At 39.5% G+C, this 72,089-nt stretch overlaps 2 protein-coding genes across 2 annotated transcripts in view; both read left to right on the forward strand.

Moving 5' to 3' along the window:
• The first annotated feature begins 7,535 nt into the window (after positions 1–7,535).
• On the forward strand, positions 7,536–25,948 carry Agr3 (anterior gradient 3, protein disulphide isomerase family member). Its single transcript, XM_028768909.1, has 8 exons — positions 7,536–7,645; positions 10,218–10,353; positions 17,667–17,730; positions 23,419–23,471; positions 24,076–24,152; positions 24,358–24,421; positions 24,849–24,932; positions 25,463–25,948. Exons 2-8 carry the CDS (start codon positions 10,248–10,250, stop codon positions 25,510–25,512), a joined length of 498 nt encoding a protein of 165 aa, XP_028624742.1. The 5' UTR covers positions 7,536–7,645; positions 10,218–10,247; the 3' UTR covers positions 25,513–25,948.
• Positions 25,949–64,766: 38,818 nt separating this feature from the next.
• Positions 64,767–72,089, forward strand: part of Agr2 (anterior gradient 2, protein disulphide isomerase family member) — a 10,766-nt gene continuing 3,443 nt past the window's right edge. The window contains exons 1-6 of the mRNA XM_028768898.1: positions 64,767–64,809; positions 67,318–67,463; positions 67,720–67,783; positions 67,900–67,952; positions 69,244–69,317; positions 70,395–70,458. Coding sequence (XP_028624731.1) covers positions 67,325–67,463; positions 67,720–67,783; positions 67,900–67,952; positions 69,244–69,317; positions 70,395–70,458 — 394 coding nt within the window. The 5' untranslated portion in view covers positions 64,767–64,809; positions 67,318–67,324. The remainder of the gene's footprint in view (positions 64,810–67,317; positions 67,464–67,719; positions 67,784–67,899; positions 67,953–69,243; positions 69,318–70,394; positions 70,459–72,089) is intronic.

Here is a 72,089-nt window from a genome sequence, read left to right on the forward strand (position 1 = left end):
AGGAGGTTAACTATACCCATGAAAAAAAACACAAAGGAAATCTTACTTCAGCAATACTGAAAGGGAGGCACATACCGCCCCCCCAACCACTACCAATTCCACCAATAAGAACAGCAATACCAACACCAACATCAAAATAACAAGGATCAAAAGTCATTAGTATCTCACTATCAATGGTAGTATTCATCCAAGAAACATAAAAACATCAAGGACAGACATTATCTCAAGGTAAACATTAGAAAAAGATATTCCAAGAACCTAAGAACCAAGGTGATGTAGCCATTTTAATAGCTTATAAAATAAACTTCAAACCAAATCTAATTAAGAGACCAGGAAAGACACTATATATTCATCAAAGGAAAAGTCCACCAGGAAGACAATGCAATTCTTAATATCTATGTACTAAACACATGGACATCCATTTTTGAAAAGAATCACTATTTTAAGCTTAAATCACATATTGACCCTCACACACTGATAGTGGGAGGCTTCAACACCCCACTCTCACCAGAAGAAGATCACCCAGACAAAAACTAAACAGAGAAATACTGGAGCTAACAGACATTATAATCCAAATGGATATAACAGGCAATTACAGAACATTTCACCCAAGCACAGAAAAATATATCTTCTTCTCAGTACCTCACGGATCCTTCTCCAAAACTGACCACATACTCTACTCAGTCACTAAGCAAGTCTGAACAAATAAAAGAAGATTGAAATGACCACTGCGTCCTATTATACCACATGGATTAAAGCTGGACTTCAGTAACAACAGAACAAATTCATGTCAACTTAATAACTCTCCAATGAATAAAAAATGGGTCAAGACGGAAATAGAGAAATGAAATAACTTTTAGAATTCATTAAAAATGAACACAAAGCATACCCAAATTTATGGAATACAATGAAAGACATGCTAAGAAAAAAATTTCATAACACTAAGTGCCTACATAAAGTAAGTACAGCAGTCTCATACTAGCAACTTAACAGCACACCTGAAAGATCTAGAAAAAAATCCTAAACACACCCAAGAGAAGTAAATGGCAAGAAATAGTTAAACTGAGGACTGAAATCAATAAAATAGAAACCAAAAGAACAATACAAAGAATTAATGAAACAAAGAGTTGGTTCTTTGGGAAAATCAGCAGATAGACAAACTCTTATCCAAACTAACTAAAGAGAATATCCAAATTAACAAAAGCAGAAAATAAAGAGGGACAGAGTAAAGAAAGTCTAGACAATCATATGTTCGAAACCTGTACTCTACTAAATTAAAAAATCTAGAAGAAATTGATAATCATCTCTATAGGTACCACTTACTAAAGTTAAATCAAAATCAGATAAACAATGTAAATACACCTTTAACACCTATTAAAAATAAGCAGCCTTTAAGTCTCCCAATTTAACAAAAAATAAAAATAAAACAAACAAACAAACAAACAAAGGCAGCCCAGGGCCAGATGGTTTTAGCTCAGAATTCTACCAGATTTTTAAAGAAAAACTAATACGAATACTCCTCAAATTATTACACAATATAGAAAAGAAGACACATTGCCAAATTCAATTTATGAAGCCACAGTTAGTCTGACATCAATAGAGTAATAAAACAACTGAAGGAGATCAAGGAGATACAAATTGGAAAGAAAGGAGTAAAAGTATCCTTATTTGCAGATGATATAGTAGTATACATAAGTGACCCCAAAACTTCCACCAGGAAACTGACAGCTGATAAACACTTTCAGCAAAGCAATTGGATACAAAATTTACTCAAAAAAAAAAAAGTTAGCCCTCCTATATACAAATGACAGACTAAATAAAAAATCATGGAAGCAACACCTTTCACAATATCCTCAAATAATATAAAATATCTTGGGGGTAACTTCAACCAAGCAAGTTATATGATAAAAACTTCAAGTGTTTGAAAAAAATTGAAGAAATCAGAAGATGTAAAGCTCTCCCTTGCTCTTGGATCAGTAGAATTAACAGAGTAAAGCATGGCCTCCATACCAAAAGCAATCTACAGATTCAATGCAATCCCCACTGAAATTCCAACAAAAATTTTTACAGCCCTTTAAAGTGCTGTTCTCAATTTAAAATGAAAGCAAAGCAAAACAAACAAACAAAAAAAACAAGATAACTAAAATAACCCTGAACAATAAAAGAACTGTTGAAGGTATCACCAGTCCTGATTTCAAGTTTTATTACAGAACTATAGTAAAAATAATCACATGGTATTTCAATAAAAACAGATACATTGATTAATGTGATTGAATTATCAATGCAGATATAAATCCACACACCTGACTTTTGATGAAGAACCTAGAAACATACACTGGAAAAAAGACAGCATCTTCAACAAATGGTTCTGATCAAACTGGATGGCTGCACACAGAAGAACGTAAATAGATCCATATTTATCACACTGATAAAACTCAAATCCAACTTCCGGTCTGGGCCCGAGCATAGAGCAGGTTACAGGCAGCAGCTCTGTACCCAACTTCAGAAAACCGAGAGAAAGAGGGCCTCCCAGGAAATTTAACTCAGGCAGCATCCCAGGTTCCTGATGTACATCCTTCTCTGAAACAATCATTTGCCCCAGATATGACATTGCAATGGATCCAGTTACCTGCCTCACAACTCCCACCCTAGGGAAGGAGGGTATCAGCTCCACTTGAACTGGCAATGTAATCGAAGTAAATAACACATGTTCTTGCAGAAAAACAAAACCAAAAAAACAAACAAACAAACAAAAAAAAACCCTCAAATCCAAGTGGATCAAAGACTGCAACATAAAACCAGAAACACTGAACCTGGTAGGAGAGAAAGTAGGGAATAGCTTGAATGCACTGGCACAGGAGACAACTTCCTGAACAGAACACCAACATCTCAGGCACCAAGTTCAACAATTAACACATGGAACCTCAGGAAACTTAAATGCTTCTGTCAGGCAAATGAAACCTTCAATAGGACAAAGCAGAAGCCTAAAGAATGGGAGATTTTCAGTAACTCCAATCTAATAGATGGAGAATATCCAAAATGTATAAAGAACTTGAGAAGCTAGATATTGGAGCTGGAGAGATGGCTCAGAGGTTAAAAGCACTGTCCAGAGGTCCTGAGTTCAATTCCCAGCAACCACATGGTGGCTTACAACCATCTGAAATGGGATCTGGTGTCCTCTTCTGGCCTGCAGGCATACACGCAGGCAGAACTCTATACATAATAAATAAATAAATAAATACATAAATAAATAAATAAATAAATAAATCTTTTTTAAAAATTAAAAAAAGAAGCTAGATATCAATCAATAAATAATTCAGTTTAAACACTGGATACATATCTAAACAAAGTTCTCAATAGAAGAATCTCAAATAGCTGGAAAATATCCAAAAAGGTGTTCAACATTCTTTGTCATCAGGGAGATGAAAATAAAACAACTTTGAGATTTCATCTTACACCTGCCAGAATGGCTAATATCAAAAACACAAGTGAAAACCCATGCTGGTGAGGATACGGAGCAAGAAGGACATTTGTCCAATACTGGTAAGAGTGTACTACCACTGTGGACATCAGTATGGAAGCTCTTCGGAACACTGGAAATCAATCTACCTCAAGACCTAGATATACCACTCTTGGGCATATACATTTGATATATGCCACAAGAACATCCTATCGTAAGAACACTTCCTCAACCATGCTTGTTGTGGCTCTAGTCCTAATAGCCAGAAACTGGAAACAACCTAGATGGAACTAGAAAACAATATTCCTGAGTGAGGTAACCCAGACCCAGAAGGATAAATATGGTGTGTGTTCACTTCTAAGTGGCTATCAGCCATTAAGTAAATGATAACCAAGCTAAAGTCCATAGAACCAGAGAGATCAGGTAAAGAGGAGGAGTCCAGAGGAGATGCATGGATCTTAACTGGAAAAGGAAATAGAATAGATTTTGAGGGTAGACTGGGGGCACATAGAAACTAGAGAGAGAGAGAGAGAGAGAGAGAGAGAGAGAGAGAGAGAGAGAGATCCAGTGCTGTGGTGCAGGAGCAATGGGATAGAGACATTGTACGGAGAGATGTCTGGAATTGGGGGCATCTGGGGAGTGGTGTGGTATGGGAAAAAACACAAGGCGGGGGGGGGTGCCCCAGGCCCAAGCGGCAGCAACCCTCTGACGGGTAGGCGAGGGAGTCCCAGGGCTTTCCCACCGGCAAGTCCCACATGACATGCAAAAGTCTGAAGTTTTAAAGCTGGAAGCTTTGTGGCAGCAGGCCCCAGAAGACGCGTGGACTGGCTTTCCAAGGAATAGTTTATTGTTCATAGTGTGATAGTTCATCTGGATGTGTGCCCTCCCCCCCCCCCAGCCAGGGGAGAGCTGGGTTTAATAGGGAATGGGAAAGAGGGGGGACTGGGGAGGAATAGCTTAATTAGCTGCGCCCCCTGGCCTTTAGATAACTCATGAATATGAAAATCTCTTAGTCATGCCCTCTACCTGGAAGGTGACGTAAAACCTCCTGGGAGGGGGTACTTTGAGCCAACCGTGTCTGCAAGGTACAGGCTAATGGGGATGTATGTGGCCGCATGTGGGGGTCGTCTGGAATCCTGGAGCGTGGGGAGATAACTGCCGTCCCTGACAGGCTATGTCCCTGTTGGGTCCCTGGCTATCTCAGACCCAGTGCTCTACCGGGAAGACCAAGACATCCCTTTGCGGGCCCCACAGTGTGGAAAACTAGTGTGGTGGAAGCTTCCTCTAGTTTATGAGGGTGATTCTAGTGAGGACTCTTACTAAGAAAGGATAAATAAGGAGAGTCTCAATTTGCCATCTCTTTAACTACACTAGGCTTCCACTGGTGGGACTGGGTTGCATTTGGTTGTACTGTTGGTCAAGAGTAGAGAGTCTTAAAACACCCAGGCTGATGTTAGGAGAGGGGGTTGTTCTTTACCAACATTGTCAAGGATAACATCTGCACGGTTCATTGAATATGGAGAGGTTGACTTGGTGCCTGCATGGAGTTTTGACCCCCTATGGTCTAGACTCTTTTGTGCAGGAAGGTACTCTGATGGCTACAAAACCAAACAACAAACAAAACAAAAACAAATCAAACCAAATAAACAAAGAGAAACCCTGGACACCAATCCAGACACCTTTGACCAATCTGTCCTGACTGCAAGATGTGCTCGGGCATTGGTGGCACCAAAGTTGTGGTAGTGGCCAACTAATGTCTGGTTTAATAGGCCCACCCCACGAGAGAAAACACTGCTCAACACTGCTGCTTGGATGGTCAGGAATGGAGAGTATATAGCCCAGAAACCCAGGATAGAATCAAACAGGACTGGTCTAACAAACAAACGATCAATAAAATGATTCCTAATGACATTCTGCTGAACGTATAGAACAGTGTCTTGTCCAGCTATCTATCGTCAGAGAAGTTTCTTCTAGTAGCAGATAGGGGTGGACGCAGAAACCCACAGCTAGACATTATACAAAGACAGTCTAAACAGAGGTCTTCATTGGGTCCCTCCCCTCAGAGCTCAGAGGATCAATAAAGAAATAATAAATTTTTTAAAAAGAAAGAAAAAATTCTTTTCTCAATACATCCTGACTGCTGTTTCCCTCCCTCCACTTCTCCCAGATTCCCCTTACCCCCTTACTTTTCTTTCCCCCAGAGCCACTCCTCCTCCATTTCCCGTTAGAAAAAGAGCAGGCCTCTCAGGGATGTCAAGCAAACATGGCACATAACAAGTTACAATAATACTAAACACAAACACTCTTATCAAACCTGAATGAGGCGATCCAGTAGGAGGGAAAAGGGTTTCAAGAGCAGGCAAAAGCACCAGAGACACATCCATTTCCACTCTTAGGAGTCCCACAATAACCTCAAGCTACACAATCATAACATACATGCAAGGACTTAGCTTAGACCCCTATAGGGTCTCTGATAGTCACTTCAGTCTCTGTGATGCCTGCTTAGTTGAATCCTACAATCCATCTCTCCCCTCTTCTGGAAGGGGTCCCTGAGTTCTGCCTACTATTTGTCTGTGGGTCTCTGCATCTGTTCCCATCAGATGCTGTATGATGCCTCTCTAAAGACAATTTGGCTAGGGACCAATCTATGAGTATAACAGAACATCATTAGAATTCATTTCATTGACTCTCCCCCCACCCCCGCTGTGGTGTTTGGTTCTATCCTAGGTTGCTGGGCTATCCAGCCTTTGGTTCCTGGTCCTCCAGGCAGTATCAGAGTTGGAATTCCTCTCCTGGTATGGACCTTGAGTTAGACCAGCCATTGTTAGCCACTCCCACAAATTCTGTGCCACCATTACCCACGACAGCTCATCTTGCATTAAGGACAAACTGAAGGCCAAGTTTTGTGTCTGGGTTGATGTCTCCTACCTGGAAGACTTGCCTGGTTTTAGAAGATGGTCAGTTCAGGGTCTGTATCCCCCTTTACCAGGATTCTTCACTGGGGTCACTCTCATAGAATCCAGGGAGTTTTCCCTGCACTGGGTATCCACATTGCCCTCCAAATGCCCCTCAGTTCCAGCAATTTCTCTCATTAATCTCTTCCTCAATCCCTTGCTCCCCATCCCTCCTGTTTCTATCTGTTCCTGCTAGCTGCCCATTCCAGGACATCCTCATCGAACTTGGGCTGATCTGGAAGCTTCTAACCCAAATATTCTAGAAGAAACCTCCTGGACTTGCTGTCTCCCGTTGGCCAGTGTTAGAAAATGAATAGTGTCACATACTAGAGGCTGGAGAGACAGGCGGCATTGGGGAGCTCACCTGTCCACACACTGTAGATCTCATTGTTCAACTTTCACGCATTTTACTACAAGGTAATGAGACACAGCTAAATGAGATAAATTCACAGTATGTAACAATATCTAAAACAAACAAGAAGGGTTGCAGAGAATAACCAAATCATTATTTGGTTATCAAAATATTAAAAAATTTTAAAATCAATCTCTCTCTCTCCCTCTCCCTCTCCCTCTCCCTCTCCCTCTCTCCCTCTCTCCCTCTCTCCCTCTCTCCCTCTCTCCCTCTCTCCCTCTCTCTCTCTCTCTCTCTCTCTCTCTCTCTCTCTCTCTCTCTCTCTCTCTCTCTCTCAGCAAAATAAAAAAAGGAAGGAAGGAAAGAAAGCAGCCCTGATCTCTTTAGCTCTTTATTATATTCCTGCAATCTGAGTCACCCTGAAGAATTTCTTTGTGTGAAATCCACAAAGCTTTCTGAGCTCTCATTGAGAACAATGGTGCACACACAGTTTCTGCATTTGTTCCTCCCACCCCTGCCTTCCCCCCTCCCCATTTTCTTTCCTTTTTCTTGCAGTGCTCAAATCTAGCCAAATGTCCAATTACCTTGGAAAGTAAAAGGTAGAGAGAAAAAAACTGTACAAAGAAGTCTTTGGTGTCATTTTATGAAGACATGTGATCTTAATTTAGAGTGAGGAGCGCTTTCTCCTGCAAAGCATGAGAACTGGAAAGAAGCCAAGTTCTTTGGACAAGCCTCTGTTTGTGAGCACACAGGTGACAATGTTCTTGTTGCCATGCAGGTGAAGTTGTAGTCAGGTGTGTGTGTGTGTGTCTATAAATCCACACCCCTTTGCAACGAGTAACATCCAAAATACGCTAACAAGAGCGCTGGGCAGCTCAGGTAAGCAAGCAAAACTTCTGGACTACTCATTGTTCAGCCTCTCAACCTCTGCTATACTTAATTGATCAAATTTTTTTCTATTAAAATGCAAGACTCTTAGATAAAAGTGGGGAACATGAAATGAAGCTATATTCTGTTGCTGCTACTGACTTGGCTTCCTGGGCTGACTCTACAGTTTTACTCTCAACTCTTATTAATAATAGACTAAATTAGACTTAATTTATAATGATCTCTTTTTTTAAAATCTGGGTGCTACCAACAACACTTCCTTGTATTTTTAAGGTTTAACTTGTTTTTTTTTTTAATTTATGTATGTTTATTTCATGCGCACTGGTGTTTTGCCTGCATGTATGTCTGTGTGAGGATGTTGGATCCCCTGGAACTGACAGGTGTGAGCTGCCCTGTGGATGTCGGGGACTGAACCCAGCTCTTTTGGAAGAGCAGCCAGTACTCTCAACCACTGTAGCACCTCTTTTCACCCCTAAAGTTTTATTTTTAAATACAGAAAATTTCAATATTGAAGTGAAAGGCTTATATTAAACTACTTTTCAAAAGTACAAGCCTAGAGTTAGAAAGTGCTAATTGGTCAATGATGGTAAAGCCGATTGGTAGACCGTGGGGTGGGTGCTTCCCAAATGGATCTGATGCTGCGGTAATGTAAGAATCATCTGAATTTTTCCCAATGCCTGTCCCTTCCAACTGGAATTTAAGGACTCTCAGCAAGACACACTTGGACCAAGGGAAGCATCACTGATTCCCAGACAACCGTAAACAAGCTACGTTGCTTTGAATACAGTCAGTACCTTTTTTTTGCAACATCTATCAAAAGTTTCTTAACTTTGAATATAAAAATGTACTTAACAATAGTACATAGATATGTAAAAAATACTAGAAATTAGAGATTATTAGGTTCATCCTCAACTGTGAACTTGACCTAAAATAGCAGGAACATTGAAGTTACACATTTTCCCCCTTTTTTTCTTGATGTAGATTCCACCTGTTTGTCTCTGGTTCTAACATCAAGAACTTTACAAATATTATCTCCAGATTAACTTTCCTTAGTTCTTCCTTTTAAGATCCTAAAAGAATCTAAAGTATTTTTGTACCTTCTCAAGGAAGATGAAGAGGCAGTCTCTGGGATTTTTTTTTTTTTTAATTTCCCACCTGTGGCTCATTTGCAGACATTCTAGAAGCTGATAGGACTTTCTTGTGGGTAGTTTTTCAACATCGCTACTACAACTTGCATGACTGAGGCTGACCCTCTCAAGTTGGCCTTGTTAGCCCAGGCTGTCCTGTTTCCTACTAAAATCTACCATTGCTACCATTTCATTTCCTTGTCCAGGTACAATATGGCCAAACCGTAAGAAAACAAGATGACATTCTGAAATGTTTTATGACTTAATAAGCTATAAGAACTGAAACGGATAGTATTATCAGGCATGGTTACTGTTTAACATGTTTTTAGACCCTGCATACAAAGAAAGCAATAAATAGTTCTGCTGACAATTATGGATGGAAGTAATTTCAATAAGACTAACCCAGGGTGGCAAACATCATCAATTCAGAAATGGGACAGGAGGGACATCACTGAGAATGAGACCATACTGGAGCAAGAAGAATAAGAAACTATTCAGAGAAACCAGGGCCTATAAATCTCCACTGAGCTGTTTGTTGCTCTACAAGATCTCAGAGGCTGTTTTGTGTTAACTATCACAGTCACCTGGTTTTTTTTTTTCCCTCGGACCAAATCACTGTGTCTTGTGAATCTTTCCATTTTCCACAATTCTTAATGGAGCTAAATATAGCCACATTCAAGCAAAATCAGTAAGCGGTTGTTGATTACATTTGGGCTAGAAAGTTTCATTATTATTCATAATTTCATTATCACTGCCAAATAATACAAATCTGCAGTCAAAAGGGTTTTAAGTAATTTTGAACAAGCATGGCGGATATCTGTGTACTGATTTCTACTCTGTTATCCCTGTGCGTCATTTCAGTAATGTGATAATACTTGGGATTTTTTAAAGAGGAAAGTTTTAAATTGAAGGGTAAAAGGCTAAATGACTGTGGGAGCTATGTGCCTACAGAGCACCAAAACCCAAGGCTTGTCCATAGTCTACAGTGCTTCTTATGTGTAGCGGAAGAAATGTTTTCTTATCTAATCTCGCTTTGCCATACAATTAAAGATGCTGCCCCAGCTATTAGGCCCAGAAAGATGAGAAGACAAAGACTCTCGGTGCTGAGAGTCAACTTTGCTCTGCATGATGAAGTCTGAAAGGGGTAACAAACAGGATGAGTTTCACTGTGGAGCTACACACAGCACAGTGACCTCAGGAGCAGCTGGATACCCTCCGCCTGCTCTCACATGTCGCTCTGTCACAATTTCCAGAACCTTCACAAACTTAATATCTACTAAGATGGTTTGTTGGGTTTTAAAATGTTTCTTAAATGATCCCATACGATTAATGTGAAATCGAAAACTGAATCTGTCAGCTTGGGGTTTGTCCAAGTATCTTTGAATAACAGACTGTTTAAAAAAAAAAATGACCAGATTCTGAAAATTGTCTTCTAGCTGCCTCCAAGTGACTCTCTAGAGTACACAATGCTACATTCTGCTCTGGCCCTCTGCCTCCTGCTGATCACAGTTTCTTCCAACCTTGCCATTGCTATCAGAAAAGAAAAGAAATCTCCTCAGACACTCTCAAGAGGTACGGTAATCTCATTGTAGTTTCTAAACTCATTCATTTCAACTGTTCTCAATATATTTGGTATATCCATCTATAGTTTAATTATAAGCAAAACATGCCCAGATATTTGTTATGTATGACTTTAAAATAAACTTTTCTCAAGGGGACCATTGATTTTTAGACAGTAAATGATCAAATTTCAAAGAATTAACAACACTTTGGGGTTTGGGATTTTTGTTTTGTTTTTGAAACAAGGTCTCTCCATGTAGCCTTGACTGGCTTGGAACTCAGTACGTATACCAGGCTGGTCTCAAACTCATAGAGATGTGTCTACCTCTGTCTCCTAACCACTATGCCTGGCTTAATAAAAATGTTTTGATGCATCTTTTGCAGATGTTGTAAAGAACTGGCTTGATATGTATAGCTTTGATTATCATAATCTTAGAAAAGAAATGGTTCTTTGATGTCATAATGCTGTCCTGAAAGCAATTTAATATTGTGCAAAGTTTGCTCAAATTCCCTGGCCCCTATGTAAGACAAGAAAATAATGTTATTATTTTATACAAGGCTACTCAGGAAATCATGCTTTCTCTCATTTCCTGATAATGTTGGATAAGCAAGTCTTTCTTAGGACTCTGATAAACAGGTGAACTGACTTTAGACATTTATCATTGGCTTTGGCTTCAGAAAAACTTCTATTTTTTTTTATACTTACAATTTTACTTTGGACTAAGAAAAAATAAATCTTCATACCCAAAAGGATGAAGAAGAAATGGTTCTCAGAATTGTTTTTCTGTTTCCAGGGAAACTGTAAATGCTGAGAATTATTTGCCCCAGCATGATAAATTTGAATAATCAGGATAACCGCATAGTGTTTGACCACTCTTTGAAATGGTGCTTTGAGCAGAGTGAACAGTGCAACGTACTGCAGGGTATCTAAAACATGAAAGCAGACTGGCTGCCAAGCCATTCATTTCTTCACATATATAGCCCACCAGCTATGTGTCCATAATCCTTTACCGAGGTCAATTAATTCAACTTTACCTCAGCAATCACAATCTATATGTCTAGAAATGCAATGTATACTGCAAAATAAATAAAGGGCAAAAATACTTCCCTGGATATAATTTATCACATAGCTCTCCAAACAAACGTAATAGTTATAAAATAAATAGCTTAGTAACTTTAAACCACCCAGGATCATGCTACTAATTGTTCATTAAATCCTTCTATAGTGGAGCTGAGTGGCATTGCTATAGCTGATGTATAAGACATCAGTACCCTGTGAACCCATTTAGATGTTGATCTGAAACTCTACAGCAAAGTTTTACTGCATGTATTTATTTATGTGCTGAGTTCAGAAGACAACGTGTTGAACTTGCTGAACTCTGTTCTCTCCTCCCCCAATTTGGGTTCCATGAATCAAGCTCAAGTCATCAGTTTTGGTAGTAGGAGCCTTTACCTGCTACGCCATCTTTATGGCCCCCTTTAAGGCAAACTTTATGAAAAAGAATTGGAGTACATATGGCTTACTCGGAACAACTTGGTTCAACTACTTCAGTTATTAAGATACTGCTTTAATAGAGAAAAAGACCACGAACGCTGAGAGTCACTGTGTTGAGGGTTGGCTTATATTTGCTGACCCTCTGGTTATCTAGTTCTATGTTAGAAATGGCTGAGAAAGTGAGGATGAAAGACAGGAGCAAGTGAAAGAAGTCAGAGTACAGTGTGCCTAGTGCGGCCCCATAAAGAAAAGAGTTAAGGACAGAGACCAGTTGGAAGAAAACAGAAGATCAGTGAGGAAAAGAAACAGGTGGTTAAAACAACACATACACACACACACATAAAACAACACACACACACACACACACACACATTGCGGGTCTGTGGCGTGGGGTGTGGGTCCTGTTGGGCTGAGTTGTGGATCCCGTGTGTCTGCCACCCTAGACCGCTGAAACCGAGGCTGGGGAGCAGAAGAATGGGAATTTGACTGAGTTCACTCCACACGTGCTGGGCAAACGCTGGGCTGTGAGAAGCTGCAGGGCTCTGCCCGGGCATGGAGAAGTCTCAGCCTGAAGTCCCGCAGGGGCAGAGCTCTTGGGTTGGGGGTCTCCAGGCCAACTCGGCTGACCAAGAGACCAGTGGTCTCTGTCCTTGGGCTCCCAGATGCTGCTGGGAGCGGTGGAGAGAGGTGAGGCCATATGGGCTGGACTGGCCCACAGCTGAGAGAGCGAGAGGGAGAAGCTCTGGCAGCGCCCTGCGGGGTAGTGGTACTCTTGGTCACTGTGACTTGCTTGGCTGGATCAAGGTAGGCTCCTCTAGCTTGCTTGAGGTGACAAGGCTCTGTAGAGAAGTCCTCCATGGGAGATTAGGAGGCGAAGCTCGGCAGTTCGGTAGTCAAAGGCCCCCTCTACGGTTCTCCACAGTGCAACCCAAAGACGAGGAAGTCCATGGTTTTAAAGGTTTATTGTAGTGGCTGAAAGTGGATGTAGCTGTACCCTGTACCTCGTACCCCACGCCCCCAGGGCAGGCCTGAGGTTAAATACCGTTTGTAAGGTGGAGGGTCTGGGAATGAATGCTTAATTGGCTATGCCCTCTGGCCTTTAGGTACCTGATAAATATAAAGATCTCTTGAGGCTCTGCAGCCTGTAGTCACGCCCTCTACCTGCGGAGGGACTGGTAGGGGCATTGCCCTATGTGACTGAAAGACACTGATCAATAGAGGTCTTCGGTCTCCTGTCAGGAGCCTGGAGTTTGGGAGCATGGCGAAATGTATACTGTCCCTTGCAGGGATATCTGTTGGGTCTCTGGCCATCTCTAGCGAGTGCTCCACCAGAAATCATGCTCCTTTCATGGTCCCACAACAAATGTTTTGCAACCAAACATTTCCTAGTATCCTTTTCACATGAGAACTGTAGCTTAGCATGATAGTGCTTGCCTAAAGTACCTTCCGGCACTCTCTTTGTGAGTTCAAGTCCAACATGGTCTACCAAGCAAAAGCACTTCTGGAAGCCAATCCAAGTGTCTAGAATACAACACATAATAAATGCATAGCTGATGAGTGGATAAAATCATTCACAGAAAACCAAAAGGCATAAGCAAAAGCTAGAAACAAAACAATCGCCAGGAAGCCAGAATCTGGAGGAAAATTTAAATTCTGTCACATTCGCTTCATTGTGATTATGACATAGACTGCATGAAAACAGTATGCTCCCTGCAGAGCTATGGCTATTTGAGAAGTTATATTATTCTTCCTCTGTATTCTCAGAAACTAGTGGATTAAAACAGAGCAGATGGCAGTCCTTTAATGTCTGTGGAACTAGGCTGAGCAGGGAATAGAGAACAGGAATGTTTCCATTGACAAAGCTTTTGTATTTGAGTGACATTTCCAACAGATGAGGGGAGCTAGAGATGGCAGCAGTTAAGAGCACTGGCTGCTCTTCCAGGGGGACCTGGGTTCACATCTTAGCACCCGCATGGCAGTTATAACTCCAGTTCCAGGGAATCTAATGCTGACCTCCATGAGCACAAGACACACACGTGGTACACATACATACATGCAAGCAAAACACCCATATGCACAAAAAATTAAAAATATAAAATATAAGATAAATATGAAAATAAAAATCTAAAATAAGTACAAAGAAAGAAAGAAAAGTAGTCAGGGGGCCGCTGTCACATTTCTAGAGTAGGTTAATGTGAAATGTACTAAAGCAGTGTCAGATCATTTTTCAGGATCATTACTGAGCAGACTCCAGCTCGGGTGAGGCAGCAAAACAGCAAAGATGTCTTCCAATGTGAAGATATTGATCCAGCCCAAAAATTCTCTATTATTTTGCCCTTATTATAAACTGGCACAGTGACTTTGTAGAACAATTTAACTAACAACTCCTCAGAAAGTTAAAACATGTGCCAGGTGTGGTGGCACTCACCATTAATCCCAGCACTTGTGAGTTTCATGCCACCCTGGCTCAGAGATAGCAGAAGCTACATATAGAGAACCTGCCTCAATGGGAAAAAGTTAAAATACAGTTACCATTAAATTAGCATTTTTCCTTCTCCCTAAATGCCCTAAGCAAATGAAAATACATACACAATTCACAAACTTGTTCTTTTATGTTCATAATAAACATTATTCATCAAAGTCAAAGCAATCATCAATTATTCATCAATGTTAAAGCAACCCAAATTTCCATCAAGCGGTGAGTGTATAAAAAGTGGGTGTCATAAAGGTTACTCTTGCTGTGATGAAACACCAAAGAGACTTGGAAATGGAAGGGTTTATTCAGCTCACGCTTTCACAGCACTGTTCATCACTGAAGGCAGTCAGGACAAAAACTCAAAACAGGGCAGGAACTGGAAAGCAGGAACTGATGCAGAGGCCACAGAAAGGTGCTGCTTACTGTTTCGCTTCTCATGGCTTGCTCAGTCTGCTTCTTTATAGAACCCAGGACCACCAGCCCAGGGGTGGCACCACTCAAATAGGCTGGACCCTTCTCATCAGTAACCAGTTAAGAAAATACCTTACGGTTGCACATTATGGAGACATTTTCTCAACTGAAGTTCCCTGCTTTCCGATAACTCTGGCTTGAGTCAAGTTGACATAAAACCAGGAAGGATAACTGATCCCATGCTAACTTGACACTGGAACATATTACTCATAAGTCATAACCACTCCTTTCTTGTTCATCCACAAGATCAATCTCATAAAACATTTTACAAACTATAAAAGTCCCATGGTCTTTACAAATTCAAACACTTCAAAATTCAGTCTCTTTAAAAACATCCAGTCTGTTTTAAAAACCTAAAAGTCCCTTCATAAAGTCAGTTTCTCAACTCGGGGCTCGATAAAACAAACAAACAAACAAACAAAACAAATTAAACACGTTCTTACTTCAAGAGAATCAGCAACCTGAACAAAGCAAAAACCAACTCCAAAAGTGTAAATAACTTGTCCAGTTATCTCAGATTCACTCACAAACTTGTGGACTCCTCCAAATGGCTTGGGTTGCTTCTCTAGCCCCACTCACTGCAACACATACATCTTGTGGTCATGACTCCAGCTGGTTCCACTCCAAAGCTGCTGATATTCTTAGTGGCCGTTCCCTGGCACTGACATCCCCAAAATGCTGGGGTCTTCTGCTCCAACTGAGCTACCCTTTCAAGCCTCAACTTTTCTGCCCGGCTCTTTTCAACTTTTCAATCCTGGGCCTTCAACTGTCACTGAGGCTGCACCTTCACCAAAGGCCACTTCTACCCACTCACCGTGCCATGCATCACCTCTCTCCATCACCCCTTCATTCCTTCCTAATCAGTACCACTTGGGTGACTCTTACAGTACCAACTTTGGCTGCCAGCACAAGGTACAGCCTTGGCTACATTCTGTGTGCTGACTCTCAGGAAACGCTTCTCAGAAGATTTCACCTCAACTGTTCTGGGCTCTTCTTAATCACTGCTAATTTCTCAGCTCTAGCTGACCAGCAGGGAGTATCCCAGCAAAGCAAAACTGATATTTCAACCCAGCTAACTGAACCACCACAGAATCTACACACACACACACACACACACACACACACACACACACACACACACACACCCACCCTAACAGAATTGTTGCCTCTGAAACTTTACAAACCGAGCCTCCATCATCTTCACTGTTCTCAACATTCTCATCCCCCAAGCCCCTACAGAACAGCCCACTGAGCTCTGAACATCAGTGGCTTTTCTAATCTAAAGTTCCAAAGTTCTTCCGCAATCCTCCCCAAAACAACATTGTCAGGTCTGTCACAGCAATACCCCATTATACTGATACCAACTTCTTTCACTGCCTAAGCCTGGCTCTATGTGATGGAGTAATATTAAGCCATAGAAAAGTCATTAACTACTAACATCTGACATATCATAAAGTTTGAAAACATGCTAAGTGAACAATTCAATCACAAAGATCACATAGTGCATATGTGAGGGCTAGTCCACTTACATGAAATGTCCAGAGTCCGCAAACTACAGGGGTTCAAACTAGATGAAGTGATTCTTAGAGCTGGGAAAGATCTAGAAAAATAAAGCTCGGGTGACATGGAAAGTGCTTAGTGCCAAGCCTGGTGGCCTGAATTTAATTCCCAGAATCGTCATACTGGAAGGAGAGAGCCCACACCGTCGAGATGTCCTCAGACCTCCACATTGCTGCTCAGACACATTAAGCTCCCTCCCCACACACATAAATAAGTGGACAAATAAATGTAATTATTTTTAACAAGAGTTTACTTTGAGTTGGTAAAAATGTTCTAAAATCGAATGTAGTGTTGGCCATGTAGCTCTGGGAATATACCACAAAGAATAAACACTTTCTATGAGTGAGTTGGATACTATGTGAATAATATCTCAATAACGTTGTTATCAAAGAACAAATTAATGAAACAAAAAGAAACACAGAATCACGTGTATCTTAGTTCATGGTTCTACTTTTAATCTCTGTTGTTACATATCATTGGTATCAAGTGTAGACGCTGCAATCTGACATTTTAACACAGAGGAAAACCTGAATCTAACTGGCCCCCAGATATTTCATGTCAGTGTTTCTCATCCATATCTGGGGCATATCCTAATCACTCTGCAGTATTCCTGGATGCCCTGTACATTCTACTTCTTGAAAGCTGCATTCTTTAATCTATAGTGTGAATTTAGAAATATTGCTATCTCCTTTCTAAGGCTAGTGATTCTCTCTGTAGTCACAGCTTTCTTTTTCCCTGTATTTCACTCTTTGGATCTTTCCAGAATTCATTCTCCCTGTCTCTCTGTGTCTGTCTCCCTGCCTCCCTCCGTCCCGCCCCCCTCCCTTTGGGGTTTTCAAACATGAAGTTTTCCTCCTTAAAAAATTTTTAAGGAAAAAAAAGTGAAAGTAGAATTTGGAACTCTGTTACCCAACTGTGCACTGCATACAAGCAGTCAGCATCCTTTGATTCAGAGGGCACTTGGTAGTATAGTGCACAGGGCTCTTGGCAGTTCTTTGGAAGTATGCTAAGATAACTTCTTTCATGTACATTCCGAAAGCTAGAGCTTTTGCATGACCAGAGAAGTCTTCTCAGATTATCTGGCCCTGATCAGTGCTGAACAGGTTCAAGGCTTATCTTGAGCTTTGATCTGCACTCCCAAATCCTCTAACATACAATCTGATAGGGTACCACTTCTTTGTATTGAGGTATAACTTACTATGTTTTACAGTGTATGCCACTCAACAGCTTTGGAGCTATTATAGGTTTGTAGGTTGACATCTGCTCATCAGTCAAAGACCTATAGTCCTGGAATTATAATACAAGGATTTATCTCTTCTTCAGGGTGGGGAGACGACATCACGTGGGTGCAAACTTACGAAGAAGGTCTCTTTCATGCTCACAAAAGGTAAAAATCACTCTCAGTTTCTCTTCACATGCCATCTTTCATGCCTCATGGAAAAACCAGGAAGAGTTATGTTAGCTTCTGAAAGAAAGCCGCAGTTCTTATGTACTTGTTGTAGTCTGTGTGAAGTCACAAATGCTATCACGATGCTGTTTTAGCTACTCTTCTCATTTCTGTAACCAGACACCTAGTGGGAAGCAAGTTGAGGAGGAAGGATTTATCATAGAATCCATCATAGTGAAGAAGGCAAGGCAGGCTACAGGTTCCACCAGGCTGACAGCAGAGAATGGGGCACGAACCAGGGTCGGATATATCCTATGAGGACTGTCACCAGCCCCAACTCTCCCCACCTTCACCTAAACTTTGCGAAACCGTAACACCACCAGCTGAGAACAATTGTTCAAACAAACAGGCCTGTAGGGAACATTTCCCATTCAAATCATAACAAGTGATATCCTTTATTTGTAAAAGTTCTAAATCCCCCAGTATGAATTTCTTTATTCCACAGGCAAGCTTTAGATGTGAGTTGTATGAATATGGTGGTGCCACTCACTAAGCCCTCTGCAAGCTTAGTAGGAAAGCAACTTTCAGGAACAGTCCTCCAGCAGGTCTGGTGAGCCAGACACCCTGGGGAATCTTAATTTCACGCTCATATTCATAGTTAATCATCCAAATATGAGTTGATCGTCCTCTGTTATGTGCCCGGCACTGATCAATGATCAAATGTAACATAATTTTTATCCTTAAAGATTAGAAAATCTCCTGAAGAATTTTTCATATATCTGAAGAATTCATCTTCAATTCTTGGATTAAAATGAAAACACGGGAAATTAAATGAAAATGGATTTAAATACTCTCAGAACTGAATAAATATTTTGGAAAAATTTTATTTCCAAATATGAATGTAAGAAACAACATATGGACACATTATTTATTTCGAGGAAACTCAAAGATGAAAGTCAACATATTAAAACTTATGAAATGCACTATAAACAGATCAAAGAGAAAAATTTTCTGAATAAATATCTTTATTGAGATAATTTTCCAATAAAAATCTTTATCTTATATTTTATTTGAAAGAAGAAAGTTTCAAATAATCTAATATTGTGCCTTAAAACTCCCTTCATGCCACAAAATAGAAAGAAACTAAATTCAAAATCAGTATTCCAAAGGAAATATTAAAGACCATAAGAAAACAATTGGGAAGATCATACAAATAAAAGCTGCTTTTCTTCCTTCCTTCCTTCCTTCCTTTCTTCCTTCCTTCCTTCCCTCCTCTCTCTCTCTCTCTCTCTCTCTCTCTCTCTCTCTCTCTCTCTCCCTCTCTCTCTCTTTCTTTCTTTCCTTTTTGAAGAGATAAAACCAACATAGCAGGAAATATACCAGCAAATAAAAAGAGAGTTGTCTAATAAAATCATAAATGAAAAGTAGAAATTACAAAATTACAAATGGTATCTCAGGGGATGGAGAGATGTCTCAGTGAGTAAGAGTATGTACTGTTCTTCCAGAGGACCAGAGTTCAATTTCCAGCACCCATGTGTATGTAACTCTAGCTCTATGAGATCCAAGGTCTCTGTGACCTTCTTAGGTACCTTCATACATACAAATATACACACATACATACATGTAAATGAAAGTAAAAACAAACCAAGAAAAAACAACCAAAGAGAAAAGATGGATCGAAAGACTATTTTGAAAACTTTTAAGACAATAAATTAGACATACTAAGAGAAACACAAATTCCTGTACACATAAAAACATTTAATCATTAATAGAAAATTTAAACAGACCACTGAAGAAATTTTATTCAGAATTTTAAAAGAATTTCAAAAGTCTTCCATTACTAGACATTGGTAGTATGTGGGACTGCGTAAGGGTATTCTGGTTCATTGGCCTAGAATCCCAAGACTCTATGTGAGAACCGCAGGTGTTCGCCCACGCCCCTAAAACCCAGAGTCCTGACGCGCAGTCCCTTCCCCATAGACATACATTGTTCAGTCACATAGGCCATTACAGCCCCTCCCAAAGTGCACAGGTGGAGGGTGTAACTATAGACCTCAGGTCTTAGGGATTTACATACTAATAAAGGCTAGAGGGTGGAGCAAATTAAGCATTCCTCCCCAGATCCTCCCCCAGATCCTCCCCCTTTCTCTTTCCCTATTTACCTCCGGACTGCCCTGAGTTTTACGGAGCATACTTCCAGATCCATCCACCATCCACCATGACAATAAACCCTTTTGGAATCAAGGACTTCCTCGTGTCATTGGGGCCTGCTGCTGCCAGAGCCTCCAGCCTGGAACCTTAGACTTCCTCCTGTATGTGGGACCTCGCCAGCATGGAAACCCCCCCTCCCCCTCCCCAGACTTCTCCACCGCTGTGGCCTTATATTTTCCCACAGTAGTACATACCTTTAATCCCAGCACTTGGAAGACACACTCATTTGGATTTCTGTGAGTTTGAGACCAGCATGGTCTATAGAACAAGTTTCAGGACAACCAAGATAAACCATATCTCAAATAAATAAATAAATAAATAAATAAATAAATAAATAAATAAATGTCTTCCATCTACCTGAAGCTTAACTGCTAGGTTTTACCAACTTCTAAATTTTTTGTTTATTTTTGAAACAGTTTCTTATACATCCCAAATACTGGCCTCAAATTATGCTCCTGCCTCAGCATACCAGATGCTGGTTTTACAGCTGTGTGCTAACATTGCCTGATGCCTACTAAACTATTAAAGAACTAATGCTAATCTTCCTGAAATTCATCTAAAAATCAAAGGAAACAATATGTTTCAATTTATTTCTTTAATTGTAATTATTAACTAATTATCATTAATGATTATTATTCCTTTAATAAGGGTATCATTACCCTAGTAACAAAGTCAGGTGGACACTACAAGAAAAGAAAATGATAGATCATATCCTTTGTGGTAGTTTGAATGAAAATGGCCCCCAAAGGCTCGTAGAGAGTACCACTATTTGAAAGGATAAGGACATGTGACCTTGTTGGTGTAGGTGTGCCCTTGTTAGAGGAAGTATGTCACTGGGGGTAGGCTTTGGGTTTTAGAAGCTCAAGCTAGGACCAGTGTCTCTCTCTTCCTGCTGCTTGTGGACCTGGATATAGAGTTCTCAATAACTCTCCAGCACCATGAATGGCTGCATGCCACAAAGCATAATGGACTAGACCTCTGTAACTGCAAGCAAACCTCAATTAAACATTTTCTCTTAAAAGAGTTGCCATGGGCCGGAGAGACATCTGTTCTTAGAGCTGATTTTTATTTTGAAATTTTTGGAAAATAAAAATGTAGTATCTTGTAATGTAAAATTAACACTAAACTCACATTTTGGGGTTCACAAATGAAGTTGTGTTGGGATACAAGCACCCTCTTCTTCCCCACAGACCACTTTTAGCTATTTCTATGTGAAGATGGCAGAGTGAAGTACTAAAAATGAAAGCATAGCCACAACACTCAGGTATTTACTCTCCTCAGTGGAAAAATCACAGCTTAACTAAACTTGAAGCCTTGCTTTAGATTGAAGCTACTTCAATTCCTGCCATCGGCTCTGTCCTTGTCTTTAAATAGAATAACTGCTCATTTGAGAATTATTATGAGTAAGGTTTTCCTTGTATTCTAGTTGCTGTGATCTGATGCTGGAGTTAATGTCCTAAGTCTTTTCTCAAGTCTCCGTTAGCATGGCTGCCCCTTTAAGAGATCTTGCAGATACTGTGAAGTAGTGGTAGCCAATTGGAAGAGCAAGGTAGCTCATGACCCTGACAACTGTGTCCCAGGATGCCTACCCCACTGAGCTCATCTAATAGAAAACATCTCTGGCTAATGTTTACAAGGCTGAGTGTAGGCCTGTCTGTGAGAGCATCATTAAACATCTTAGGCTCAGGAGGTCTGAGTCTAGTTTGTCCTGCCCATAAAAGCCTCCTTGAATGCTTCAGTCTTAGCATGCTACTTGTAGGCAGTAGGTATAACATTTTATTCATCATACCTCAAGTCTGCAGTTTTACCAACGTCTGATGCTGGTAAATGACAGTTTTCTCATTTTCCCATAAATCCTAAAGGTAATTTGGAAGAGTTTTATCCAAAAATGTACTTTTTGTTATTTTTAATTGTTGTTTTTGTTGCTGTTGTGTTTTTCAAGGCAGAGTTTCTCTGTACAGTTGCACAGTCCTGGAACTCACTCTGTAGATCAGGCTGGCCTCGAACTCAGAGATCGGCCTGCCTCTACCTCCCAAGTGCTGGGATTAAAAAGTGTGCACCACTATAATCTGGCTCCAAAATGTTCTTTTAAAGTTTGAGAAGTAAATGAAATTATCCATTCAATGTCTGTGTTTAACATTTACTGAGACTACAAACCAAAGCTAGATACAGCATTTTTCAGTGGTTATGCAACCACTGAATTTATATAATTATATTTTGTAATTGGTTTTGAAAAGATTTATGCTGCCTAGGAATGTAGCCAACTAATAGAGTGCTTGCTTAGCATGTCCAAAGATTGATTACCAACATCACCAAATTAATAGATACTAATAGATAAAAAATTTGTTGAATAAGCATGTCTCCAAAATTTATCTTTTGATGTCTATGATTATCTTAGCATTAAAGCCATATTTGAAAAAGTTATCCAATATGACTTTATTGGTCAGTTTTGTATTATTAGTTATAGTGAAATTCATGAAGCTGGGTAATTTGTAAACCAAAGAGGTTTATTTGGCTCTGGAAGTTCAAGAGCATAGATATCAATATTTGCCTAGCTCTGATGCAGCCTCACGGCAAATGGCATCCCAGGATACGATTGTGTACAAAGAGGATTAGATCTTAGTCTCACAGCAAAGCATCCTTGTGGGAACTGATCAAGTTACAGGAGACCAGACTGTCTCCCAGGAGACAGACACAGTGACATGTTCTGGAGGACACAGCCATTATATAACCACTTTCTACCCTTAGAGCTTCCACCACCTCACAGTCTCACTAGGGACCTTGCTTCTACCACAAGAACCTTTGGGGAAAGGATGAAACCTAACCCATCAAAATGTCCACATCATAATCACTTGATCCCTTCTGGAATTACTATTCTCGTTTTACTTTTAGACTAGAGTTGGGAAGCAACTTAGTATTACAACTTTGTTCAGAGTTAAAATCAAAATGATCCTGAAAAATATATTAACAGGGGACTCTCACTTATTAGTAGATTTAGGCTGACACATGAATAAAATGATACAAAACTAATCAAATATGACTATTTTATAAAAACATAAATGAAAAACCAAAAATATCTTAAGTTGACTCTCCTGAAATCATATATCACGGTTTCATTAGAAATAAATGCTGGTTACATAAGTCCTGGAGATGATATTGTTTTCTAGTTATCTATACATACTATAGTGGACCTAAGTGCCACCTGCTACTTTAAGCTGTGATTCCTGTACCCCACACCAACAATCTGATTCAGTATGCTATGTAGCCTGTGAGCTGACACTTCTAATATTGTACATGGTATGTTCTGTGGCCACACACCAGATGACACTACCTACTATAAGTTACATTGCCATTTAATATGAGCCGAGGATATTTATTTAAGTCTTCTCAAAAGTACCAAAACTTTAAATATAATTCCATTTTATAATTTGATCCAGCATTAATCACTCAACTTCACTTTATGCTTTTTCTGTTTAGTAACAAGCCACTGATGGTTATTCACCACCTGGAGGACTGTCAGTACTGTCAAGGTAACTTTAGCTCCTGGGATCTTACTGCCTATCCAAACATAAGATAGAAGTTAACTGGTAAGAATAGTTAATAAGGAATCTAGAAAAATAATATTTAAAAAATGGAATTCCTAAAGTACCACCATCCTACCAAGATGCTTAAAGACCAAGAGAGAGCCACCTAGGGGTACCCTCGAGTAACGGCAGCAGAAAGATTATAAGTAAGAGGTAAACCTGGGCTAAGTAGTGAGAAACAATCCAGACAAAAGATTATAGTGGTTGTTCAAATTTGCTGAATGTGAAACCATGATATGCTCTTTGAAATGTGATATCCACTCCTTGAAAATAAGAATGAGTGGAAAAACTTGTTGAGAGAAAAATTTTCTAACCAATGAATTACATCATGTAAATTATAAAACTACTGTGTTCATTATTGTAATTGTCTGTGGACATCTCCATAAACAACTCTAGCTCACTGCTTCCCAATGATAGACTAAGTAGTAAAAGGAAAACAAACCATTGACATCCATACTATTGACACAATTATAGAAAACATACTAACTTCGATATTACATTGACAATGTCTTACCCTTTAGGCAAACTGACTTTTCATTCTCTTTCACAGCACTAAAAAAGGAATTTGCCAAAAATGAAGAAATACAAGAAATGGCACAAAATGACTTCATCATGCTGAATCTCATGGTACACCAACCCAACAATGTTGTCTTAATGTCATAATTTTATAGAAACTTTGAACTCTTTTTTTAAAAAAAAAAAAAACATGCAGGGTCAAGTATTAGTTAGTACAGAATTTTAAAAGACTCTAATGTTTAATTTTCTGGAAATTTAGCTTCCATAAAGAATGATATACAATCCAATGATGTTCATTTATTTCATCTTCTGCTAGCATGAGACCACAGACAAGAACTTGTCTCCTGATGGGCAGTACGTGCCAAGGATTATGTTTGTTGGTATGTGTGCAGCTCCATGTCAGGTTTGCTAAATTAGTAGGAACTTTAGCATTCTTGCTTTTATTTTCTTTAAGATTTGAACTTGAGCACTGTTCTTTTTCAAGGGGATCCAATTCTAACCCAGTCAGTAACATTATGCTCTTGTTAGATCTATGCCAAGATACACTACGTTGGTAACAAATTTTAAACATTTAAAAGAAATTTATGCTCTAAAATGAACTTACCCACGTATATTTAATACAATACCCAAAAATAGAGCCATGACTCTTTCAAAGGAAACAAAGCTAATCTATCATGAATTCATTAGATGAAAACTGACTTTGTTTATACATTTTCCTGACCTTGATCTTAGAGTAGAGAGAAGGAACAACTTTAAGAACATGTTAAGTAATGTTTGAGTGACTTTGTTGTGTGTTGTTTTTGACAGACCCTTCTTTGACTGTCAGAGCTGATATAACGGGAAGATACTCTAACAGACTATACACATATGAACCCCAGGACTTACCCATGTGTGAGTAAATTATATCATGAATTACATTGGTCAATGGTGACAGCTGACTCTGACACACACTAAAAAAGACACAAACATTTGGAGAGATAACACTTCCTTCTAGTGTCAAAGACCCAGTGTGATTTTCTCAGATGACAATAATGATTTTGTCTTTCTTAAATGCCTATAAATAGTGAGGTACAAAATTTAATTAAGACGATTTTTAATAACAGCCACTATCAGTCATGTTTAAGAAGTTGGTATTTGTTTCAGATCCAACAGTACTGAGTTAATTCAATAGCTAATTAAAAAGAAAACACTGTCTCAAAGCTCCTTTAATAAAGCTGCTTATTGTCAATAAATTTGATGAGCCACCTCTGATTGATGAAATCCATGAATTAACAAATATTCATTTAGCTTATTGAAATAGTATGCTAATGAGCCAACTAATAAAAAATGCAAACAATCCAATTTTATTTATTATCATTTAAGTTCTAGCAATTTCTACATTCATTTACTAAGAGCATAATATGTGTTTACTCTTATTTCAGTGATAGACAACATGAAGAAAGCACTAAGACTTATCCAGTCAGAGTTGTAAAGAATGATGGAAAGATTCTTCCACTCTAAGAAGTCAAACGTGTGACACACTGGCTCACTAACAAACACCAAATGTGCAAATAATGGATTTTGAAACATCACTATTTAGCTTTGTGACATGTCTTTGATAGTTTATGAAGGTAAAACTATATTTTAATAAATGTTAAACTGTGTGGTGATGCTGTAGCTTGATGTTTACCTGTATGTGTAGCCAAGACAGTTTGCATGAGTTCAGAGTTGCTAGGCTTTGTATATCCAATATCCCCCCTGACTCATGTCTTGATGGCTTGGTTCTCAGATAGTACAGAAGTTCTGGAGACTTTGAAGGTGGGATCTAGCTAGAGGTCATAGATCATGATGGGTAGCACATTGAATGTATCTCATCCCTGACACTTTCTTATCTTGCTCTCTATTTCCTATTGACCAAGAAGAGGAACCTCTGACACACATACACACACACACACACACACACACACACACACACACTCCCCACTATAATGTTCTGCTCAAGTTCATGGTACCAGTTGACCATGGACCAGACCCCTCTGAGTCTTCCCCCCTTATGTTGCTGATGTTAGACACTTTGGTTACTGCACAATGTACTTAATACATTTCTAGTGGAGGAAGTCGGGCCACAGTAAGAAGCTGGTGGTTACTCTTACTTCCTCAGTTCTCATTCTATCTGTCCACTGATCTAATTTTACATCTATCCCCTGCAGCATCTCAAATATGTTGCTGTAAAAGATAAATGATTTCCTTGTTACATATTTAAACATTTAGCAGAGTATTTTAAAGTTAACTAATTATTTTCCCCTTTAAATTAAGATAGGTATTTGAAAGTGAATTCAAATAAACTTAGAATATATTTTAAAATTCAACTACATGTTTTTTAAATTATTAGTAGATACTTTAAGTTTTTAATGTTTCCAGAAAAGTGAAACCATCTCAGTAATATTAAAGAATTTCTCCAAATAAGTATCTGGGAAGGTTGATATTCCCTTTTAATATTATCAGATGACCAATTTCTAATTCAGTTCTTCACAGGAATACCAGAAGGCTGATAAAATGTTTCATGTTCTTTTAAATAGTAAGAAAATTTCTGCCAAAAGGAACCCCACAGTCAGGAAGGAACAATTATCAGAAAGCAGAAGAGAGAGAGAGAGAGAGAGAGAGAGAGAGAGAGAGAGAACAATGAAAAATAAGAGAAATAGAGGCCATGAATTTGAAAGAGAGCAAGGAGGGGTATATTAGAAGGTTTGGTTGGAAGGAAGGAATGGAAGTGGAAATGATGGAATTATAATCTCAAAAATAAAGACATTTCTTTTGTTGAAAATAATTTTTTCCATACAATGTATTCTGAATACAGTTTCCCCTCCACCTATCCCTCCCAATTCCATTCCACTTCTCTTCTCATCTGGATCTACACCTATCCTTTCTCTCCCTAGAAAATAATAGGCGACTAAGAAATAATAATAAAATAAAACAAAACAAACAAATAGAACAAGACAATCAAACAAGAAAAAGAGCCAAAGATAAAGCACAGGACATATATAGAGATGCAGAGACACATACATTCACACACAGGAATCCCATAAAAGAACGAAACAGGATGGCATGATATATACACAAAGAACAAGTAAGATGTAATAATAACAACAACAAAGCCCTAACAACATTATGCAATAAAGAACCTCTAAAGATGCCGTTGAAATTCCTTTTGTGTTGGACATCTGTGGCTGGGAATGTGGCCTACCCTTAAGAATGGTTTGTCTTCTTAGTGAGACTCCCTTGGAGAAAACCTTTTTCATTTGCAAGTGTCTATCAGTTGGAGATAGTTTCTGGGTCAAGGATGAGGGCTTTTTTCCACATCTACTTTCAGTCTTGGGTCTCATTCAACCCCATTAGGCCCTGTACATGCTGCCTCAGTGTCTGAGTTCATATGTGCACAAGCCCTGTTGTGTCTAATAGGCCTTGATTCTATGATGTCCTCCATCCCCTCTGGCTCTTACAGTCTTTCTGTCTCCTCTTTCACAGAGCTCCCTATGCCCCAAGGAGAGAGCTGTGATAAAGATATACCTTATTGGGCTGCATGTTCCAAGGTCTCTCACTTTCTGCATATTTTCTGGCTGTGGGTCTCTGTATTTGTTCTCTTCTGCTATAATAGGAGGCTTCTCTGATGATGTGTGAACACAGCACTGATCTATGAGTACAGCAGAACGTCATTAGGAGTCATTTTATTGCTACTTTCCTTTAGCAGAGTAGTAATATTTGGTTTTCTCCTAGGTTCCTAGCCAGTCTAGTCTCAAGATCTTGGCCACCCAAGCAGCATCTGGTATGGGATCCATTTCATCAAATGGAGCTTAACTCAAATCAGATACTGGTTGGCTATTCACACAAGCTTTGTCTGTATTTGCACTAGAGTGTACTGGAGGCAGAATACCATTGTAGATCACTTTGTAGCTGGGTAGGTATTAACCTTTCTCCTTTGGTACCATGAAAAATACCTTCTAATACTATGAATACAGGTACATGGGGGTAGAGGCTCAATGTGGGCACCAGCTCAACTTCTCCATGTTCCATGAGTTGTGTAGGTTTTGTCTTCAGCAATGGGGCCTTACTGTCATTTTGTATAGAGCCACTTGTAGCCTTGGCAATGGCCTGGATTGTTTGGGCATTCCCATGAGTCCATACTTGATTAGATGTAACCCATTCCTGGAACTGGAAGCTTTATTTGGGGACAAGAGATGTTTACTTGGATCTCTGTCAAATAATTGTCAATTATTTGACAATTTTATTTAGCTCACCTTCATATATGTATATTTTAGGAAGCTTCCACTATATTAGGTTTCCATATAGCCCCTCACAAGGCCCTTAGTTTTAGCCATCTCTCCCTGTATTTCCTCCCCCAACCCCTCTCTCTTCCCTATCCCTAGTTGATCCTCCCATTCTAGTGCCCCTGGTCCATTAGGGACTGAACAGAAGACTCAGTTGGTAAAATACTTCCCATGCAATCATGAGGACCTGAGTTCAAATCCCAGAACTTACGTAAACAGATCCAGGCATGGTGCTACCCACTTGTAATCCAAGTGCTGGCTGGAGACACGTAGATCTCCAGAGCTCACTGGTCAGCCAGTCTAGCACTAAGCAGGCTTCAGCTCCAGGCCAATGAGAGACTCTGCGTCAAAAACAAGCAAGCAAACAAAGTATACTCACATGTGTAAGCATAAACACACAAAGATGTATTTTAAAATATTTAATCTTTCCTAATTACCCAGAATCTATTTTCTATTTTGTCCCAGAAATGGAATTCATCACTGTGTATGCAAAGGCAAACTGGAAAAAAAATTAAGCAATCTTCCTCCTCTGTGGTATTCCTTCTAGTGGTATGATGTGTATATGCCTCAGCAATAGGAAACAATCTCTTTCTACCTTGTCTTTGGAGGAGTGGGACCAGTAGAGAGAGACACAGCTGTCTCACCATGCTGTCAAGTTCCACATAAGCTGTAGTGCTTATGAATCTTGAGAATGTGTTCCATTATTGCCAATTTGATAAAACAAAGTATAGTGTGGGGCTAAAGATTCATTGATATAGCCTCCAAACACAAAAGTAAACAAACATTTTATATTTCAGGGTTTTATAATTAACAAGAATTTGCCAGGCTTCAAGAAAACTTACCTTTCTAGGACATTATACATATATACATTAAGATTTGCTAAAGACTTTAAAGTGATTCTTCTTAAAACATAATTATATATAATCTACATATCCAGGACCTGTCTTACAGAGTAAAGGAAAACTGAGAAATTTCTTTTCTGCGTTATAAATATGTTTCTTCCGTGTCTGTTTTTCACTAAGTAGTAAAAGCCCTGGAAACCGAGTCTTTCCCTGTGATTCCCTGGCCCTCTTACACATCTGCATCTCCACATTGTCACAAAGTTATTTGGATGTTGGGAGGACAAAAGGATTTTGGAGCCCACCTGCAACCAGAGGCTACTGAACACTGGATTCACCTGCTATCTGCCCAGATTTGGTTTAGGACTACTGCATACCTTGGCTGGAATAGATCTACGGGAATGCAACTGGATTCACACTAACCATTGGTTACTGCCACTCCTGGAAATACAGTGCAGTGATTTTCACGGAGACTATGTTATCACACTGAGCTACATTCATTTTATTTTATGAATAAAGTATTTTATTTTATTCATTTTTATTCACGGTGTTCAACAAACACCATGACCAAAACAACAACAGCTTAAATAGAAAAGGTTTACTTTGACTTACAGTTACTGCTTACAGTCCAAATTACAGGGAAGCCAAAATTTCAAGAACTTGAGGCAACTGGGCATATCACAATATCATATCCACAGTCAGGAGCAGAGATAAATGCATGCATGCTATCCCTCGGCTTTCTCTACTCTCATATAGACTATGACCCAAACCCAGGGAATGGAGCTGTCTGTGGAAGCTGGGTCGTTCTAACTCAATGAAGGCATTCAAGATGATCTCCCACAGACGTGCCTATAGGCAAACAGGACTGAGATAATTCCTTCCTGAGATTCTCTTCTGAGGAAATTTTAGGCTGTGTCCTCTTGGTAATTGAAACTAGCCATCACATACAGGCTGAATTGCTTCTCTTAAAAGCTTTACACATAATTACTTTTACATGTCAAAGTCCTTGTTCTTAGTACCTCAAATATCACCTTACTTAAAAATAGGTACTTTAAAGAATGACATTAGTTATGGCATAGTCATATTGGACAAGAATAGGTCCCAACTCCAATGTGATGATGGTATCTTTACAAACAGAAAAAAAAAATGATTCCCACTCTAGTCAAAGAAGCTGAAAGGCTTCCTATAGATATTCACCTCTCTCTGTATTCCTTCAAAACCAACCCCCTAGTCTTATCTGAAGCTCTGTACCTTCTGCAGCCTCCCTTCCCCTCCCTGGCCCCATCTCCAGTGAATCACACAGATCTTTCCCTTGAAACTACCCACCCCTCACTCCTCTCATTCTCCCAGCCCCTAACTCCAACAGGCATTCTCTGTAAACAACCAGGCCACATCAACCAAGGAAATAGGTAAGCTAATTTCAGATCTTCACCTCTTCTTCAAATCCAAATTCTAGCATCATGCTCAGCCCTGTATCAGACTACATGAAGCAGATTCCCCTTCCTCTGTGCCCCAATGCCCAGGCACCATGCAGCTCTTCTTGTCCAGCCTTCCTTCCCTCTACTCATCACTTTATCTCAGCGCACAGCTCCAGCAGACATTCTGTGGGAACCTGCAGGGCACAGTCGCCAGGGAAGCAGGTATCCTAGCTGATGATCTTTGTCTCTCTCTCTAATCCAAATCTAAATCCCCAAATTCAGCCCCAGATCTATACCAGACTCTACTACTACTGTATAGCAGATATGCTGTGCTCTCTCCTTACTGTGTTCCTATTCCCAGGGAACTAAGAAACCTTGTAGAACACCTTGTTTTTATCTCTTCTGTAGACCACTTCAGGTACCCAGATTATCCCCATTCCAAAATGTCAGCTCCTGTTTATTACCTAGAAACACATTTTACCTGGAATCCCCAATAGCCACAACAATCAAGATCCCAGAAGAATTTCTTACCAGGCAACACACAACAGCCACACCCTCCTAAGAATCAGTGAGGTCAACAGAAACAAAGAAACAAAAACAAAGACTAGATATCATCACCTAGAATTATAATCTTTCAAAACCCAGAGACTTAGACAACAGCATAAAAACAGAATTAATTACAACCACGAGAATATGTTTCCACTAGAGCCCAGCAACCCTACCACAGTAGGCTCTATGAACTACAATACAGCTTAAGAATAAGGCAAGGACCTTAAAATAGCCTTTATTGATATGATATAGGGGTTTTTTAAAAGAAAATTAATAAATCCCTTTTTAAAATCCATGAAACCATAAAAAAACAGTGGAAGAAAATTTTTAAAAATTAAGACATGAAGATGGAAATATAACCAAAAAGAAAACACAAACTGAGGGAATCCTGGAGATGGAAAAAACCTGGGCAAAAGAACAGGCACTACAGATACAAGCCTCACCATCAGAATACAAGAGATGAAAGAGAATCTCAGCCATTGAAGACATGATATAAGAAATAGATATGTCAGTCAAAGAAAAAATTTTTAAGCCTGGCACCAAACATCTAGAAAATCTGGGACACTAAGGAAAGACTAGGAATAATATGAAAAGAAGGAGAAGAAGAATCCAGCTCAAAGGTCCAGAAAATACTTTCGACAAAAGAAAAAAATCTTACCTTAAGAAGGAGCTGTCTATAAAGATTTAAGAATCTTACAGAACACCAAATAGACTGGACAGGAAAAGAAATTACCTTTGGCACATAATTAAAACACTAACTGTACAGAACAGAGAACGAATAGTAAAATCTACAAAGGAAAAAGACTAAGTAGCATATAAAGGCAGAGACTTATTACTCTAAAAGCCAGAAGGTCCTAGATAGATGTTCTACAAAGTCTAAAAGACCACAGATGCCAACCCAGACTATTATAAGCAGTAAAACTTTCAATCACAACAGATGGAGAAAATCAGATATCCCATGATAAAAACCAAATTCAAGTAATTATGTATCTATAAATCCAACCCTACAGAAGTCAGTAGAATCAAACACATATAGCTATTTTAATATCTGACAAAACAGACTTGCAAAAATAACCAGAGGAAAATAGGGAAAGATAGTACATACTCATCAAAGGAAAATCCTATCAAAAGGACACTGAAATTCTTAACATCTATGGCTCAACACAAGGGCATCGAAGTTCATAAAGTAAATACATTTACAGCTTAAATCATTTATTGACCCTTAAGATGCTGATAGTGGCCGATTTCAATACCACAGTCTCACCAATGGACTGGTCATCCAGATAAAGACTAAACAGAATTGGTAGCACTAACTTACGTTATAAACCAAATGAAGCTAACAGATATTTACAGAACATTTCACCCAAACACCAAAGAATATACCTTCTCCTCTGCAGCTTGTGAAACTTTCTCCAAAGTTGACCACATATTTGGACAAAAAGTAAGTCTCAACAGATACAAGAAAATTGAAAGAACTCCTGGTGTCCTGTATGGCCACCATAGATTAAAACTATGACAGGAACAACAGAAAGCTTACAAACTCATGGAAACTGAAAACTGAAGAACTCCCTACTGAATGAAAAACGGGTCAAGACAGAAAGAAAGAAAGAAATGAAAGACTTTCTAGAATTCAATGAACATGCAACATACCCAAAACTTTGGGGCACAATGAAGGTAGTTGTAAGAGATAAGTTCATAGCATGAATGCCTAGATTTAAAAGAACGAACTGGAGTAATTTCATACACTTTGCAGCACACCTGAAAACTCTAGAACAAAAAGAAGTAATCACATCCAAGAGGAGCAGATGGCAAGACCTAATCAAGCTCAGGGCTGAAATCAATAAAATAGAAGCAAAGAAATGATACAAAAATATCAATGAAACCAAAATTGGTTTTTTGAGATAATCAATAAGATTGACGAAACTTTATCCAAATGAATGAAATTAGAAACAAAAGGGGGACATAACAACAGACAGGGAGGAAGTGAGGAAATCCAGAGACTTATAAAATCATAAAAATATGTACTCTACCAAACCAAGAAAATTAAAACACAAGGATAATTTTCTTAATATATATCATCTACCAAAGTTAAATCAAGACCAGATAAGAAATTTAAGCAGATGTATGAATCCTAGTGAAATAAAGGTAGTCATTAAAAGTCTACTTATCAAAAGGCCTGGGGCCAGATGGTTTTAGTGAAGAATTCTGAGAGTCTTTCAAAGATCAATTAATGTCAATATGCTTCAAAATATCCCACAAAATAGAAATAGAAGAAGCATTGCTCAGTTTGTTTTAAGAGGCCATAATCATCCTGATACCCAAACTACATAAAGACCCAACAAAGAAAAGAGAATTACAAATCAATTTCCCTTATGAACATAAATGCAAAATTTCTCAGTTAAATTCTTGCAAGCAAAATCTAAAAACCCATCAAAAGATCATCCCCCATTATCAAGTAGGCTGCATCCCAGAGATGCAGGGATAGCTCAACATCTGAAACAAGATATAAACAAACTTTAAGATAAAAACTACAGGATTATCACATTGGATGCAGAAAGACCTTTAACAAAATCTAATACCCCTTTATGATAAAAGTCTGGGAGAGATTAGGGATACAAACGACATACCTGTATATAAGAAAGAAAATTTTCAGCAAGCACATAGCTAATATCAACTTAAATGGAGAGAAACTCAAAGCAATTCCACTAAAATCAGCAACAAGACAAAGTTATTCACTCTCTTTATATCTATTCTCTATCACACTTAAAGTTTTAGCTAGAACAGTAAGTCAAAAGTGAAGGAAATCAAGAGGATACAAACTTGAAAAGATACATATATGCAGATGATATGGCAATATACATGAAAGACTCTCAAAATTTCACCAGGAAACTCCTACAGCTGATTAAATGATTTCAGCAAAGCAGCTGGATTAAAAAATTGGCTAGCAAAACTCAGTAGCCCTCCTTTACACAAATAACAAATGGACTCAGAAAGGAATAAGGAAGACAAACACCCTTCACAATAGCCTCAAATAATATAAAATATCTTGGGGTAACTGAAACCATGCAAGTCAAAGACTTGTATGATAAAATCTTTAAGATATTGGAGAAAGAAATTGAAGAAAATATCAGAAGATGAAAAGATCCCAAATGTTCTTCACAAACCAATAATAAGTCTCCATTGCTGAAGATAATACCTGCACAACTCATTGAACATGGAGAAATTGAATTGGAGCCTATATAGATCCTTCACCTCTATGTGCTAGCATCTTTGGTACAGAAACACACTCTGCAAACTACCAAAGGAGAAACGTAAACACCAACACACCTTCAAGTCCTTTGATTACAATGGTATCGTAACTGCAAGATTTGCTAGTGCAATGGTGGCACAAAACTTGTGTGAGTAACCAACGAACATCTGATTTGACCTAAGACCCACTCTACAAGATGACATACCAAGATGACACTGGAGAGATGGCTCAGTGGTTAAGAGCACTGGCTGTCCTCCCAGAGGTTCTGAGTTCAATTCCCAGAAACTACATAGTGGCTCACAACAACCTATAGTGGGATCTGATGCCCTCTTCTGGCATGCACGTGTACATGCAGATAAAGCATGCATAGATAGAAGGATATCTAGATATAGATAGATAGATAGATAGATAGATAGATAGATAGATAGATAGATCTTAGAAAAAAGATGACATACTTGAGACTGCTTGGTTGACCAAGAATCTACATCTAGGCAGGCTAGCGACCTAGGGTGAAACAAAATACTACTGTTGTCTTTTTTTGGGGGGGGGGGTGTATTTTATTTATTTACATTTTAGATGTCATCCCCTTTTCCCATTTCCCCTTCCTAGAAACTCTCTATCCCATTCCCCTCCTCCTTTTTGCTTTTATACCATTTTAATTACATGAAAGTTTTAAGGTTAGTACTAGGTTGAGGAACTAGCAATACAATAGATGCCAATAGTCAAGGAACAAGCAAGACAATAAACACAAATAGTCAAAAAACAAGCAAGGCAATAAACAAAGTCACTATTTCTAAGGGCTTATCAGGATGGCCAAAATATTTGAGCCTACTTCCCTGTCCTAATAACATTTTCATTTCTGAGGCCTACTTTTTTGTTCTAGCCTAATATTTAGATTCCTGCCTGAAATTATTTCTTTGTTCTAGCCTAATATCAGAATCCTGCCTGAAACAACTTCCTTGTCCTTGGCCAATGTCATATTCCTGCCAAGCAGCCCATTTTCTTGTCCTTGACCAATGTCAGATTCTTGCCAACCAGTCCCAAAAGTTCTCTGCCTCTCCCCTTTTTTTTATTTCATAAACAATACTGAGCCTGTCTTAGGTCATTCTGCCAAAAATGCCTTCCTTACCCATCATGGAATATGCATTATCAAAAGCAATGCATTCCTGTCTTAGTTTGGTATGGCTCTGTGCAGAATCTTACCCGTCCTTGGCTTGCCAGTCAGTTAATTAAATAACACTGTTTGGGGGTCCATTTTCAGTTTCAAGCCTTGTATACTACTTCTAAAGCAACAACAATAACAACAAAGAATGATAAAATTATTCCTAATGATATTACCCATAGATCTCTGCCTTGCTCAGCTATCATCAGAGAAGATTCCTCCTGCAGCCAATGGGAATAAATACAGATACCCAGAACTGGAAAATGTGCAGAAAGCGAGAGACCTTGAAACAATCAGTGCTAAATGGGATGTCTACATCAAATCCCTCTCCTCAGGACTCAGGGAACCTTGCAGAAGTGGAGGCAGAAAGAGTGTAAGAGCTGGAGGGGAGAAAGGACACTATGGAATCCAAGGCCTTCTAGATACAACAGAGCTGACTACCATATTAACTCACAGAAATTGAAACAGCAGGCACGGGCCAACATGGATCTACACCCGTGAGGTTCTGGAGCTGGACAGAGAATTGGACAAATGTACCCATGTCTAATAAGAAACTATTTCCAACTCATAGCCACTTAGAAATGAAAGTTTAGTTTTTTCTAAGGGAATCTTGCTGGGGAAATAAACAACTCTTAAGGGTAGACTGTACGCCCATCAGTACGTGTCCCACACAAAATGAATTTAATGGCATTTTTGGCGGTTCCTTGTCTCATAATGTCATGTCAAGGCTTGTTTTCTTTTATTCTTTTCTTTTATTCCTATTTTTCTTCTCTCTCTGCAGGCACTTTGCATATTTATTATGGTTTCCACTTAGTGTTTGGATGGGATTCTTGAGCGTGCAAATGATTGGCTCTCTGTGTCTTGTGCCTTCTCTTGGGCTCCTTTCTTTCTATTTGTTTGTTTTGTCCTGTTCCATCCACCGTGTTAGCTTTTGTTTATCTTATTTTATTTTAGTATTATTATCTTATTTTATTTTAGTATTATTTTTTAGAAGCTTATTTGCTTCCTAATGAGAGACAGACTAGAGGAGAGGTGGGGTGGAACTGGGTAGACTAGAGGGAGGGAAACCATAATCAGAATGTATTCTGTGGAGAAAAAAATCAATTTTCAATAAAAGGGGGACATTTGAATACAAAGATATTCACATAGAGAAAGAATAGCAACATCGCTGCAGTCAGAAGCCTCTAGTCTCCTGCATTGTGAGACAAAAATTGTTGCTAAAGTCATCTAGTGTCTGGTGCTTTGCTATGACAGCCCTAGAAAGCTAACATAGCTGATTATCCCTCCCTGGTCAACCTACAGAATTACCACCATGGGTAAGGAAATGCCAAAGCTTCCCATGACACATTTTAAACGAAGCTTTGATACAATAAAGCAACCATGTCTCACAATAAGTTCATCAGGTTCTAGTTCCATGCTCCACACATATTTCTGCTCAGTTTTACATTATTCCTGGACCCCGGGCTAAATTAATAAAGTTCATGAAATGCATAAAGCCAATGCTGTGGTTTTAACCCAGAAGCAGAAGTAATTCTGGGATAGAAGCTGTTACTCTAGACGTGTTTAGATGCAACATTGACTCATATTGCATTCCAGGCACAATGGTGACGTCTTCACATGGATTAACATTTTAAGATGTTTATATCACTGGGAAATTGTGTTATCCTCTCTCAGCTTGGGAGTTAGTGGGAACTTCACAATGCTCCATCACTTGGTTCAAAGGTCACTAATGAGCACATTAGTGGATCCAGGACTCAACCCCAGCAAATCTACATTCTATGTCCATGTACACGACTTCATAGTATTCTGATTTGGAGTTGTGTGATATGAGAAACATAAGATAAATTAAGCTGGTGTTGTATGTGTACATATGCAAATATGTGCACATATGTGTATACATATGGAGCTGCTTGTGGAGGTCAGAAAAGGGCACTGCATCCACTGGACCTGGAATCATAGGTGGTTACAACCCTCCTGGTATGCATGTTAGGAACTGAATCTGGGTCTCAAGAACACATTTAACCCGAAAGGCATCCCTCCAGCCCTCTCTTCACCTTCTCTTAGGTCTTTTCTTGTTTCAGTGTCAGCCCCTAACCACAGCCTCTCCCCTCCACAGATTCACTGTCTTTACTTGGAAGTGTCTGCTCTCTTCAGTCCCTTTGCTTTCCTTGGTCTCTCAAACCATCTGCCTTTTGCCCATCACTCCTTAAATGGGATTTGTGGTTACAGCAAATCAATAAAATGACTCTCCTCCAGGAATTGTGATCAGTGCTGTGTCTTTTATAATTCCCTGCCTGCTTCTAGTTTGTTGTTGCTCTTACTTGTTTGTTTTTAAGATAGGATCTCATGATCCCTAGGCTGGTCTTGAACTTACTACTTAGCCGAGGATGACCTTGAATTTCTAACCTTTCTGCATCTTCTCCAGAGTGTTGTGATTATAGGTGCATACCACCACACTCAGTTTATGCAGTGGTAGGGACCTAAATCAAAGCTTCATGCATGCTAGACAAGTACCTACCAACTGAGTTATATTCCCGGACTCCATGTTCAACATAGGAAGCCTTACAGGTTTGGGGTACCGATTTGGAGTCTTGACTACCTCTCTATATAGTAGAGTATAGTATATACTCTATAATATATACTCCATACATAATATATATATATATATATATAATAATTCTAATAAATATTCTTCTATCTGCCTTCACCTGGGTCTGTTAACCATGTTGAAATCATAATTTCTTAATTCTATTAGTCTTGTGAAATACTATTGAATTTCATTTACACTTACAATTTTTTGGTGTGCTTAGAAAGTCTTTCATACTAATTTACCACAAGTAATCAAGTTAAGTTTGATGCGTTTTCATGCTTGGATTTGGCAAAGAACACGTAGAGAAACCACCTGGGAGTCTGAGAAGATCATTTTGTTTCTTAGTTCAGGCATCTTGCTATAATTTTTTTCATCCCTTTATAGTTTGTCTCAAACCTTTCAAGCTCTAAAATCGAGAATCCAGTCAATTTTCTGTCTTCATCTTGTACATGGATCTTTCCCAAAGAAGAACCATGCTGGAGGCAAGCCTTCGAGGCAAGCCTGTGCAAGTACAAGCTGAAGGCTGTGTCCCTTGGAGGCTTCCTTCTGAAAGCAAACGTAGCCGTTTCAAGTGTCAGCTCTTCAGTCCAGGCTCACTTTCCAGTCCCTGTAAACTCACTCTTAAGTGCTCAGAGCAAACACCTCAGGGTGAGCCGTTAGATTAAGTTCAGTTAAGCATCTTCAGTTTAAAACAAGGGTTACTGATCATTTTAAAGATACACATCACTGTGATTTGAGTGTCTTTTCCTGATTACCTGGCCTCCGTCTTTGCTAGAAACGGAGCAATGAAGAGCTCCTTCCCAGAATAGCAATCCCTTCTAACACGCACAAGGCAATATGACAGGTTTCTTAGTCCATTCTGTACCCCCTGAACGTCAGAACAGAGAATCGACACAGGCATCGATTTACCTAAAGTTGATGATAATGCAGCCTCTTTCTGACTCCATTACTGCAGAAAGATTTGTGTAAGAGAACCTGAAAGCAATCTTTATGGGCTGCGACAAATACACACACCCTTTCCAACATTTTATCAGGCAATCTTAGCATGGGGCAGCGCAAACAAAGCAGAGCCCCATAGCGTCAATTGCCTTCTCCCGGAGCAGGAGAAACAGGATACCAGCCTGGATCCGTCTCTTTACAGGTGGGTGTTGGCTTATTGTAAGCAGATGGTGGGTTTATGATTCCAGTGTGCTGTCTATTTCTTAATAGACAAATATTTGCATTGTATCAGAGTAAGTAATGTGGAAAAAAACTCCTAGAGCTAAGCTTTCAAAGAATGCCTGAAGTTTAGGACACCTCAGCATTCAGACGACTGAGGGAAGTGAGTAGATGAGCCCCAAGCCCTGCCCTTCCTGTTGCTTAGACCTGAAACCTGCTCTGGCAGATAAAAGAAAACATTTGGAAGGCACAAACACAGTGAGGTGTGTTTGAGAAGCAATCTGTTTCCTGATTTAAAGAGATCTGCAAGCATCATAGTTCTAAAAAAAAAAAAAAAAAAAAATGTAAGTTCCATTACCTACTGTACCTGCTAATGTGGCCTATTGTGTTTCTTTCTCTAATACTTTTCGCTGTTTCTTTCCGTGGAATGACGGTATTCACTTTTCCCCTGGATAGGAATTCACTGCTGCTCAAGAAATTTGAGTAAAGTGTTTAGGTGCTTTATGAGAATTTCAGTTTCCTGTTACACCTTTAGAGCAAGAGTGTGTGGGCCTGTCTTCTCTAGCTCGTTTTTCTTGTTTTCATTCTCTGTGCACCTGTAACAGGGGTGGGCATTAGTATTTGACCTAGCTTCCCTGAGAAACTTAAGAGAGTTGCACTACTGCAGGGCTGTGAGACATGGATTTCAGTAAGGGTGGGGGTAGGGGTGTAACACCATGGAAAACACGGGGTTCTTATTAACACAACAATAAAAGAAAAGGAAGATCCAGCCACTGGGATACAAACCTAGTTCATAGCCTCAGGGACAATTTTCATTCCTCTAAAATTTGACACTTTGACTTCTAAAGCTGATGGGTGGGAACATTTTCTTAAAATAAATGCTCTCTCCAAAAAGTAAGTCTCTTGAACATAAACTCTCCCAAGATGGCTGAAAATTTACATTTAAGATAGAAGACAATTTGACTGATCTGAGATTCTCTGGATTCGGAGATCCATAAAAGCAAAATAAGCAATGCAATTTCCAAAGGGTTCCTTGTGCTCCAGGAAGGGAGGTCCAGAGAAATGCAAGATTTAGATCTTTGCACCTGCCTGCATGGTCCCCCTGGGGCATAGCCTGCATCAGTGAGCTACTCTCTGTCCCTGGAGACCACAACTCTGCCTACAGGGACAAGCAGATGGCTAAAGGCCAGCAGCATAAGAACATAATCAACAAAAGTCAGAGCAATATAGCACCACTAGAGCCCAGCTGTCCTACTACAGCAAGCGCTGGATATCCTACCACAGCCACAGCCCAAGAAAACCATCAAACCAATCTTAGAAAGATGAAGCACTAAGTGAGGAAGGAACAAATTCTTTAAAGAAGTACAGGAGCACACAATCAGGTGAAGGAAATGAATCAAACTGTTCAAGACCTGGAAATGGAAATAGAAGCAATAAAGAAAATATAAACTGAAGGAATCCTAGGGATGAAAAAAAACTAAGTAAATGAACAGGATGCAAGCCTCACCAACAGAATACAAGAGATGGGAAAATCTCAGGCAGAGAAGATATGGTTTGAAGAAATCTATACATTGGTCAAATAAAATGTTAAATCTAAAAAGTTCCTGATACAAAATATCCAAGAAATCTGGGATATTGTGGAAAAATAAAACATAAGAGTAATGAGAGTAAAAGAAGATGATTCCCAGCTCCAAAGCCTAGGAAATGTTTTTTTTAAAAAAAAAAATCATAGAAGAAAATTTCCCGAACCTAAAGAAAGAGATGCCTATAAACAAACAAGAAGCTTACAGAACAGAAAAGAGATTGGTCCAGAAAGAAAATCCTTGCACCACATAATTATCAAAACACTAAATGTACAGAACAACAGCAACAACAACAACAAAAGAATATTAAAAACTGTAAAAGAAAAAGTCCAAGTACTATATAAAGTCAGACCCTTCATAATTGCACCCATGACTTCTCAACAGAGACTCTAAAAGCCAGAAGGACCTTGTAAGATGACTTACAGACTCTAACAGACTACAGATGTCAGCCCAGAAAAACTTTTCATTAACATAGATGGAGAAAACAAGATACTCCACGACAAAACCAAATTTATACAATATTTATCCACAAATCCAGCCTTACAGAAGATACTACAAGGCAAACTGCAACCAAAAGAGGTTAGCCACACCCAAGAAAACACAGAAAATAAATAACTCCACACCAGCAAAAACCAAAAGAAGGGAAGCAGATACATTCAGACACAGACACACACACACACACACACACACACACACACACACATACACACACACACACAGACAAACACACACACACACACACACTCACTACCACCACCACCATCATCAAAATAACAGGAATCAACAATCATTGGTCATTGATATCTCTCAAAACCATCGGACTCAATTCCCAAATAAAAAGACACAGGCTAACAGAATGGATATGAAAACAGGATCCATTATTCTGCTGCATACAAGAAACACACCTGTTTCTGACATTACCTCAGTGTAAAGGGCTGGAAAGGGGTTTTCCAAGTAAATGGATCCAAGAAGCAAGCTAGAATAGCCATTCCAATATTTAATAAAATAGGCTTTCAACCAAAAATAACCAAAAGAGAAGGAGGAAGACACTTCATACTCATCAAAGGAAAACTCCATCAAGATGACATCTCACGTCTGACCGTCTATGCCACAAATGCAAAGGAATCCATTTTTTTCTAAAGGAAACATTATGGTGAAAGATTTCAACACCCCACTCTCACCAAAGAATAGATCATTGAGATAGAAACTAAACAGAGAAATAATTAAACTATCAGACGTTACAAATCAAATGATGTAACAGATATCTACAGAATGGCCAATGTTAAATTAAATGGAGAAAAATTTAAAATAATTCCACTAAAATCAGGGACAAGACAAGGCTGTCCACTCTCTCCCTATCTCTTCAATATAGTACTTGAAGTTCTAGCCAGAGCAATAAGACAACTAAAGGAGATCAAGGGGACACAAACTGGAAAGGACGAAGTTAACATCTTGCTGTCCATTGATGATATGATAGTATAAATAAGTGACCCCAAAAATTCTAACCATGGAACTCCTAGAGTTGATAAACACCTCCACAAAGTGGCTGGTACAAAATTAACTGAAAAAATTACTAGCTACCCTTTATAAAAATGATAAACAAGCTAAGAAGGAAATTTGGGAAACAACACTCTTCACAATAGCTGCAAATCCAGCCCTACATACCCTAGCTAAGACTCCTAGTAACAGGGGATCTGGAACCTGAAATGTCTACCTCCTGCAACCAGGAAAGACTTCTAATGGAGGGATGGGAACACTAACCCACCCATAAAACCTTCAATCCCAAATTTGGCCTGCCTACGAGATGTGCAGGGATAAAGATGGAACAGAAACTGAGAGGATGACCAATCAATGATTGGAAAACTTGATACCCATCCCATTAGAGAGAGCCAACCCCTGACACTGTTAATGATATTCTGCTATACTTACAGACAGAAGCCTAACATAAGCCTCATCTTGCAGACGAGTGGAGAAACGATTAAAGGAGCCAAAGAAGTCAAGAACACCACAAGAAAACCTAAAAAAAAAAAAATCTATTAACCTAGGCCCATAGGGACTCACAGAAACTGAGCCACCAACCCAAGAGCAAACATGGGCTGGATCTATGCTTCCCTACACATGCACAACTGCTGTGGACCTTGGTCTTCATGTGGGTCCTCTGACAGCTGAAGCAGGGGCTGTCTTTGACTCTGTTGCCTGCCTTCAGATAGTTTTCCCTAATTTGGCTGCTTTGTCCAGTCATATGAGAAGATACCCACTGCCACTTGATATGAAAGGCAGGTTGTTATCCACGGGATGTCTCCCTTTCACTGAAGAGAAATGGAGGGGTAATAGAGGGAGGGGAGGGAGATGAGGGACTGGGATGAGAAGAGGGAAGCTGTGATCAGGATATAAAGTAAATTAATTAATTACTTAATGGAAAAAAAATAAAACAAAACAAAAAGCATGTTCTGGGTTGGCATACTTCTATTGAAAAGAACAATTAGCCAGAATCAGAACTACAGAAGCAGAAATAAATCAAGGTTAGTACATTTAGAGACTTTCTCAGCTCTATGAACATTGATGGAGTAAGCCTTCGTTTTAAGTTTTGGTAGGTGGTGCAGTCTACATTCTGGGTTCATGATCTGCTATTTTCATCATGAAGTCAGTCATCCTAACATCTTGTCCTAACATCTTGGGGCCTAACACCAGTGAAAGAATGTCTTGGTAACAGAAAGGATGAACTTGACAATGAGAATGAAGGCAAGCAGACAAAAAACAGAAGCTTCCTTCTTCCATGTGTGTTGATGTGGGCTGCAACCCCAGAAGGTGTGGTCCAGATTTAGGGTGAATCTTCACACCTCTAAGAATCCATTCAAGAAAATCTCTCACAGATGTTCCTAGCTCCTTGGATTTTAGTTGCATCCAGATGTAGTCAAGTTGATAGCAAAGTTCAGTCACCACAGTTACACATAACAGCTTTGTGTGACACCAGCCAACTAGAAATGTTTTTATATTACTGGCCTCTTCCTTCTCTGTGTGAATGCCATTCTTGTGGTACTAGTAAATTCTAGCACTCAGTGGGTTGGAATTGTAAAATATATGTGTTTTCATCAAAATAAGCAACAGTATTCTTTTACATGTGACATGAGCAATGAATTAAATGCAAAGTTCAGCTATGACAGATTATCAATCCTACTTTCAAAGCTGGTAAAATGTTGACAAACATGTATCATGTGTAGAAGACAATGTTAACACCAACGTTGTTGTCAATTTAATAATTAAATTCAGATTCTGTAACATTCAGTTCCTTGATCCCAGAAATAGGTCTTATTAAAATTAGAGTAACATTTTATATTTCCTCCTCCCCCCTCTCTTCCTCCTGCTATTGGAACCCAGGGTCTTGTACATACTTAGGAAAGTGTCCTCCCTCTCAGAGGCATGCCTAGCTGTGTTGTCTTCATGTCTCCCCACCCGGTAAATGAGACCCTTCCTGACTGACTTTAGAAACAAAGCTTTTAGTTGCACAAACATGGAAGCTTTCCCGTGAGAATAGTTTAAATGTATGTGCAGTTATACAGACTGAAGATAAAGTAAGCCGAGAAATGAGAGTGCTTGGGGTGGACCACTCTCGGATATTCAAGTATTTTTGTTGCAAAAACTAGTTGCCTATGATTTAAATGTTTTCCTAAACAACAAACATCTACACATTAAACACTGGTTGTTTTTTTTTTTTTTTAAGGATATTTTACAATTAAGAGTAACCAGTTAAGAATAGATTCTTGACTTGGAGAGATGACTTGCTGAGCAACAGTATTTGCTAAACTAAACATAAGGACCTGAGTTCAGGTCCCTAGAATAAATAAATAAATAAATAAATAAATAAATAAATAAATAAATAAATAAAAGCCAGACATGGCTGTGTCCAAACCTGTAGCCCCAGCACCACAAAGGACAGAAACAGAAGGTCATCAGGGCTTTTTAGCAACTAGCCCTGCTCCACAAAGAGACCCTATGTCATACAGCAAGACATTCTATATCTCCTCTGGCTTTTGTCAATGGACAAAGTACATACGCACATAACACAGACAGCATATGCAATGCTTATACACACACACACGCACCCCTACAATACAGTGGAGACAGTTTGTTGTCAGTCGCCCACTCCACCCATACCCCTCACCCTGCTCCCACCTTCACCTTATAGGTGCTCATTAACAAAGTCAGTCCAGTGCTAAGACCTTGTTAGACTGATCAACAGATCTGGAACTTCCCTAGACCGCACTTCCCCAGTGAATACCTTAGCCACAGTAGAAAGTAGTTAAAGAAACAGACTATCCTCAAAGTCAGACAGTTACTGAACAAAGTTTACCCAAGTGCCATAAAACTTTCCCATCATGAAGTCTTTCCATCTGTCTTCTTTTATTACGCCTTCTTTTATAAACCACCTACGACACATTTGTGTCAATCTACTGATAGTTTTCTTTTAAACTGTTCACGTTTTTAATTGGTTTGTTGTCTTTAATTGGCTGAAATCTTATTTACACTATCTTTTGTTAGGAACTCGATTTTCCAACAGCCCATGAAAGCTAAATGTCAACGAGCCAACTATGTATTATCATAAAGTCCAAGTTGATATGGACAATGTTCCTTCATAGCAGTATAAAACACTGTCTCAAGGACGGGGTGAGAGAACATTCACCAGGAGAATCAGAAGTTCAAAGCATGCCTGGAATACAGAGGGAGTTCAACACCAACCTGGGAAACTTAGTGAACTCGTTATCAAAACAGGAAGTGAACGGAGCTGAGGCCATCTATAGCTCACTGGTGAAGTATTTTATTTGTATGCTTGAGGGGCCAAAGATTAAACAAAAAAAAAAAAATGTGGAACTTAAATTTTAAGAGTGAAATCCTGAGAGTCAAGGTTCTTGAGCTGTGTTGGCTTGTGCCTGAACAGCCCTCTACCATACACACAGAGTTGATATTACATTATACTTTGGTAGAAAGCTACCAGCTGTAGTAGTATGAAGACTTTTCAAAAACATTGTCATACACCTATTATTAACACTAATAATGTTGATACCTTTTATTTATTGGGCATCTATTACACAGCAGGCATCTTGTAAATAAATAACCATTAATCCTTAAAACAAGCCCTGTAAGGCAGCTACTACCTTACCTGTCAGTGTCTGAGCCTAAGGGTGAGATTATTTCTGGCTGCCCCAACCACTCAGAGAAATTTATTGCTAGATCTTAAAACAAAACAAAACAAAAACATTTTCCCAGTGTTCTATTAAGAGGAGATCACAGAAGAAATTCCAGGTTCAAGAGGGAACAATTGATAACAGGAATTAGAATTCCCAGATGAGTCATTTATGCTAGGTGGTTTTTTTTGTCAAACTGTCACAGGCCACAGTCCATTGGGAACTTCAACTGAGAATATGCCTCCATCAGATTGGCATGCAGGCAAGACGGTGGTACGATTTTTTTGATTGATGAATAATATGGGAGGGACCAGAGCAATGGGGCAGTGCCACTCCAGGGCAAGTGATCCTGAGTAGCATAGGAAAGCAAGCTGAGCAAGTCATGGAGAGCTGGCCAGTTAAGGGCATTCCTCCATGTCCTCTATTTCAGTTCCTGCTTCCACATTCCTTCCTGCTTTGGGTTTCCTCGATGCACTGTAACCTCAAAGATGTAAGCCAAAGAAACCCTTTCCTCCCCTTTTGGTCATGGTCTTTAATCAAAGCACTGGAAAATTAACTAAGAGCATTCTAGGGAACCCAAAGTAATTAGTATGTGTGGCTAAGAGAATAGACTGAATCATTCAAGATGGAACAAGAGAAGAATCTCTATCCCTATCATGAAATAGGAGAGGGTGGGTCACACTAGCAAGAAATTATTGTACAAGACGATTGTAATATACTGATTCAGTAGAACCCATTCATGCCTCGGAACTTGTGGGATGGGAGGGAATTAAACACTTTTGTAGGCAAAAGACATAAAGTGAAGGATCAAGTTTTATAGGAAGATTTGGATGCAGCGGCTTTGTTTCTCTTCCCTTTCTGGAAAATTCTTCAAACATTTGCATGCTAGAAACATTCCTGACCTGACTTATATAACCAGACTCTTTCTGTATAGCAGACTTTCCTTGCAGAATGGAATGATGTAGGACCTCTCTCACTTTTGCACTAAAGCAGTAGACTTTGACAAAAATCTCTTAACTCCTCTGAGTCTATCTCCCACCCACCCCCTGCAAAATATGACACCTAGAATCACTGATGACTAAAATCGTTCTCAAGTATAATACCCTATGATTCCACTAAAAATACTTCAGAGACAAACCAATATGGACATATATTTGAAGACCATCAAGAATAATTTGTGGATTACAACAGGATCTAATTATTTTTATAAATATTAACACAACTTTATTTTTTTAAAGATTTATTTACTTTATGTATGTGAGTACACTGTTGCTGTCTTCAAACACCAGGAAACAGAATCAAATCTTGTTACAGATGCTTGTGAGCCACCACGTAGTTGCTGGGAATTGAACTCAGGACCTTTGGAAGAGCAGTCAGTGCTTTTAACCACTGAGCCAATCTCTCCAGCCCCCTTAACACAACTTTATAATGACCAACTTTATAATATTTCTAGTTCTTTAGCATTATTTAGGGTTTTTTTTCAAGTGCTTAGAATGCACAATACCACCGTTTTCTCACAGAAAATGTATTTTTCTATTTCTGTTTCCATATAAAGTTGTCTTCCCAGGCAGCTAGTTGGTACCTAAGATGCTTTGGATGATGCTTCGTGAGAACCGCCACAAAGGATGTTGCTAGATCAGAACCACCACAGAGGATGTTGCACACACCTGTTTAGAATACCATCTGAACAACAATCACAGGGCAGAAAACTCCTCACATTTATGGAGCACAGTGACCCAGTAGCCAGCTCGGCTGTAGATGTCTGAGGAGCTGGAGTGACATTGTCTTTTCAAGCTACATTTTCCTTTACGTGTAGTCAAAAAAAAAATGATGATAGTAACACTATCTTCCCAAGCCTTGACCTAGGGATCTAAAAGATACAATGTGCAGAAAAAACTGAGGACACACTGTATAGTGTGAACATTGAAGGGTGGAATTCCACCTCTGAAAATTGGCTACCATAGCAACGAAACAGTGATTGCATTCAACACTGTATCTACTTTGGCCAGACACTGCTATTCCTTAATTTAAAAGGTCCAGAAGTTTGTCTCCTGGAATGCTGGATGTTTTATTAGATGACAGCGATGAAAACCCAAACATCTTTCATTGCAAATTACCTAACCAAAAGCTTAGCTAAGCAAAGTTAAACAGACTTTCTTCTTGCTGAACTTCAAAGGGCTTTCAATATGCTAATGACCCATCCTCCGCAGGCTCAACATTACTCTGTGATTTCCAAGCTCCGTCAGCCATAGAACCGGTCTCCAGAGGGTATCTCTTAGCAGTAATGCCTAGCAAGTGTGTGGGCGGCATGGCGCTAATAATCTGTTTTCTTCTGCTTAATTTGCTGAATGAAGCAGAATCTGTCTCGTTTGTACCCCAGAGCTGCAATCCCAGACACAGAGAACAGAGGCAGGATAGTAAACACCGAATCTAGCTGGGCTAAGGCCTTTCCTGACAACATTAAAATAATAGGGCTTCTGGGCAGCAGGTATATTAGAGATGAGACATCTTTGGATCTCCAGGCTTTCAAGTAAAGCCACTGTGTGAGTGAATGACATTTTGTCTAATTAAATTCACTAATACGCATCACCACATCAGTCTGCCATCTCATTTCCTTCCCATATTCTAGACACCAGTGTTCTGATGGCTTTCCTTTCCTCTCTGTTTGCAGTATGAGGTTCTAAACTTCTTGGTAAATAATTGGGAATTTTAATGAAAAGATAGGATAGGAAAGTAAATAAGTACTTACCTTCAAGCCAGATTTCCTGAGTGGAATCCACATCCAGTCTCTAAAACTGACTGGTTGTGTGACCTCAGGAAAAGTCAACTTACTTTCCTGGGCTTCAGTATCTTCAGTATGAAGTAAAGCAGCATAAGAATTCTCACTATAAAACTTTAGTAATCGAGTAAGTCAACAAATTCCTTGCTAGCCAAGCTCCCAGTGCCCTTTATCTGAAAAATCAGGAACCGAGTTGAATTGGACATTCATCATTCCCCAACTTTTCTGTGGTTGGATTTGACGGTGAGAGGCCAGCCCACACCGAGCGGCTGGCCTTTGCTACAAATCTAGTTCATATGAAATGTGATCAGAAAAATTTGTATTTTATACATGCTCTCGAAAATGTGTCTCAGTTTTAAAATAATACTTATATAGACATTTTATTTTTTCTTTCACTTTTTTTTGTATATTTCTCTCTCTCTCTCTCTCTCTCTCTATCTCTCTCTCTCTCTCTCTCTCTCTCTCTCTCTCTCTCTCTCTCTCTTTCTGACATGTAACCTGGGCTGGCCTGAAATTCACTGTGCAGCCAGGGATGTTGGCATGCTAGTCACATGCTGTACTCACTGGGCTCCATCCCCAGAGGAACTTATTTTAGGTAAGAAAAGAATATGAAACTCGCAGTTTGTTGTCCTTGTTTTTGGGCCACCTTTGCAGAATCCTAATCGTAGTGTTTCAGTAACCTCTGAGCTTTCAATTCGCCCTTCAGAAAAGAAGGAAACACCTACCCTTCATGCTGCATGGGATTAATAAATGAATCTAAAACTGCTCTGGGGATGGCAGTTTGTGGGACTTAGAAAATATAATGTCACTCCAGTCGAGTCATTTTTTATTCTATTTGTGGGTTATAAGCTCAACACCTCAGCCCTGATCTCTAAACTACTATGAATCCAGGGACATCTTTGGATGCAGAGGAAACAAGAGTTTCACACTAGTTTGTGGACCAGTGATTACATAGTAGGGTAAAAAACAATAGGGCATATTCACTAAAGCAGCCAACACAGAAGGAACATCACCTAGACCCAGGTGCTTTGAACCAGCCTGGAATCCTGGATCATAAGACTCACTACCTACAGAACTGGATATATTTATCAATGGGCATTTTTCCTCCCACCTACCTTATTGCTGATCCTTATTAAGTCACTTACAGCCTGCTGAATTGTCCTTTGTTTGTAAAAATGGCCCTCTGCTTCAGGAGAGTATGAGTTTGCATTTCCTCAAAAGGTAAGCGGCACTGAAACCCAGCCTATGCGTCGATAATGTATCAGGGGCTGATTTCCAGTGGCAATGCCTGCTTTGTTAGCTGTTCATTTTCCTCTCTCGGAAATTTAATAAATGTTATCTGAAAGGTTATGGGTCCTTCCTGTACAGCAGCACTAAAGGTATTTGTGGAGCCTTTAATATTTAGCCAACCCTTTACAATCTCACTGCTTATTTTCCTCTTAGCAACCTGATGTGGTTTGTTGCCATAACATTCTTTAGAAATGAAGAAACTGAGGTCCCAGTCTATATACCATTTATCAAGGGCTACCAAAAATCTGTCCTGATAGTTCTGGTCCAATGACAAGTCAGCCATTAAGTTGAAGAACATTTTAATATTTAGATAGAATTATCCTCTAAATATAACTTACATTGCAAAAACTTTAAAAATAATGGCTCCGAATCTACCACCAGGACACCATGCAAATCATTCCTGTATTAATACTAAAGAACTTATCTTTTTCTATCTTCATTATGCTTTCCCTCTTATTCCTACTAAATTCTCCTTATTATTTGCTAACTTATGCAAATAATAGGTTGCCAACTTACCTCATAATAATGTGGAATCACAAAACTAGGAAATACCCCAGTCAACTAAAAATCTTAAATTTTAAAAACTGGAGGAAGTCAGTCAATAAAGATCACACTGTCTATTGTATGACTTCTCTAGTTCCAGAGAACTAGTTTTCTAAGAAAACTAGTTGATTTTCTAAGAAAAGGTCAGAAGTCCTGGCCGCCTGAGGTCATCTCAGGGTCATGACCTTTTACCTAGCAGGGAACTGGACAGTTGCTTCCTCAGGTCTACTGATTCCATCACAACTATCATTTCGAGTCTTCTCCTGTCAGTTCCCAACTTCTCAAGATAAAACTACCTCCCTTTTACAAAAGAGATTACAGCCCACCTCACTGAAGTGCATTGCCTTCCTTATCAATCCTCCAAGTTTCTACCTGCAGGAGAACTAGTCTATCTTCTTGTTGAGGAAGACCCTTTCAGCACATTCTTCCCCTGAGTTATTACTGTTCCTGACTCTTCCATTTCTGCCACATTTAGGAACCCTTTCCAACTTGAATATTTGGATTGGATGAGTCTGGATATTGGCCCCAGGGAGTGGGAAGCTCTGGTGGGATGGATGTGGGGTGGGGACATCCTTTTGGAGACAGGGAGGAGGAGGTGTGGGATATGGACCAGTCAGGAAGGTGAACGGGGGTGGGGGGTAAAATCTGGTCTGTAAAAAGATTAAAGAATAAATTTTAAAAAAGAAAGAATTCTGAGAAATGCAGTTAGATGGCAGTATGTTACATAGGAATTCAAAGTACATAGCTGTCCTCAAATTAAAGCTTGGCTACTTAGTAGAAAGCCAACTATTTCCATACCTAAGTCATTTAAGCCACTGACCACAGCAACTTGAATCTTTCCATGCTTTGCCCACTTACTCTCTGATCCTTTCTTCCCTACACATGGCCTGTTTTCTCTATAGCAAACTAAGTTTGCATCTTCACGGAAGTATATCTTCAAGCATCCTAGATATTCAAAGTGGGTGACTATCATAAATCAGGGATGGCTACGTCCTGGACAGGAACTAGTTTATCTGATGGTTTAGAGGCATCTTGGATGAACCAAGGATGCTGTAGAACTTCTTCTGGGATACAGGATAGAAGTTGCTTGTGAAGAAAGAGATGGGACAGGCTTCAAAGGAAAGTTTTATAGGCTGTGTTTCAAACTGTGTTTCAAATTCTCAGAGGTGACACTGGGGACCTACCTATATTCATATTCTCCACCATCAATTCCAAGTACTAGTATAGCATTTTTGCCCAGGTTGTCAACAGCTTGGAGATTACAATTCGTGTGTTTTGTTAGACAAGGGCATCTGGCCTCTTCTAGTTCTCTGGTTGTATCTCCTACTCTCCCAGTGTCCAGATAACATGGCTTCAACCAAATACCTAGCTCCAGGGCTGGCAATTCCTAGGCACTCCTTCTTCTGCCTATCTGACAACCTGTCCTTGTTTTGCATGAAGCTTTCCCCAAACATCCTATTTAAAATTACAGACACAGGAACTCAACAGCAGACATGATGCAGAGAAGACACCAAGAAAACAAGGCCTTTAAATCAACATGAACAAAGCTTATATGAACTCACAGAGACTGAGTCAGCATGCACATGGTATAGGTCTGCACCACCAGGTCCCCAGCATACATATTATGGCTTCTAGCTTTGGGTTTTTATGGGATTCCTGAGTGCATGAATGGGTGGGTCTCTTATTCTTGTGTCTTCTCTTGGGCTTTTCCTTTGGTTGGTTTGTCTTTCCAACTTCAATGTGATAGTTTTTTTTTAAGTTTTGTTTTGTTTTATCCAACTATATTTCATTTTGTTATATTTTTTTTAAAAATAAAAACTTATAGATGCCTTCCATCCATGGTCCTTGCCCCTCATCACTTTTCTTTCCACCGTCTTGCTTGCCCTCCCTAATCTACTACATGTCATACAAAGTTGTTTCACTATCTTTCCCATGAGATACAAGTTCTACAAAGCCAAGGATTTACTACTTAATTTCCTATGCCTTGGAACATGCCTGCAAACAGTAGGCACACACTAATTATGAATTTTCCCTCACCTTTACCAAATAGCCATCATCACCAAAAATATATAGCACCTGCTATACCTTATATACATGTTCATGCATCTACACCTGGTGCTATCTGGGGCATATAAAAAAAAAAAAACATGACAAGTTTTAAACATTGAGTTTTCCTAAAAATCAAGATAATACATCCTGGGTAATATAATTTAACATCTGTATCGCTGGCTTTTTTTTTTTATGTTTACACTAGTGCAAACATATCCTGAATGTTATCGTGTCTCATTCCAAGGAGAAATATATAACAGCAGGAACGTTCTTCCACTAATACAGGAAGAATCATGTGCCATTGTAGTGCACCTGCCCTGAGCCCGGCCTCTGCCTTGGCACCCATCTGCTGCTCAGAAGGTTTGCCATTCCCACCTGACTTGCCCAGGCTTACCCATTGCTTCCCCCTTATCTGCTCCACACCTAGTCTTCCTCTCCACAGTCTATGTGAGCAAAGCCCAGGCAGGGCTGTCCCCACCAAGACTCCAAACAAAGCCACTCCCATGTTACTATGGAAACAATCACTCTCCAGACAGCACTCTTCCTGCCATCTTTCTGCTTCCTCCCTTGAAGGGAGTAAATACTTAGTTAAGGCAATCACATCAAGAGTTGCATTAGCACAAATCAATTCAGGCCTGACTACTACAGGAAACTGCTTTTGTGCTCTGATCTACTCAGACTGACAGTTCCAGAGACTACTCAAGACATTGATGGAGGACTCAGAATGAAGCACTTGCCTAACAGGAAAGACAGTGACTTGAACACACACACACACACACACACACACACACCTCCCACCCTGTCTAAAACAAGTTTTTGTGTGATTTTGGTGGAAATAAAGGCATAAAAATGAAGTTCCTGCCTACTAAAACTACGTATGAAAGGAAGAACTCTAGAAAAGATCACCTAGTAACTAAGAAAAATGCACTTTGTAGAAATCTGGTAGAGCAATAAGAATACAGTCAGATGCATTCTTGTGATAAAACAGTCAAATTCTCAGTCTGTCCTTTGCACAGGTATAGAAATGGCACTTGTATGCTCTTCTTAAGGTGCAACTAGCTAAAGGAACTGGCAAATAAATGGCCATGGCCAGACATACCATTCAGGTACGTGCCTGGGGCTAGCTCAAAGGCTCAATAGAGGGCTGCAATGTGGTTCAGTGGAAGAAGTCGTGCTTGCCTGGAGTACATGAGGCACTGGGTTCAATCCCTAATACCATACAAAAACAAAAAATAAACACACACCATCCCCACCACCACCATCACCAACACCACAGGTCTTTGGAAACCTGTCTACAACCCACCATATTAGTTAGACTCCAACAGAAAAATAATCCTCTAGATGAATCACAAACAAAAGAGTGATTCAAGAAATATGTCTCCCATGGAAAGGAAGACAGCAAACCAGTGGGCTTCTTAAACCCTACTAATTTAAGTATGTTTAAATTTATGAAAAAAAATGCTTACAAGGAAAGACTGTAAAAGATGGCTGTAAAAATAGGCAGATGGATTGAAAAAGACTAGAAATAAAACTGAAACCTTAAAGATGTTGAGTGCAGTGTTAGGGGAAGAGAAGTAAAAAATGGTTCTGAGTCGCTAGGAGGACATTTTGCATTTTATGAAAGAGAAACCTTCCTGGATTGTTAGAAAAACAGCACCTTGCCCCAGTTCTAACAACAGTACGGTATATGAGTTCTTTCTCTCCAGAGTTCCAGGGGCAGTGTAATCACGGATGACCAGCCTGGAAGGGTCCTTCCACATTCCTTTGTAACAAAGCACTCTACTTACTGAATGCACAGGCATCCCACCAAACAACAGGCCTCTAAGAGATAAGGTCTAGCCGAGGTGCTGAGAGAGTAAAGACGGTCACCGAGCCTCCTTAGATCAAGGTATCTGTTGGAAGCACCGTCTTATTTCTCTTCCTTTTGCTCTAAGCACTGAGTTCGTGCATGATCCAGGAACTACTTTCTTGTACTTTGCTGTCTGTGTCACTGCTGTTGAACTACAGTTGGAAATGAATTCTATAACTCCTCACACTCCGCCAGTGCGCAGAATGTTGGCAAATACTTAGCAGACATTGGCCCTGTGGGCACCACTTTCATAGTGCTAACTTCCGGTTTCTGAGCTTAATAAATCTTTGCGGCATTATTGCCTAACCTGAAGTGTTCCTCCACGGTGCCTTGCAAAAGAGAAACTGCTACAGAATCAGAGCCACAGAATGACATGCACAGCTCCTGGTGAAAGTTGTCATTCTCCAAAATTGTGTCCTTGTCTTGGTCTTTTGTACCGCTGAAACTTACGATGTTTCCAAGTACCAAGATCTGACAGAATATACTATTGTTCTTATATGATACGCAATGAGGATTCGTTTTTAAGCTTACTCTTTCTCAGATTACACATGCCTGAGTAAATATTAACTGACTTTAGACACGGCTAAGGTTTGTTCTAGCTCAGAACATGTAGTCAGTCAACAAAGGGCAGTGGTCTTGCCAAAATACAGTGTGGCATGTACTGTTCAAAAGGAATAGGATAGCTATACCCCATAACTCAAAATACATATTTCACTTTTACATCTACCAGTAACTTTTTTAGATGAAAATTTGAAATTTAGATGAATTTGAAATTCATACCTTGCTTTAGAAATGTCAGAGACATCATTTCCATCTTTTCAACCACTCTCCCATGGTACAGTAATGGCTAATTTTCTACCTAACTTTAATGAGCATACAGAAACTTAATAATAAAACGTGGAGAAAGCTGGGCAGTGGTGGTGCACACATTTAATCCCAGCACTTGGGAGGCAGAGGCAGGTGGATTTCTGAGTTTGAGGCCAAACTTGTCTACAGAGCAAGTTCCAGGACAGCCAGAGCTGCACAGAGCAACCTTGTCTCAAACAAACAAACAAACAAACAAAACACAGTACTGAAAGACCTTGACCATGACAGCCAATCATCAAGAATAAAAAAATACAAGATATGAATTACCAGTTGTTAGACTATTACTACTAAAAAATAATCTCCACAGGACTTTGCGTGTGTGTGTGTATAAAATTGGAGATATATATATATATGTACATATATGTATATATATATATATATATATATATATATATATATATATATACACACACACACATATATATCAGGTACACATATAGATATTAGTTGTAAGGCATTACAATCTGTGTGTATGTGTGTGTACATATGTATATATACCTGTTGTATCAGGTACATATATAGACATCAGTTGTAAGGTATTTGCCTAGCATGCATGAGGTCCTAGTTTCAGTCTCTAGTCCTAGGGAAAAAAATAAGCCCCATGTCCCATGTCAAAAACTCAGAAATCACAGCTTCAGTCCTCTCATACTTTATTGTGTTGTGTTGTGTTGGGTTGGGTTTTATCCATTTGTTAGTAGACTAGGTCTTACTGTGTAACCCAAGCTGACCCAGGCGTCATAACTTTCCTGCTTTATTGTCAAAAGTTTAGAAATAGCTATAGATTTTGATAACAATTTGAGACACTCTACACTAGCTTTCAGAAATCCTCAGCCACTTTCAGTTTATCTGGTTTATTTACTTTCCTTGTCATCTAGAAGCCATTACACCCAGTTTCCTAAAGAAATCTGCGCTGCAAATGTTACAGGTTGAGGATCTGCCTTTTGAATAGATGATTCTGAGGAAATAAAGTAAATGTAGTACATGTATACAGTGGGATTCTACACAGCCATGAGGAAAAATGAAATCATGACTTACAGGCAAATGGATACAACCTGGGTCATTATGTTAAGTGAAATAAAGCAGACTCGGGAAAATAAATACTATATGTTTTCTGTTACAGGCAGAACTGAAATTTAAAACTGTATATACATGCATATGATGCATGCACACACATATGTGCACATCTGTGTGTTCTTATGTATGTATGTTTACTGGTCATAAAATTAGGGGAGCATGAGGTTAGGTAAGATCTTAAAGGAAGTAGGACATAGAAAAAGTATTGAAATCATTTATAGGGAGGTAGAAAATATCTGAGTGTTTGGTTGGCATTTTAAAATAAAATTTCCTACCTATAGTTTGCTGATTAAAAAAATAACAAAAAAAAATGTTAGTGTTCATTCATGTAGAGCTCAATGGATTCATATGGAAACATTTTATAGAATATCTACATTTTGTGCCATAAAAATAATCATATTGGCATCCTTAAAAATCTAAGAAATTTTTAAAAATCTAAGAAATTCATCAAACTTCTTAGCATTTACTGTAATTGGTTAGAATTACTTGCCTTTCATGCGGCAACCCAACATAATATAGTAACAATGGAAAACTGTAATTACAACCCACTTTTAAAATTGCACCCTAAAGGTGCCCTGATCAAGACTCATTTTTCTCTGTCATGCAGAATCTAGCGGACAAGACTAACAGACAAATGGGATCTTTTCCTCCACAGTGGACAGAGGAAAGCTTAGTCTAGAAATGATGACGAGGTCTTAAAGAAAGTAAGTGTGACAAGTTCTGTTTGCTTTCCGGGCTGGCCAACTGCAGAGCCTGTGAAAGGAAGACTATTACTGAATGACTCCTGGAAAACACCAGCAAACAGAAGCATGCTGGGATACGTGTTAGACTCTCATTGGTATTCGATATCAGGGATAAGACACGAAACATGGACAATGCAAGAGTTCTGAAAAGATCAATTTGTGGGAATAAAAGGTATATGATTATTTTTAAACTAATGTAACTGACACACAAAAATCACATATATATGTGGTACTTACCATGTGATGTTTTGGTATATGTATGCATTATACCATCAAGTTGAATATCTATTTTGAATGTTCATAACCTCTGACAGCAACATTCAGAATTCTTTCTCAGTGCTTTTTGATACTCTCACCAGTTGGGACCTATAGATTGTGGTGGTACATGGAGTACATCAGATCTAATTGCAACCTATTAAACTGGTGAGATGTTTCAGCAGGTAAAAGTGCTTGCTGCCAAGTCTGAGGATCTAAGTTCAATCCCTGGGACCCACATAATGGAAGGAGAGAATAGCCTCTTTTAAGTTGTCCTCTTACCTCCACAAGAATACAAGCATAAGTATGTACACAGACACAGACACAGACACACACACACACACACACACACACACACACACAGAGAGAGAGAGAGAGAGAGAGAGAGAGAGAGAGAGAGAGAGAGAGAGAGAGAGAGAGAAACAGTAGTTTTCTAAGGAGCAACAAATACCTACTACTCATTTGGTCAATCTTGCAATTTGTTTATTGTTATTGTTATCAATTTAATCTGAAAGCCATCCCCATTCAGTTTTTCAAAGATGACACTTACAGAGTCAGTTAGGTTAAAAGAGAAACATGAACACACTATATGGAAGCAAATTTAGAGTCATGGCTTGCTAAAAAGTTAGTTTGATCTTCCAAGGAATGTTATTCATATACATAAAATGATCTCTTGGAAAGTTACTTACAACTGATAGACAACAAAAATGCCTTCATGCATGGCATGGTGACACACACCTGTTACAACCTGGGATGAAAAAAACAGGAGGTTAAGTAATTCAAGGTTACCCTGTGCTACATTGTAAGTTTGAAACCATCATGGGCTACATAAGACCCTGTCCCAAAAAGAAGAAAGAAAAAAATCTTCAAGCTGCAAATATACTACACATCATATCATGCTATAGTTACCCAGGTGGCATTGATGTATGATATACCTGTTATTTCCATACTATGTTGGAATTTATTTACTACTATCTGATAGAATTGAGCATTTTACTATACAGAGCTAGATAATACAGAAAACTTCAGTCATGACCAGAAAAAAATCAGGTGACACTGGATAGAAAAGTATGACATCTTTTAATGGAACAAGGTGAATAGATGGGTAGATGATAGATAGATAGATAGATAGATAGATAGATAGATAGATAGATAGATACCTCCTAAAACTAAAGTCAAGACAAAGCTACATCACAGTTAGTACTGGCCTTTTCAAAGTCACTGCCAGGCATAAAGAAGTCACAGCTACTACAGCAAGTCTGCTTGTTCAGTGCCCCACCCTAAGGAGTGTATTTGTCTACTAACAATGTAACTCCAGGGTCAGACTCCAACTGCTAAGGACACGTTTCCTTAATTTGTATGACGATGCCTTTCACATACAGCGAAGGTCATTAATAAACCCAGATTTAAAACAGACAAGCAGCACAACACTCTGATGGGAATTTCAAGCATTTGCTGAGATGGTTGCAAATTCTAAAAGATGTTACTTGCCTTTTTTGAAAACACTCAGATTCCAGTTCATAGGAAAACTATGTAATTGCTCTGGGAACTCACACATTTTAAATTACTTTTAATTCCTTCTTCCTTTCAAAGGGAGTCTCCATCATGATTAAAACGATCCAAGGCAGTCATCTATGTTCAGGGAAAACAGAGACTTGGAAAACCATGAGAGTAGGCTTCCTTCCAGCTTGGGATAAGGTATAGAGGTTCTGGAAAGCTAAGAAAAAATATTAGGTCAGGCTACAAAGGAAGAGAGAGCTGAGTGCCAAATTCAGCAGTTGTAGTACCCTTGAGAATTCTAACATGAGAACAAGAGTTGCTAACCAAGAAACCAGGACTCAGCAGAAATCCTGGACTTGATTTAGTACAGAATTAAAGCCAGTGAGGTGGTGGATAAAGTGCTCGCCTCCAAGTCTAAAAACCTGAGTTTGATCCCTGGAACCCACATCGTGGAAAGAAAACTGACTTTCCTGGAAGCTGTCTTCTGACATCCACATCCCTGCCATGGTACATGCTTCTCATCACACACATAAACACACACACACACACACACACACACACACATTTACACAATGTAAAAAGAGTTTTAGTTTATATATTTTATCAAGACTATTATTTACTGTTGAAGTCATAGTGTCTTTTAGTATGTAAGGAAATATTCTTAGCGATTATAGCCAACAGCAGGCTTCACCTCAGGCCATTCTCAGTAGTCTGGGGAGCATATTACCTTCTTCTTGACTCTTCCCTTCCCCATAATACACTACTACATATGATTTGGTCTTCCATTATTTCCACCCATGTTGCATGAATAGTTTTGGACTTAAGGTAACTGATTTTTACCCAGCCGAGTACATTCTCAAGTGTCTGGCTCTAACCCCTGCATCTCACTGGTTACTGCTTTGTGATTCTCAGGTACACTTGGAGCCATTAACACATTCTGTGGTCTTCCCATCTCATCTACATTTGTGCTGTGCAAATACCTCTTCTTCTCATACGAATGGTTATTGCTACCATTTGATGCTGGGCCTTCTGTTCCAAATTCTGCCATAAGAAATACATCTAGTGGTGTAACCTTAACTATTACTTGTCAATGACTAGCTTTTAGCCACTGACTGTTGTTATGCTACTTTATAAGTAACAGTATATTACTGGAGTCAAGAAGAAGGCAGTCTCCAGATCAAGGAACCTTGATTCACCACAGGCTGAATGGATTTAAAGGCCTCTCTTGATTGCCACAGGTGACAAAGGAATGATGGCATCACATCGATAAATGAGGATGTCCTATTAAGCTTTGAAAACATTGCAACAACTTTGTGTCCATACTCTTGACATTAAAAAAAAGGCTTGATGATCTGAAAGAAATATCTGATTTATCTTCAGCAATTCCAGGCAACTGTGGCTCCTCTCTCTACTCACTGACTCGGTGTCTCCTCTTGTGACTAGCTATCTGATCAATTTTTCTTAAAAGAAAATCGTAAAGTCTGGTAAGGTTGTTACTGTGGAAAAATTTATTATGGGTTGAACATTTCCGAGTTGAGATAGGCTTCAATCAAAATGTAATTAAGGATTTGGAAAGATGGCTGTTGGATTTAAAGGCCTTCCTCTTCCAGAGGACCTGAGTTCAGTTCCCAGCATCCACTTCAGGAAGCTCATATTTAGCTCCAGGGGATTCAGTACCCTGGTCTCTGTGGGCACCCACACATACATACACAAGCAAATCACACAGTCATCATCATCATCATCATCATCATCTGAAAAATAAGATCCTAATGTCCTAGAACTGATAGTCTGAGACAATAATACATGGAAGCAAGTTATACATTATTTATTAATTATTCATATATTAATTATTTTCTATGTGTTAGAGACTTTGTCATTTATAAATAAATGTTTTTATTTTATCATATGTGTATGAATGTTTTTCTTGTGTGTGTTCCTGTTCCCCACATGTGTGTCTGGTACCCATGGAAGTTAAAAAAGGACACTGAATCTCTTGGAACTGGAATTATGGGTAGTTTTGAGCCAGCATGTGCAGCAAATGCTGTTAATGTCTGAGCCTGACTTTATTTCTTTACAACCTTTTATATATCCTATAAAGTATTCATTGCTAGCCCACTTCACAAGCTGCGTGGACAAAACACAGAGATTTAGTTATGATCCTAGATTAATAAGGTGTGCAATGCCATGCACTAGGTTTGAACTCAAATCAACCTGAACTGTAGCTTTCCTTTTAACCACCATATACTTCCTATTGAAGGAAAAGTCTAAATAATATGGCAAAACAAAAAGATGTTAATATTATTTTATGTTAATAATATAGTAAAAGGTCTCACTCGGACAAACAGTGAGACATCTTTTCAACCTATTATGTCTGGGCTACTCAGACTCTCTCCAGCTAGACTCACCCAATAAATATCCCATGAATACATGGTACAAATTCTTCATCACTTTTTCAAAAGTATCTTGATTCTGAACATTAATTTGAGCACTAATGTGAGCTAGTGGACAGCCTTAGCTCCTCTGAAAAGTAATTCCTAAAGTCTGTACCACCTTCTTGTCTTTTCTTGCATGCTAGTTTTATGCGGATGGTTAATTTTTAGTGTTAATATCATATTTCTCCAGTAAGATTATTAGAAACTTAAAGCAGGGGTAATAACACCCTGAATTTCAGTTATCTCTGTCTGTTTCTGTCTAACTCAATAATGTACCATAACTTCTCCACCTTTGTATTTTAATGCCTGGCATAGTATTTGCTGCTTAGCATTGTTAACTATCTGATGAAGGGGGAAATAGGCTGAGGTTATGGGTCTGTGGATCAAGCATTTGTCACACAAACCTAGCAACCTGAGTCTTGATCTATAGAACCTCCCTAAAAGCTGGACGTTGTTCCATGGGTGTTTATAATCCTAAAAGGGAGGCAGAGACAAGAGAATCTGAGTAAACTCACAAGCTTGACTTACTCATCAGTGAAGAAGGTAGACTTTATCTCAAATAAAGTAGAAGCCGAGGACTAGCAGCCGTGGTTATCCTATGATCTCTCCACAGACTGTGACATACACATATAATAAATTGTAAATAAATATTAAACAAAAAATATTCTAGACATTCAGTGATAGCTAGTTATTATTTGTCTTCAGAATAGATCCAAAAAATGAAATAAACTCCTTAGAAATGTGGTTGTCTAATAGTCTTTAGACTGTCAGCACAAACATTCAAACATAAGCATCTTCATTATGACAGCTCTAAGGATCACTGGTACCATGCTTAGTTCTGCTGACCCAATAGTTCTTTGGAATTATCAAGTCCTACCCATAGAAACCCCCATTCAGATATTATAAAAACTATACACCTAGAAATAGCATACCTTTACCTATGGAACAGAGTAACTTTCCTCCAAAGAGTTTAAAAATACACCAGAGATATTTTATTTCATGTAAACTTTCCTTTCTAGGCAGACAAACAGAAAGCCACTTACCTTGTCTTTCATACAAATTCCACAATCCCCACACACAATCAATTGTCTAGTTACTGAGAATTTTAAAATTGGAACTCAAGTTTTCTCTTCGAAAAAAATCAGCTCTGTGGTTTGCTCACAAAGTCATATGCAAGAAATCTGGACAGAGGAACCTTCAACAGAAAAGAGCCAGTGGCATGAAAGGTCTAGAAAGAAACTTTTTAAATGAGTTAACTTTACCATACCTAAAAGTATTTTTAAGTGTATATATTTCTTTCAGCAAAGGCTTGGGTTCTGTGGGCTAGTGACTCTTGAAATGATTCCATTTGCTTATGCTTCTAAAGGTCTATGGAGACCATTTTTTGAAAACATTTGATCAAAAACAATGCCTTAACTAGAATTGATCTCACACAGGCTATGACTATTTAGCCCTTAGTTCTATTCAAACCAGTATTTTACAGATTGAAGACACCAAAGATACAAAGAAACAAACAAAAAAAGAACAGTCAATAGCTTTCTAAAGGCCTTACAATTAGTTGAGGGCAGAGCTGGGAGCAAAGCCAGGGCTCTTGTACTCCATTTATCTTGGAAACTGGAAAATGGGTAGGATGGAAAATGGGTAAGATTTCAGTCAGCATCCTGCCTCCACTCACTGGATGATGATGTCAGAAATGTCACTGAACACCCTGAAACTTTAGTTTCCATGCCTGTAATGGGGCTATATGCAACAGTTCTGAGCAACATACTCATGAGAATAGAGTGAACTAGGGAAGGGGAAGCGACTTGGTGTGAACATAGGATTCATGCTTTGACAGAAACAGCACAGCCCGGGAAGCTGAAGCATTAAAGATCTACCTTCTCTCAATTCTGGCGGCTCCATACATCAGTATGTCAGCAGAGTTAGGTTCTTCTGCCCTTGGCCTGTAGATGAAGTCATCAATGTCCCTGTACCTCACCTCCCTTCTGTACTCATCTCTGACCTAATTCTTTCCTAAGAGTAACGGTCATATTAGATTAGGACCCAGTCTAATGACCTATTTCACTTACTTTCAATTAGTTATTCGCTTATTTCAATTACCTTCACTTTATTTACTTGCTGTGATGCTTGGGATCAAATTCAGAGCATTGCACATACTTTTCAAAAGCTTAATCTCTCTTTAAAACCCTCTCTCTGTCTGTATGGGCATCTTTTGTTGTCCTGGAGACTACAACCCATGGATTCTTTTGAGACACATCTCAACCATATCTCTTGATAATTAAAAACATCTCTGATTTGCTATAATTCATTATAATGATATAACAGCTATCTTGGAGTATTCCTGTGTCTAATCTCATGCTGGTAAAAATCTAGGTATGGTACAGCAAGGAGGAAGTAATTATTACAACATCCTGCACACACGGGAATGTCTGTGGCATCCTTGGTGCATCAGTCCTGAAGTAAAGCAAATGTCTACAGTAGCTTCGAGATGGGTGGGTGAGGGTAGTTCTTTTATGCTGCTAAGGCGGTACTGCGTGGTCATTCTTTGTGATCTCCTGATGTCATGATGCACGTGCGTGTGCACTCACACACACACACACACACACGCGCGCACACACATTTGCACACATATATTAATCATCAGGGCAATTATTAGCTCACAACATTAGCTTATCCTTATCCTTCCTTTTTTCAAAAGCCTAGACGGGAGTCCACAGGTGATTATTTGTGGGTTTTCTACCTGTAATTAAATCACATTTAAAACAAGAAGAAAGAGGAGGAGGAAGAAGAGGGGGAGAAGGAGAAGGGGGATATTGTGGAAAATTATGTGTATCGAGCATGGCCAGCTGCATTACTGTAAGAAGGGTTAGAAGTGTGAATCATCTTTTTTTTTTTTTTTAAGTTAGATAAATGCAATCTGCCCAAGAGGGAGGAAATTAATATCTATAAACCACAACTTCCATCCAATCACATACAGACAAATCAGCCTTCAGACCAATCAAATGTCTTCATTTAAAGCTTACCTGGATTTGGCACACTGCCCAGCTTTTCCAAAACTACTCACAATAATACCTTCAACAACAGTTAAACGCTGGTACTCAAACAAAATCAACAGCCTTTTCAATGACTCTTTAAAAAAAAAAAAAAAAAGGAACTTTTTAACCCAGAGAAGACAATTGCTTGGGAGAAGGAAAGTTTGCTTCTGAGTTAGCAACCTGTGGAAACAGGATTAGTGGGTGGGATTGGGGTGTGCTCTGCCCATAAATACAGGCTCAGAGCTGTGCTGGCACACTCAGAAGCTTGGACGGCAACCCTTGCGGCTCACACAAAGCAAGAGGGTGGGAAGCCCAGGTAAGGCAATTGACAAGCATTGCGCTTGCTAGAGTAAGCTTTGATTGCGGTGCACAGTTAACAGGTAGTCAAACAACAAGATGAAAGCAGGATTCCCAGGGCAGGAAGCAGGATCTGGAAAGAGTATCACCCAATCTAGTGGCAGCTTGCCGGGGCCTTTCTTTAGTTAAAAGTAGTGGAAGATTACATTCCTGCCTAGGTTCAGTGCGACACTTGCCCCTCAGGAAACTGGAGGTTTGTGAGTGGGAGGGTGAAATCAGAGTTTTCAAATCTGTGTTAAGGTTCGGAGAATCCTGTACCAGCCGCAGTTCCTCTCCTACTGGGAGAGTGTGCAAAGGCACACCGGCTCCTCCACTGTAAAAACTCAGCTCAGACGGCCCCCTGGGAATATATTTTTGCAAATCAGGAAACAGTTTTCTTAAGGCTTCTGCAGTTTTTAAGACTGTCAGAAGGGAGAGCTGGGCACTTTCTGAAGCAACAGAGTCATAGACACTGCCAGCGTGGACATTCATTGTTCAAGACAAGACGGGGGCAGAGCAACAGTAAAATGCACCAGTTTCAGGGGGTCAATGGCCCAGGGGTGGGGAGGTCTGTAAATTATCAACACCCCCCATGATGTCGTCAGACACTGGGGCTTTGTGTATTGAGGGATTTAGGAAGGATGTTTGTAGAGCAAACTGTGTGCAGAATAGAATGTTTACATCATGAAAATGCAGTACAGGGAATTTCAGAAAGTCATCTCAGAGCGGGATGTTTGTACAGCAGTGTTATATTAACCTTCCTTGGCGCATCCTGTCATAAAATGCATGGGACACATCAATAGTTCCAGCCTGTAAGCTGTTGCACTATTGCGAGGAGTCCTAAGAGCGGTTTATACAGCAGCAATTGATGGACTAAATACAGAGCTTTGCCACCAACTTACTTTTATATTTTCAACATACATAAGTGCTGCTATAAACAATAGTCAAATATTTGTTAATAAAGCCAATGAAGTTAATCTGTACTTCTGAATCAGCTTGTAGCCCAGAAATATTATAATGCTCACATGAAGTATTTCACCCAGCCTTAAATGTTAAGCAGAACTCATAGCGCTAAGAAGGCTGCTAGGTATAGCTAGATTATAATATACTTGAGTTGTTCTTATAAAATTTTAGATGATAAGAATCATTATTATCATTCCTGCACCCTTATGAATGTAGAAAAGTATGACATTATATCACTGCTTTGCCTTATATCTTTTCTGAGCCACTGTGTGTCTTTATTCTAAGACTTAGCCAGTTTAACAACTGGCCAGTTTAATTGAAGGCATCCCTTGGGACTGGTAACTAAGCAACACCTTTTTAATCATCTAGCCTAGCGAAGGTTCCCACTCAAGCACACATTTTATGAGGGTCTTCCTGCTTCCAAGCACTAAGCCAAGGCAATCTACTCTGCTTCCTTCCTAGCGACCATTTGACTTCATTCAAGACCTATACCAAAACTAGAGATGGACATGGTGATTCTACATTGCTTTCTGGGCAACTGTAGCATTTAGCTTTACCAGATTCTAAGTCTGCAGCAGCCTGTGGTGTAGCCTTCCTTCCTCCACCCTCGACATGTACCTTATTTTATAGCCCTATTCATGGTCATCCGCTGCAAGTCTAAGTAATCAACTTTCAAATAACAGAAGGGGAGAAGGGGGAATTTAACAAAAAAACACCTTGGGTTTTATTCTTATTGTCCGGGTCATGTACAACACAGAATACTTCTCTGCACTGGAGTAGATCCCCTCCCCTGCCTCTACAGCCCCAGACTAAGGTAAAAAAGTGCTCATCTGATTCCCATTAACTCAGAGCTAATGCCATTTGAGAAGATGCTCCACTAGGGAAAGGAATGAGTATCCAATGAAGTGGGAAAGCTAGTGTACTCTAAATGACAGAAGAATGCGGCCGTGTCATTCATATTCATTCTTCAATGGCAATGCTCCCATTTCAGTGGAAGGGTAAAGATATGCATGTTTAGGGTAACCATTTCTGGAAGGGCAGGTGGGAGTTAGCACTGTAAAATAGCATGATTCAGAAGACTTAGCTCTGAGCCTATTCCCAAAACCTTTCTATCTTTTTGAACTTTAGAATCTTCATCTACATAGTGAGACACTGAAGGGGGGAAATAAGAGGTACCCCCAAATTACCTTCCAGTACTATGCTTTTTTTAGTATAACTTTAAAATATACATTTCCTTAACAGAACATATATACATTTAGCTAGTTACATATTTTCTTAAAATACACATCTATTCTATTGCAAGATGCAACAAATATTATATATCCACTGATAGATAAAGCAATAGATGATGACGGCATAGACCATGGATGGATAGGTACCCATAATAAATGTCCCCAAGAAACTTCTGCATCCTGGGGGAAGGTGAGTTTCCACTCCTGCCTGGTGTCTGATCTCAGTGCCACCTGCTTTCCACTGATGCGATAGACTCTGCAATTCTCATTCTTTTCTGTTTATTTCCCCGTAGATTTACCATGGAGAAATTTTCAGTGTCCGCGATCCTGCTTCTTGTGGCCATCTCTGGTACTCTGGCCAAAGACACCACAGTCAAATCTGGAGCCAAAAAGGACCCAAAGGACTCTCGGCCCAAACTACCCCAGACCCTGTCCAGAGGTAGAAGTCGATCTTTTGTTGGCTCCCAATTGTAGCTTAATTCATAAAGACTCCATGACTCTTGGTGTCAAGTGTGTATGATGAAGATATTTGGAGATTTTTTTCCCTCTAGATTTAGCAGTTTATAATCAGTTTCTTTCTGGGGGTGTTTGTTCTTTGGTAATGAGTACCTGTTATCCAGGTCTTTACCATTACTGTTCAGCAGGTTTGAGCCTGAAACTGATGAATTTCAATACACCAACTCCTCTTGTTTTAGGTTGGGGTGATCAGCTCATCTGGACTCAGACATATGAAGAAGCCTTATACAAATCCAAGACAAGGTAAGACGGAGGATAATGTGGAGCTCCCTCGAATCTCTCATGTGCGCCATCTAGTGGTGACTATCAGTGGTTCATGGCATCCTATTAAAAGTCCAATGTCCTTTTCTCTCTCACAGCAACAGACCCTTGATGGTCATTCATCATTTGGACGAATGCCCACACAGTCAAGGTAATTTGTACTTCTACATTTCTTTTATAGGCTTTTATGTCAGGCCATGGTTTGGTTCACTCATCTTTACATTCCTAGAACCTAGCACTGTTCAACAAAAAAGAATATTTTAAAACATTTTTTAAAAAGAAATTTGAATATTTCCATGAGTTGAATTAGCATATTTTGAATAAGAAACTCTGGGGTTCGTGTTCAACTTCCTTCATCCTTTTCCATCCACTAAGTCATCAAACACCATCGGATTTGACATTAATGTATAGCTTCAGGCCAGCTCTGGTTTCACAAACACGCCACCTGCATGGTTGTACAGACTCCTCACATTTGATGTAATGAACATATCACTGTCTTCACTTAATGATCCTAACACAAGGGCCTCTGCACTTTCATTTTCCAGTGGTCTCTGTGTGTTAGGTAGCCCACCTTGCCCAAATCCAGCCTCCCATTGCCTCAGGGCTACCACCTTAGTCCAAGTCAACATCACGCCTTGTCTACAGTACTAAAGTAGTCATCTATGACCACACAAGTCAATGCTCTACATGGAAACCAGACTGATGCTGTTCGGCACAAATTAGATCCAGTCACGCATGCGCCTCAGTGGCTTCTCATCGCGAGTAAAGTTAAATCCCAATTCCTAGCCATGACCTTCAAGGCTGGACCTGATCTGGCCAGTATGTGATTTTTCTTCCCTGTCAAGATCACATATTCTCCCTCTGTCCAGCCTGCCTTCATGCTTCTCATCCTTTTTAACCAAGGCTATTAGGTTTCCTCTTACCCCTCTCCCTGCAGTGACCAATAGTCTTGGCAATCTGCTCCCCAAATGGACCACTCTGTGACCTCAGTATCACCTCCTAAAAAAAAGATCTGCCAAGGCAAACTAATAGTTCTTTAAGATTTTGCTTCACTTTATCTTCATGCTAAGTATGTATCTACACATGAAATTATTCCACGTGCAGTTATGTCGGGATTCCCACATGAGCATCTCAACTCTGGAAGCTGCATGTCCTTTTCTATTCCTGGTATTTTCCCTCATGTATCAAAGCATGTCTGCCACAAAGTAGCCATTTAGTAAATATGGTTTAAACATAATAAAGGGGTGAGTGAGCAAATAAATTAGGGAGTGAATGGAAGGAGCGCAGGCAGTCACAGTACAGAGAAAATATCCCAGATCACTCGCTGGAGGGGAAAACTAGGTCTTGTATTTAAAACACCATTCAGCTGAAAAGACAAGACAAAATAAAGGTTCTAATCAAAGCTGAGGTAAATGTCCAATAACTTTTTTCTTGTATTACAGCTTTAAAGAAAGTGTTTGCTGAAAATAAAGAAATCCAGAAACTGGCAGAGCAGTTTGTTCTCCTCAACCTGGTGGTAAGTCCCCCTCATCACTGCTCACGTCTCCTCCTGGTTCAATGTCTCATTCACTTCTTCTCTGTGTCTGTGTCACTCTGCATTAACTAGAATCACCTCCAAGTCCCATCATATAGACAAGAAACAAAAATATTTTAGTTTATTAATAATCTTTTTTTTGTAAAATTTGCATTGCTGGTATTGAGCCCGGGACCTAGCCGGGGACCTGTCTACCACTGAGCTACATCCTCAGCCCTTAGTTAGTAATTTATGTGGCACACTAGAGTTTTAATGTGGTAATTAATAATCTTATCTGAAAAATACAGCTCAGTGGTCAAGATCTCTGTGCTGCTATAGCAACTGGTTTCTGTGTTTTGCAAATATCTGCCTTCGTCCATCTCCCTACCACCCTGGCCCACTAGAGAGAGCTCTGGCTGTCCCTGTGTCTTGTACTTTAGCTTCCTTCCTACCTGCTGACTCACTTCCTCATCAGCAACCCTCCTGCTTTAGCGCATGCTCTGTAACAAGGTCTCCTACCTCATCCAATCACAGCTTCCCAAACTCGTCCTCCTTGAGTGGTGTTGTGCTTTAGGTATCGCATCCATTAGCCGCTTGCCTCGTGGCGCACTTCACACACTGCTCTTTCTTCTCCATGAAACTTGTCTTCTCATCTATGTCGTGAGCTCTCTTTAGAAGAGATTCTCTGGCAGTACTCGAGGCCATGGTACCGTCCTAGACGCATCCTCTTTTCTGATTAGTCTTTTTTTTTTAATTAGCATTCAAAGTAATGAATTCTGCTGTGGCACTTTCACATGCATTTTGTTTTGCTGCGTCCAACCCCACCAGTCTCTTTGCTCAACCCTAATGGCCTCCTTCTGTTTATATATTCTATAGCCCCCTTTCAACAACCCCCAAACCTCTCCTGATAACTGTGTTTCTTTCTTGTGGTGCTTTTTCTAATTCCAGGAAGATTTAATGGACACATTTTTGTGTCGGCAAGGTCTAAAATACCTAAAATAATAATAATAATAATAATAATAATAATAATAATAATAAACTAACAGCTGTTTTTGGTTTGGTTTGGTTTTTAAATTTCAGTATGAAACAACTGACAAGCACCTTTCTCCTGATGGACAGTATGTACCCAGAATCGTGTTTGTGGGTAAGTGGAGGTCCCAGTGATGTAAGACACACTGAAGATGATGCAGTTGCAGCCACACCCTGTCTCCCCACATCACACTCCTCATCCATCTCCCCAGCCTCCCCAGCCACTTCTCAATGAACAAGGTCATGCACCTCTGGCAAGCAGCAAGGGGCAAGACTTTCTGGGTGGGACTTAGTGTTACCTAATTCTCACAATATTTGCACCGGAAAGTGTGAACTACTATCTCCTCAAAAGACTTCTTTCCTTCTCTGTTCACTCTAACACCCATCTGCTCCAAGCACATCTGCAGAGGGATGCCATGGTCTCCTTCTTGCCTGTCAATCAGCTACCCAGCTTTTACTCTGCCCTTATTGGGGGATGACATATTAACAGGGCAGAGCTACATGTATTTCTGCCGACCATAAGAGGCCCAGGGTGAGGCTGTAGTAGGTTCTCAACTAGTGTTTGTTGAGAGGATTAATTAATATATGAAATTTGGCTTTAACCAGTCATACTGACTTAAGTGGCAATTAAGCCTACAGCCTAGCAGAGCTCATCCAGTGGGCAACCTGGGTAATTCATCAAAGCTTGTATTTAAAGTAAAGGGCAGAGCAGGGAGAAACCAGTGATGGGGGGGTGGGGGAGGGTTGAGCTAGAGCCTTCATTTGCAGAGGAGTCTGTCACCAAGGGCAATCTGAGGTCGTCTAGCAGTTCCAGGGAGGGGGTGGGCTTTTCTAAAAACTCTCCTGGAAGTTTCTGAGCGTATTCATCTCTTGTTGCCTTTAGCCTTAGTACAAACCCTGAGGCACTAACTTGTGAAGCTCACTGGTTCTCCATGCTAGCTGTGTGCTAGGATCACTGAAGGGTGAAAATTGGGCTACCCTGGCTGCACCTCGAACCAGTGACGTCAGATTCTCTAGGGGAGAAAGCAGGAAGCCACTGTTTGTAAGAGCCTTCAGGTTGTCTGAGTATACCACAGGTGTATAAAGGCTTTGTGTTCATCTAAGTGGAAGGTTAGGCTGTGTCTTAGTATTCGATCAAGTGGAGGTATCACCACTGAGTCTTTGTTGAACAAATGCTAATACTGGTCCTGGTCCAACATTCTGAAGTGACAAAGACGACCCCTCCAAAATGTGACAGACTGCAAACAGCCAGCCATTCTCACACGTCGCTTCCCCATTTCAGGACATTCACTTCAGGCACTAGTCAACATTCTTCCTGTCAGTTTTGGGAATCCAGCTCTGGACCTTGTACATGCTTGGCAAATGCTCTACTGTCAAGCTCCACCTCAGACCTCAGTCACCCCTTTAAGGCAAAGTGTCTCATTATCCCTCTCTCTATATATGTATCCCTATATATACCTCTATTATAATATATATTATATTATATATTAATATATATTATACCTCTATCTACCCTTTTACTGTTCTTCTGGGTGAGCCACACCTTTAAAGTGCCCTTTTTGTCTTGTTAATTACATAACTTCAACTTATATAAAAATAGCACAGAATGGGTTTGTCTAGGGGTTTTGTTGTTTGTTGACTTTTGCTTTTTTGAGACTTTCATGTAGTCCAGGTTAGCCTCAAACTCTCTATGTGTCCAAGAAGGACCTTGAACCCCTGATCTTCCTCTCTCCAGGCTCCAAGCCC

Source organism: Grammomys surdaster, unplaced genomic scaffold (genome assembly GCF_004785775.1).
Source record: "Grammomys surdaster isolate TR1022 unplaced genomic scaffold, NIH_TR_1.0 188, whole genome shotgun sequence".
Classification (NCBI taxonomy): Eukaryota; Metazoa; Chordata; class Mammalia; order Rodentia; family Muridae; genus Grammomys; species Grammomys surdaster.

Bases quoted from the DNA above. Each gene is read 5' to 3' on its own strand.
- Agr3 (XM_028768909.1), top strand. From the start codon at position 10,248: ATGCTACATTCTGCTCTGGCCCTCTGCCTCCTGCTGATCACAGTTTCT. The intron at 23,472-24,075 runs GTAACTTTAGCT...TCTCTTTCACAG, and splicing joins GGACTGTCAGTACTGTCAAG to CACTAAAAAAGGAATTTGCC. The intron at 24,153-24,357 runs GTACACCAACCC...ATCTTCTGCTAG, and splicing joins TCATCATGCTGAATCTCATG to CATGAGACCACAGACAAGAA.